At 53.2% G+C, this 69,201-nt stretch overlaps 3 protein-coding genes and 1 long non-coding RNA gene across 6 annotated transcripts; 1 reads left to right on the top strand and 3 right to left on the bottom strand.

Annotated features, from left to right (window-relative positions):
• Positions 1-3,929: 3,929 nt before the first annotated feature.
• Positions 3,930-7,043, bottom strand: TFF2 (trefoil factor 2). The gene is made up of 4 exons (XM_074349613.1): positions 6,886-7,043; positions 6,133-6,282; positions 4,969-5,115; positions 3,930-4,128 (listed from the first exon to the last, which is right to left on the bottom strand). The coding sequence occupies exons 1-4, from the start codon at positions 6,962-6,964 to the stop codon at positions 4,115-4,117; spliced, it is 390 nt and encodes a 129-aa protein (XP_074205714.1). The 5' UTR covers positions 6,965-7,043; the 3' UTR covers positions 3,930-4,114.
• Positions 7,044-17,856: 10,813 nt separating this feature from the next.
• LOC141574374 (uncharacterized) lies at positions 17,857-23,563 on the top strand. Of its 2 annotated transcripts, XR_012501369.1 has the most exons (4): positions 17,857-17,993; positions 18,302-18,768; positions 21,759-22,523; positions 23,214-23,563. It is a non-coding gene; the product is annotated as an uncharacterized LOC141574374 (long non-coding RNA). The 2 variants fall into 2 exon arrangements; XR_012501352.1 differs by having other exon boundaries at positions 21,759-23,563.
• Positions 17,925-22,478, bottom strand: TFF1 (trefoil factor 1). The gene is made up of 3 exons (XM_074349686.1): positions 22,345-22,478; positions 18,588-18,740; positions 17,925-18,126 (listed from the first exon to the last, which is right to left on the bottom strand). Exons 1-3 carry the CDS (start codon positions 22,418-22,420, stop codon positions 18,116-18,118), a joined length of 240 nt encoding a protein of 79 aa, XP_074205787.1. The 5' UTR covers positions 22,421-22,478; the 3' UTR covers positions 17,925-18,115.
• Positions 23,564-47,450: 23,887 nt separating the features above from the next.
• On the bottom strand, positions 47,451-67,866 carry TMPRSS3 (transmembrane serine protease 3). Of its 2 annotated transcripts, XM_010966540.3 has the most exons (13): positions 67,574-67,854; positions 66,998-67,142; positions 61,809-61,919; positions 60,830-60,946; positions 60,309-60,432; positions 58,466-58,591; positions 57,201-57,244; positions 56,326-56,491; positions 55,441-55,610; positions 53,519-53,614; positions 52,106-52,248; positions 51,349-51,501; positions 47,451-49,110 (listed from the first exon to the last, which is right to left on the bottom strand). In XM_010966540.3, exons 2-13 carry the CDS (start codon positions 67,089-67,091, stop codon positions 49,093-49,095), a joined length of 1,362 nt encoding a protein of 453 aa, XP_010964842.1. In that variant the 5' UTR covers positions 67,092-67,142; positions 67,574-67,854; the 3' UTR covers positions 47,451-49,092. The 2 variants fall into 2 exon arrangements, with proteins under 2 accessions (XP_010964842.1, XP_045359939.1); XM_045503983.2 differs by lacking the exons at positions 47,451-49,110; positions 51,349-51,501; positions 52,106-52,248; positions 53,519-53,614 and adding an exon at positions 53,634-54,227 and having other exon boundaries at positions 67,574-67,866.
• Between the last annotated feature and the right edge of the window lie 1,335 nt (positions 67,867-69,201).

Below are 69,201 nucleotides of genomic sequence, written 5' to 3'. Positions count from 1 at the left end.
GGCGCCCAAATCCACACTCGAAAGATTAACTCAGAATGTGTCGTAAACCCACAATGTAAGAGCTAATCCTATGAAACCTCTTGAAAAAAAATTTCATAGAAAATCTTCGTGGCCTTGATGAGGCAAAAACTGTTTTAGCTAGGACACAAGGTATGAACTCATAAAAGGAAAACTGGAAACATCGGTCTTCTTCAGAATTAAAAACAGCTGCTCTCTGAAAGACACTGAAGGCAATGGAAAGGCAAGCGGCAGACGGGGAGAAGGTCCCCGCGCAGCGTGTGTCAGACCGAGGGCTTGTGCATCGGAGGGAGAGCCCTCACAAGCCAACACAAAGAAGGCAAAACACCTGCCGAAAAGAAGGGGAAAGATCTGAATAGACGCTTCACCAGAGAGAAAAGTTCAGACAGAGACAAACCCTGGAAAGATGCTCCATGCCTCTACTTGTCAGGGAAATGTCAATTCCAGTGAGGAGGACGCCCTCCACGCACGCCAGCAGGGCTCCAGTGTCACAGCCGACAGTGTCGTGCTGGGGACGGTGCGGGGACATCAGGAACTCTCAGGCTTTGTTGGTGGGGAGGCAAAACAGTGCAACCGCTTGAATGATTTGTCAGACTCTTCTAAAGTTCAGCAGAGCCCTTGCCGTGGGACCCAGCAAGGCCGCCTAGCAGACAGTCACCTAGAGACGGCATTCGCCCAGCCCGCCCCAGGCCTGTGCGCGCTCGCCCACCGCAGCCTGGCTCGTTCATAGTGAGGCCCTGGGAGCAGCCCGGACGCCCATCCCCTGCGCACACAGACTCCTACTCAGCGAGAGACAGGCGTGGACGCCCACGTGTGCCTCAGATGACGTACTGAGTAAAAGAACGCAGGTGCAGAGGACCGCACGCTACGTGACTAAACATACAGAAAACTCTAGAAGAGGCAAAACCGCAGCCAAAGGGAGCAGATCATGAGTTCCTCGGGGCTGGAGGTGGGAGGCGGGCGCTGGCTACAAAAGGGCACGAGAGAATGTTTCTGGAGGGGAGGTTGAAGCTGCCTCTTATCTCATACTACCATTGTGGTAGTGACAGCACACATTTTCCAAAACTCACTGAACTGAATCACTTCAAGTCGGCAAGCACACTTCTTGAATTATACTTCAATAACGATGTATATCTCAATAAATTATACCTCAATAAAGCTGATTAAAAAACCACAAAGCCTCAAGGGGTAACCATCACCATGATCAGTATTATTGGTGGAAGACTGATTAACAGAAGGGTAATGCTATGACCGAATTGTGCCCCCAAATTCACCCGTTGAAGCCGCAACCCTCAGTGTGACCGTATTTGGAGATGGGGCCTCTGTGGACGTAATTAAGCTTAAACAAGGTCATAAGGGCCTTGACTTCTTAAGATCAGTCCTTCCAAGAAGAGGAAGAGGGACAAGAGCTTTCTCTCTGACTCTCTCTCTGTCTCTGTCAGTCTCTCTCTCTGTCTCTCTGTCTCTGTCTCTCTGTCTCTCTCTTTCCCCAGGTACACGCATCAAGCAAAGGTCAGGTGAGGACGCAGCCAGAAGGCGGCTGTCTTCAAGCCAGAAGGAGAGCCCTTTCTAACTTCCTGAGCTGCAACACCAAATACAGCATCTCTGCTTTGTGAACCTGTGTCAGTGAATTCAGCCTGGTCCGGCTGTGTAAGTTTAGGAACTAAGAGTAGTTATCGGGGCCAGTCTTTGGACATTAGGAGGTTACCTTCGGTCAGAAGGCAAATTTCCGCTGCTGGCGAAGGCAGGGCGTCTGTTCCCAGGGTGGCCAGCAGAGGGCACCAGAGGCCAGACACAGCCACGTGAGCATCCTGGGCCTGGAGAGGGTCTTTACGGGGAATCGCCTTCGGTGCATTTACGGAGGCTGATAGAGCCGTCCGTCCCTCCTCAAAGCCACATTTCTGACTGTGCTAAATTAAGGTCGGGCACGGATTGAGCGCTGAGCTCCCTTGGGATCACAGAATATAAATACGGACGCTGCCGCTCCAGGGACCTCGTGGAAACCTGGTCTCCCAGCCTGGAGCGACAGCAGCAGGGGTCCCTCCCTGATTCCTGGATACGGGCCAGCACATCTGTGTCTGAGCTGCCAGAGAGGCCTGGCCGGGCTGGGGCCGGGATCGCGGCCCTTCAAACAATGAAACCCAAGCACAGGGGGAGAGCCGTCTGGGGTCCTGAGTGCAGGGCGGCTGGGACATGCCCTCCGGAGAAAACGTGTTCAGGTGAGCGTCAGTCGGGAGTGAGTACAGGGCTGCCTGCCTGAGTTCAATGTTAACGAAACAACAATTTAGACTATATAAGTTGTCTTTAAACAGAGTCACACATCAAGCAAGGTCACATGTTGGTCGGTTGACGAAATTGGCCAAGAGGCGGTTGGACACCTAGCCCTGCCTTTCCCCCATCACAGTGGTTCAGTATTTGCTAATTCAGGGTTGATGAGCTCACAGAATAACTGGACAGAGAGGATTCTAAGGGAGGAGGTGGGGTGGGTTGAGGGGAGGTGGAGGGGGGGAGGGGCACTAAGGGTAGAGGTGGGGTGGGCAGGGGAGTGGGAGGGGTGGGCAATGAGAAGAGAATTCCTGGAGAAGAACTCAGGGCTCCTGCACCCAGAGGTCAGCGGGCACCATGTGCCTGCTTGCAGCCGGGGAACAGGGGGCTTGAAGCCAGGAGTTTCCACCAGCCCTGCGTGTCCAGGAGGAGGGCCATGAATAACTCACGTGTCCAAGACCCTCTCCCAAACACGCAAATGCGGGGGCCTGACTTGGCTCTGTGAGGCAGGGCTGACTCAGGAACACGCACACTGCACAGCAAGGACAAACTTGAGAGGGACACGCACCCAGTGACAGATCAATCCACAGATGTCGAGTCTGTCTCCCCCAGGCACCGGCCTTGAGTGTTTCAGAGCCCGTGTTCCAACAAGAGACGCTGTTTTACGGAGCTTCTGTGTTCATTGTTGGCAAGATAAAGACCCGACAGGGGCATGAGGCCATATAGGGGCCCCTTCTCAAAACAGGGGTCCTGAGAGGTGATGTGGGGCCAAGAGCCTTCCTTGAAGAAGCAATTTTTAAAATCCCCACTTTCAGTGCAAAGCCAGTGCCGCCGGTCCCTCCCCCACCCCGAAGGAGAGGGCTTGGATTTCCAGGATGCTGGGTGCACCCAGGCTGGACCAGGAGTCAGGGGAGAGGCAGAGGCCACAAAAAGGCTGGCCTGGGGTCACCCTCCCCGCACTCCCACTCCTGAGCTGCAGACGCCTTCACTGAGATGCCAGAAACACCTTTCACACAATGACCTTCCCGCAAGCTGCGTAAAAGCCTTGATGAGAGCTGTCAGCCTCCCCTCCGGAAGAGCTTCTCACGGCTGCACGTTGGCGCAGCTGCCAGGGGAGAAGGCGTGGGAGCAAGTGCCCGGGAGCATTGGGAGCTAACCTAGCCCAGGCCCCTCACCTGTGGGAGAGATGCTCGGCCGCCTTGTGCTCGTTTTAATAGCAGGTGGTCTGTGAGGCACTGGGTAGGAGTAAAGCAGCTTCGTAATTGCAATGTGAAATGGTGTGTTGCTCCAGGAGGTTTTTAGGGCTAAAGTCATTTGAGATTTTATACAAACGACTGGGCTTGGGCGTTATAAAGTGATGGTGGATCCTGAAATTTCTCACGTGCGATGCTTTATTGCTGCCACGTGGCCCAAACGCACTAGAAGAACTCTTGCTCTCGTAGCAAATGGAAGAGTATTAAGTTACACTCACACTCACACACACCCCCACACACACCCCCCCACACACCCACACACACACACACACACCCTCCCACACACACACCCTCCCACACACACACACACACACACCCACAAACACACACACAAACACACACACACACACACACTGCCATTGCCACCTCTGTGTCAATGAAGCCAAGATGAAATTGTAGCAGATTGTAAGAGTCTTCTTTATTCAAAGAATTTGTCTGTTAAACCACTGAGAAGGGGAAAAAGCAGAAGACAATCCAAGGGCTCAGGAGCCATGACGCCTGAAGCTGCGGGCCGGTGCGCGTCCTCCTGCTGCAGGGCCTGCAAGGAGCCAGGCGGGCTTTTCCGAAGCCACTGCCTCTTAATAATGACAGTCTGGAAGTGAAATGGGGGACGGTGGGTGAGGACCACGGGGAGCGGGGGGCCTGTGCCAAGAGTCTGCGGGTTCGCGCGACCACGGCCCTTACTCCTGCCGACCCCACCGGAGAAGGAGCTGCCGAGGGGACACGGTCCCCTGGGGCCGGGTGCCATTCTCCCCAGTTAACTGGTAACTTTCCAGGTAGACCCTTAGGTCACACACAAAAAATCACTTGGATATTTCTGAGCCACGGCTGTGCTCTTCAGAACATCCCGATTTCCTAACTGTGGAGAGGCGTCCTCCAAGGTCGGTGCTCTCTGCCCGTCTTGTGGAAATACCGGGTCTCTCCTGGCCCTGGCAAACTCGGTGTCAGGGACACACTGCAACTAAGGGAGTCGGGGACATGGGCCTCCGGGGACTGGCGCCGGGGCGGGACCTCTTGTCGCAGGGGACAGCAGCGCGGTCCACGAAGGGAAGGACCACGTCTGCTTTCCCCGAGTCCCGCCCCGGTGCCCAGCACAGCACCTGACGTTCAGAAGCTCCAAAAGTAGTGATGCCACCAGCGGCGGGGCCCAGGGGCGTGGCCGAGGCCGAGTCACAGGAGACATAACGAGGAGGCCAGAGGCTTTGACTTGTTAAAAAGCTGTCATTTTCGGGAACTTTCTGGACTTGCCTTCAGAGCTGGTTCCCAGTAAAGGCAGGTTCCCACATCAGGGAGGATGTTTTTCCTGCACTGGCCGCCACTGGGTTCAGGCACCGGGCCTGGGCTGCAGCAGGCCTCCTGTCCGGCCCGACACCTCCCCACCCCAGGTCCCCCCTCCCCCGAGACCCATCTGTGCCCGGGGCCCCGACGTCACCTTCCACGGAGAGCGGGAAGAAGCACCAGGGCACATCCCGGATGGCGTCGGAGAAGCAGCACTCCCGAGCCGTGCAGTTCTCGGGGCTGATGCCCGGGAAGCCACAGTCCTTGCGGGCGGAGACCTCCATGACGCACTCCTCCAACTCTGCCGCGCGGCGCCGGTTTGGGAACAGCATGGGGACCCGGTTAGGCCGGCTGGCTCCCCAGACACGTCTGCTCCCTCCTCCCAGGGGAGCGCCGCTGGGCTCCCGGGCTGGGGGGGCGGGGCTCGGGGGCTTCCGGGATGGTCACCCTGGGACTAAGTGTGAGCACCGCGAGGGGCCACCCCCTCCTCCTGACAGAGGCCAAAGGTCAGGGGAGCTGGCGTCCCGGGGCCTTGGGACAGTCGCTTCGCCTCCCTGGACCAGACATTGCTCTGTGAAGCGGGCGGCCCACTGTCACCCCTGGGAGGACCCTGTAAGGATGTGAAGCATTTGACCAAAGTACTGAAACCCAGCAATACTCCCACTACTCGGAGAGCCCCGGCCACGAGCGGCCCCACAACCAGCCGCTGGTCTTGGGTCCTCCGGAGCCTGGGCGCCTCTGAGCCGCGTTCCTGGAGCCAGCGAGTGGACAGGAGGCTGCGGGGCCCGAGCTCCACACACACTTTTTTGTGTGTAACCCTTGGAATCAGTGACTTTCCAACTTGATAATGTGCACAAATATAAAACTCATCCTGAAAAGGTAACCCTAGAACTTACAGTAACTTAATTTCTTAACATCTGGAGTCTGTGTGCAGCTGTGTTAATATTTTCCTGGGGGGGAAAAGGTCTAGCTCAGTGGTAGAGTGTGCTTGGCATCCACGAGGTCCTGGGTTCAATCCCCAGGCCCTCCGTTAAAAAAAATAATAATAAAAATAAATAAATAAATGAACCTGATTACCTCCCCCTCGCTCCCCCCCCAAAACAGAAAGAAACACTGACTGACACCTTCATGTCCCTTAGAAGCTTTTTCAGGAACTACACCTTAACAGCCAAGAGGGGCTTGAGAATTGGTTTTTCCTCAAATACAGTAAAACGTGGGTCCCCACAAGTCTGCGGGAAGGGCAAATGGCTGACCCTTGGGGTCCAGTGTGGACGTGGGGGCCGGGGGCACAGGAGGGGCCCGGCTGTCTGGTGCGTACCTTGCTTTGGGAGGGGCTCGAAGCACCAGGGGACCCCGGGGACGTCGGAGTTGAAACAGCAGCCCCTGGTGAAGCACTGGTCGCTGGAGATGCCAGGGAAGCCGCAGTTCTCCCGGTTGGCAGGGCTGATGCGGGAACACTGGCAGGGGTCTGCGGGGACGCACGTCAGCCAGCCCGCCCTCGGCTCAGCCGGGCACTCCCTCCCTGGGACGGGCGGCGCTCTCGCTCCCATGTGTGAACCGCGCAATGTCCTTCAGCTGACTGGGCTCAGCTGAAGGTGGCTTATTTGTTAAAACCAAACAAACGAAAATCCCTTCTGGTAAGAGGGGTGGACAGGTGGACTCAGGCCAAGGTCAGGGTGAAAGCGAGCCAGGCAGGCCCTCCAGGAGCCCGTCCTCGGGCTGGCGCACCCGCACCTGCCCTGACCTTCCCAAAGGGGCCTTCCTGGGAGGCCCCACCCCCGCCCCCAGCCCCCATCCCACTGTCCTTCCGGAAGGGCGCCAAAGCAGGTGAGCGTGAGCGGGCTCTGGCTATGTGGCCAGCATCCCAGATCTTAGGATGCCTTCCCAGCGGCTTCCCCTCTCAACCTGCCTTTTTTCTGTGAGGGAGCCCGACGTGAATAGAGACCCACCGAGGGGCAGGAAGAAGGCCCTCACGTGCCCCCGCCGCGCCCCCGGCGCTCGGGCCGCTGGAAGCCTCTGGGCTCACTGGCCCCAGCGCTTCTGGCCGGCGAGACCCCGGGCCCTCACTCACCGGGCTTCTGGGCCCCGGCCGGGGCGCTCAGCCCCAGCGCGAGCAGCGCCGCCAGGAGCCCCGCGCCACGGGGTCCCATGTCCACGCTCAGCTGCTCCCCCAGGGCCGCCTGCAGAGAGCGCAGTCCCCAGTCCCCACTGCCTGGGGCGTTTTATAAGCTCCTCTCTGTTTGCTCAGCAAGCAAGATAACCCCCTCTCTCCCCGCACCACCAGCGCTTAGGGGCCTTTGTTAGGAAAAGGAGCTGAGATGGCTCTGCTGGGAGGCCAAGCGGTGACAGGGCAGGGAGGCTTCCGGGCTGGGGGCGCCGACCTCCCCGTGAGCGCACAGCCAGGCCTCCCTCTACCCGGGCGGGGATCCGGGTCGTGCCAAGGTGCTGACGTGGAGGGCGTGCCGCGTGGGCGTCTGGCGCTGGGCGCTGGCACAGTTGCACCCCGGGAGGGATAAGGTCTGTATTTCTCCTGATAAAGTACGTGGCTAACGGAGGAATGTTTGCCACATTGGGCCCAAGCCTACTGCAGACAACGCCTGGGCCGGCTGCAGGCAGAGAAGCCCCCTCCACCAGGAACCGTGGACCCCCCTCCAAGCCCCTCGTCTGCATCTCCTTGTCTCCGTCTTGGGGAGGGGGGCACTCTCCATGGAGATGAGGCTGACGAGGGAAAGACACAGTCCTGGATGAGTGTAAAAGCATCAAGTTAACTTCGGCAAACCCTGAAGTTTGTCATTTTTTCCTTCCGTGGAAACTGTCTGTGTTTATTAAAAGATGGTGTCTGTGAACCAGCCCGTGCCTGGGGAGAAGGTGCTCTGTGGAAGGGCGTCTGTGGACCCAGAGAGAGAAAGGAGAAGCAGAGAGGAGACACCCAAGGGACGAGAGGACCGTAAACCACGCCCCCAAACCCCACCAGCGAGGGGCTTACTGGAGCCACCAGTCTGTCATGCTGGGCTCGAGCTGCTGGGAACCCAGAGATGTTTGGTACCCCAAAACCCAGGGTCCCTGGGTTCTGGAGAGCAGGCCTCTGTGCTCAGAGCTTCTGCCAGCTCCAGCCCCAGCCCCTCCAGACCAGTGAGTGACCATCAGGACTTGGCAAACCTTGGAAAAGTCACCCTTCCCTGTCCCGTGTCCCTGTCACCCCGCATCTTCCCTGAGATGCCTCCTTTGCCCAGGTGGAGGTGCTCAGGCCCCAGCTAGGACACTCTCCACCCATATGGTGCTTGTGTGCACATTAGAAGAAGGCACATTTTCCTCAAGACAAGTTACTTCCACCTGCAGGGAAGTCCTCACGACCGGTGTGATGTCTACACTGTGAGTGGCTCCCCAGCTGGATGTGGCTGTGTGCCCAGCACAACCTCTGTGGGTGTATCGGGTGGTCATGCTCCCATCACAGGGGCTCGGGCGGGGGCTGGACCTCGACCTTGAGTTCCAGCGTCTCACACAGCCTGTGCTCCTTGGAGATGCAGCTATGACTGGACCATTCTCAGCGCTCCCTGCCCCGCTGTCATCCACTGGCCGTCAGTCTGTTCCTTTGTTAAGTGTTTAGCATTGAGCAGTATAAGCTCTCCAAACTGGGGCACAGAGAGAAAAAGGGCTGAAAAAAATCAACAGAACCTCCGTGACCCGTGACGTGTGTTAGTGTCAGCAGACTGACTAACATGCGTGCAATTAGGGTACCAGCTGGAGAGGAAGAAATATTTGGGCAAGAAAAAAGTATTCGAAAAAAATAATGGCCAATGTTTAGGCCAAACTTGATGAAAAATACAAACTCACATATCCTAGAAGCTCAGTAAACGCAAGAAAAGAAAACCACATCAAGGCACAGCATGATCGAATTGTTGGAAATAAGTAAGTTTAAAATATTTTTACAGCAACTGGCAAAAAGACGCTACTTACAGGGGAGAATTATGAGTGACCTCTCAACTGAAACACTGTGATCTGGACGGCAGCGGAATGACAACTTTAAAGTGCTAAAAGCAATAGAAAACCCTGTCAAGTCAGAATTTTATACTCACTGAAAATATCCTTCAAACACAAAGGCAAAATACTTTCTAAAATAGATTTTATTTTTTTAGAGCAACTCTAGCAGAATTGAACAGAAAGTACAGAGATTTCAAAATATGTTTTTAGGCAAACAAAAGCAGAAAGCATGTCACCTGCAAATCTGTCCTCCGAGGAATCTTAAGAAGGTTGTTCAGGCTGAAGCTTGGGAGTCCCTTGATGCAGGTGCGAGTTCTCCAGGCTGCTGCCAACACTCCCCGCCGGGCTGGATTTACTCAGAGAGAGCGCCGTCCAGACTCTGTGCGTACCTCCCAGTCCAGTCTCATGGTTTCTCGCTTGGTTTGCTACAGCCATCTCCTAACTAGTCTCTCAGCCACAAAGTTTTGTCCCCATCCAGACAAAAATCTGCTGTCTTAATTACCTTTATAAAGTGACAATCTATATAGGTCGCTCCCCGCCACTCCCTCGCTCTTCCCAGCCTTAACGGAAAAGACCGAGTATGAGCTTCTTGCGTATGAAAAGCAAGACCCTTCATGAACCGGCCTCCACGCACCCCATCCTCTTCGATCGCCAGGTCTGCTTCGTAATGTGAGCATCTTGCCTTCTGGACACACCCTGACCTCTGACCTTTGGCTGTGTGCCCCCTTCTCTCTGCACTGCCCTTCCCCCAGCTTTTTGGCTTGCTGACTCCTGTCTGTCCTTCAGCTCTTAGCTCAGAAGCCCCCTCTTGTGGGAAGGCCTCCTCTGCTTCCCTTGAGAGAAGACGGGTGCCCTTCACCCCTTCTCCTTGCATCCTTCTTTCCCCTGATTCACAGCACCAGCCACCCCTGCACTCTAAGTGGAGTTTTTCTCTTCTGGTTCCTTTATGAATTAACAAGCCAAGACTGTGGGCCAACTTGGTGCCAGATGAGATTCTAAGAGTCTCACACACTACACCTCATTTAATTCTTATGACAACCTAAAGGAAGAGCTAAAATGAGACCCCCGTTTTATCATCTACACGGGCAAAACAGTTCCCCAGACAACACAGAAAGGAAGTGCAGGGCGACATCCAGAGACGGGCCTATGGCTCATTCATTTTGAATCCCCAGAAGTAAACTCAGTGTCTGCACAAACTAGACTTACTCAGAGAGGGGGTGTGGGGTGGCGAAACAGGTAATTGACATCCAGGAGATGAGGAGCAGGAGTCGGCCACCTCGCGTCGCCCGTCACCCAGAGCACCTTCTGGAACTCATAGCATAACGCCTGGAGGCAGATGCACGCGTTAAGGCAAGCCTCTCCGCGACTCTGGGTTACTCTTCTCATCTGTAAAAGGAGACGTGGAATGAGGGCTCACTAAATGCTCTCCAAGATCTCACACACCTCGTAAAACCTCGAAAGCATCCTGCCATTGTCATCAGTGGAAAAAGTATTTTTATTACCAACATTTACATGCCCAGTGTTCCTAAATGTAGAAGGTGGGGCTGAACGACGTGCAAATCCAGTTTGTCTCCAGTTTCTGGAGTCTGGCTGTGCTCAGCAGCAGAGTGGGTAAATCCTAGACTCTTAAAGCCCAGGACTTAATTTATCTACATAATAAAGAACATGACCAAAGCTGGGAGAAGAAATCAACAGTTGAACGGATGCTAATGAGAATTTGATACAGGGTTTGGAAAGGAATGAAATTAGAGATGTCTTGCTGAGTTGTAGTTGAGGATATAATTGGATGGACATAAACTTTAGCATTTTTCAATATGTTGTGCAGTGTAATTCCTCTTTCTGCAACTTTGAGGAGCTTGAGGCAAGATTTACATTCCTTCAAAATGTCTCTTTTGTATCTCTTTTGTGCCTGAGCAGGTGCTGGCCAGTCTTAAAACTTAAAAATACTTAAACCATCTAGTTCACCACGTGTCAAGGAGAAATGACATAGGAGGAGCTGGCAAACTATGGCCCGTGAGCTCATTGCCTGTGTTGAAATAAAACTTTATTAAAATTCACCCATGGCCACTCATTTACATACCAGCTCGGTGAATTCTGAGCTATGACAGCAGAGGTGATTAACTGTGGCAGAGACTGTGTGGGGGAGCCACAAAACCTGAAACATTTGCTCTCTGGCCTTTTAAGAAAAAATCCTGCCTGCCCCTGTATTTTAGTCTTAAAACTTCCTAAAAATGAATTTAAACAAATAAAAGAGGAGGGAAATATTTGTACATTATTTTATTTATAAATGGAATGGGACAGAAACAACCTCAGAGCGTTTTCCCTTCTACAGTCTGGTCTTGAAAGCAGCATATGTAGAACACCGAAGGCCAGGAGACCCCTCCGCACGAGTCTCCCCCGTCTCTGCACGGCTTGTGAAGGAGGCACTGACTGTTCAGACAGTGTAGGACCTAAAGTCACAACTGAATGCTAAGTGCTGTCTTGGCGTCCCAAAATTGAGAAGGCCTCCGGTGGCCTGACTGCCAGGTCTCCTCCCACCCTGCTCCCACAGATAAGGCCCCTTCGCCAAACAACCCCCTTATCGACAGGCCAGGCATGGTTCCTGCTGGTCATGAGCAGTGGATTTCACCTCCCCGCCAGCCCGCAGAGCTATTCAAACAAGCCAGCCCCATCCTCCTGCCGGAGCCAGCGGGCACCTGCCCTCGCGACACTGCGAAGCCTCCTCCCACGGCCCCTGGGTGTCCTCTGTCTCCCTGAGTGCGCCCTCCACGTGGCCTGCATGGCGGGACGTCTTCCTCCCCTGGGGTGTGCGATGTGTGGCTCCTAAACTGCTGTTGTCCCAGCTGTCCAGCTGTGTTGGGTGTCTCAGGTTTCACCATCCTCAGAGCCTTGAGTGGAAATCCCTCCCTCTCCAATGAGATGAATCGGGGGCGAACCAAACAGTTCTTCCTCCCAGACTGTCTTTGTACCTTGGAAGGTAGATAAGGTGTCTTTCCAGAGCAGAGGGCAGGCACACTTTCTGCCCTTTAAAAGATTTGGGCCCCTTAAGAGGTCAGGGTTCCTCTCCGGGAACACAACCCCCTGTGTGTGCCGGGACCCATCTCAGCTCACGAGTGTCACCCCTGGAGGACTTGGGGTCAAAGGGAACCGACACAAACACTCTGATTCTTACGCAGCTCGCCCTGCGATGAGTAACGAAGTCCTTTATCTTTGAACCAGGCATCTCCTGTCCTCTGCCGGCGCCCGTGACGCTCTGAGCTTGCAAGCAAGGGAAACTCTCAGCCCTTCTGATGAACTAGGTCAGATGAAGGGTAGAAAAATCCCTTCAGCGTCTGCCTTTGGCACAGATGTTCCCCACTTTTTAGTTTTGCTCGACCTCGCTGTACCACGTACGTGTGTAGGTATACGTGCCTCTGCCTAATTTAACCTGTTTGCTACTTTCAAAACGTCCAGCTCAAGGCAATATTAAGAACCATCAGGGGGAGGGTGGAGCTCAGTGGTACAGCATGTGCTTAGCATGCACGAGGTCCTGGGTTCAATCCCCAGTGCCTCCATTAAATAAATAAAGAAATAAACAAATAAACAAACCTAATTTACCCCCCCGAAAAAAATAAAAGGGAAAAGAACATGCTTTTTTTTTTTTTTTTTTAAAAGAAGAACCATTAAGCAATACCTTTACAATAATAGTGTCTGTCTTCCCGTGAGTAACTATAATCTACCTGCCCAGGCCTTCAGATGAGTGGCTGTCCCCTAGCAGCCGCCGTCCCCTCCCCGTGGGCCCCTGTGCTGGCACGGGCCGCGCGTGGGTCTCTTAGCCGATGTGTCCGGCCGGGCTTACCGGCTCTGAGTATTTCCACAAATGGCCCTGACCCTGCCTGCACTCACTGAAAGGTGACCAAGTTTCCTTCGGTAACAATATCCCCCCCAGTGACCCTGCAAATAGGATCTGAAACCGCAGCCCGGCTTCAGCAGTTGTTTCCTGGTCTGGTCCTTAGTTCAACATGTTCTGAACAGAAGCCTGTTGTTGTGTGGGAAGTTATCTGGAAGCGGTGATAACCTCCCAGGGCGCGACAAGCCGCAGAGGGGAAGGGCGCACGGGTCTGACAAAGGTGCATGAGCCGTGGAGTTTATGACATCAGTCTCCAGCCCGGGGTGGAAAGTTGGGGGGCGGAAGTGGCAGGTTTACACTTTGCACGGGACGCAAGTGTGTGGAAGGACCACATACCTGAATCCTGGGTCCCAGGATGTTCATATGTCCTGTCTCGCTAATGCTCAGGAACAAGGAGCAGAATTGGGGTTTGAGCAAAGGGCCAGGAGGTGGACGGGGCCACCACAGACCCAGGCTTTGCTGGGTCTTAGTCTGAGGCCTAGCACTGTGGGCCAGCTGCAGATCCCGGTTACCCGCAGAGCAGCCTTGCTGTTGGCCTGTACTTCTGGACTGGCACAGGGGGCCCGACTGGGCCAGGGCAGGGTCACCAGTGGGAGTCTGATGAAGGATGACAGAGCGGTCAGCCTGGAGACGAGCCGCCTGCTCCCTGCAGACTGGCCTCTCCACTTTCTCCCGTCCAGAGTGACGCTCTGCCTGCTGCATCCTCTTTGTCGCGTAGCACGCCCTGCAGGTCTCCACCTCACTCGCTGTCGGCTCTTAGCACGTCGCACGGACGTCACCTATGCTTCACGGTCCCCGAGCCCGTGCGCCGTCAGTGCCTGACGCGTTCTCGGTCTCCGGTTACTTCTGCTTCGTCACCGCCTGTAGCAGAACTGACTGATCTCGGCAGCAAACCGCCAGGACGGCTGCCCTTCGGCAGCTGCGTGTGTTAGGGCTCCCGGGCCGCAAGGAAAAGACACCAACTGGCGTGGGCTGAGCTGTCTCCCCCAAGTCCGTATGTTGAAGTCTTAACCCTCAGGACCTCATAATGTGACCTCATTTGGAGATCAAATCCCTTAAAAGGTAATTAAGCTAAAATGAAGTCTTTAGGGAGGAGATGAGGACACAGACCCCAGAGATGACCGTGCGAGGACACAGGAGGGGGTGGCATCTCTACGCCCAGGAGAGAGGCCTCAGGAGGAAGCAGCCCTGCCCACGCCTGGATCTCGGACGTCCAGCCTCCAGACTGTGAGAGCCTGGGCCCCTGGTGGGGCGTGGCCCGGCCCGCCTCAGGGCCAGCACTTGCTCCTGTTCCACGGGCCCTCTCCGCACACCCACCCAGCCTGGCCCTGCTCTGGCCCTGCTCCTCAGGCACGTGGGGCGCTGAGCCCACCCATAGCTCCTGCATCACACGCTCCTACCTATTCCGTGTCCCCTGCAGGGCTGGCCACAGCCGTGGCTCCTCCCACACCAATTATCCACCAGAAAACCCCTGACTTCCCCCCATGAGACATGTCCTGAACTTTTGTCTGAGGCTCCTCAGGGGCATGTGAAGTTCTAGAATGTTCCTGAGTTAGTGGTATCCAGACTGGAGAGAAAGAGCAGCATGTGGGACATGAAGGCCACCGGGGCCACCACCTGGCCAGTATCTAAAGGCCAGACTAGCCTTGTCGACTGAAATAAAATGCACAACCAAAAAGCTGAGAGTTACGCTTTATTCGGTGGATGTCCTGAGGACTCGAGCCCAGGACACAGCCTCTCAAGTCGCTCTGAGGGACGCCTCCGAAGAGGCAGGGGAGGAGCCAGGATATATAGGGTTTTTGCAACAAAGACCAGGTAGTTGGGACATCAAATGTGACTGCTAATTAAATAAAACCAGATATTTCAAGTTAAGGAATTTAGTGCTTTTCTGTGTGTGGGGAGGTGCAAAGGTCTGGGCCCACTGAAATCGTTCCTTTGATGTGCACCTCAGAACCAGGGCCCGTGTCCTGTCCTTCCCCGTCTTGAGTTCCCTCCGCGCGCTGACTTGATGGTCACAGCACCCTTCGTTTGCTGATATGACTGGCAATATCTTTCATTCACATGCTCATGGCTTCACGTATGTTAAAACCAAGGCAACTTTAAACTGACACATCACTCCTCTGCCTTGTTCTGAAGTAGAAGGCCTCTACACACACAGACACACAACTCTCCACAACCAAGCAGCATATGCAGATGTAAAAGTTACAAGGGTGGCCTTCCCTCTTCTGGCAGAAATCCAGCAGTTCCTAGGGAAGAGAAAAGAGAGAGTTTGCCCCCAAACAGCCTCCCCCAGCCTGGTTTCCAAGGTTGGGGGAGGGGAGGGGCTTGGGCCCTTTAAGAGCTGTGTGTGCACGTGTGTGTGTGTGTGTGTGTGACATGGTCCCCAAACTGCTAAACAGTCTTATCAGCAGCGTTGTTCTTACTGAGGCACTTTATCTTCACAGCTTGCCTTTTTCCCACCAACTTCCCAATGCTTCAAGGACTCTGTGCTGGTCCTGAGCAGGCGTCTGTTGTTCCTTAAGACCTGCCGTCAGTTCTACTCCCTCGTCCCTGCCTCCCTGGCCACGTGGATTCCTGGCTGCAGAAAGGTGTGGGGCGGGGAGGTGGTCCAGGTTACTGGGAAGCCCAAACTTCCCTCCCTGGGGCCTGACGGGGGCGGGTGCATGGTGCGTGTTGGGGGGGATATGATGGGGGGACACGACGGGGAGTGGGGCGTAAGTGCAGGTCTGCCCCAGGTGGGTTGTGATGTTGGAGACATCTCACTCTCCTGGGGCCTTGCCCTCTTCTGTCCCCACCCCCATCCTCCCTCATCTTCCCATCTTGCCCTGCACCCTAGAAGGGAGTGGTACCCCAGCCACCCCATCCACACGTGCTGTCTCAGCTTTTACTGCACCTCCCCGACCCCCAGCCGCAGCCAGCACTGGGATTCACTGGGGCTGTCCTGGGCAGACCCAGGCCAGACAGTGCAGGCTTGGGCTTAACTTCTGAAGCTATTTGGTTTCCTCAAGTCCTTCGGGCCATCTTCCACCAGCATCCAGTCTGCCAGGTCCCTCCCACAAGCTGCCTGGGCGCCTCCCCCCGCCCCCAGCTGCACTCCACTGTCGGAACTCATATGGGTTTTGTGATTCTCGGGGAGGACCTCTTTCCCACCTGTAAGGGGTGCTGGGCAGTGCTGCTGCTGAGGCGAGGATGCCCCAGTGTTCTCCCACGCTGGTGAGCCTGAGGGCCCTGGCCCAGATGGTGGAGCCATAAGATCACACGTCCATGCAGGTGGACACCAGAGGAGGTGGACCAGCCATCATGGTCATGGGTTGAGGATTTCTGTGTTATGTGCTGCAAGGGAGGGGGTTGCAGCCACTGGACCTCTGTCCTTTCACTCCCTCAATGGGCAGGAATCCAGAGAAAACAAAGGAGGTTGTCAAGCAGCAGTGGATTAATCCATAAGGACTTTGGGGTTTACTTAACATAAAATCTGGAGGTGGATGGTGTTGGGGTCAAATCAGCAGCTCGGGGACGTGAGGGCTCTTGTTCTCAGGCTTTTCTTCATTATCGCAGAATGGCTGCCTGAGGTTCCCCATCACACCCTCATACCACCCAACATCCACAGACGGGCTGCAGAGGTCGCCCAGTGCTGCTAGAGGAAGCTCTTCTCCTACCAAGAAGTAAGAGCCTCTTCCCAGAACCTTCACGCAGGTGCCGTCATCTGCCTGGTGGGCCAGAACGGAGGCCCACCTCTGACTGAAAGAGAGGCTGGGGGAGTGAGCATTTTCCTCCGCTCCTCACAGAGTGGAAGTTAGGTGAGGAAGAAGAGAAGGAACGGATGGCCAGCACTGGGAAATAGGCCTGCTGGGATAGGTCACGGGGGAAGGCCCACCTCTCTGACACTGGGCAGTGTAAGAAGGCACGGGGGACGGGACCCGCTGGACTCCCGAGAACACTTGGGCCAAGGTCCTCGGACAGGCCAGCAAAACCCAAAGGACATGCCATAGACCCAAGGCCTCCCTCGGTCCGCAGCCGTGGGTGCTTGGGCACCCCTCCATTTCCCCAGCTATAAAGAGGGGCAGGAAGGTGGGGGAGGGAGGGGAAGGGAGACCACAGTTCAAGACGTTACCTACAGAGGCTGTGTAGGTTACAATCACACGCTGCATTTCAAAAGGGATTGGACTAAACAAAGTGAGCTTATTTTTATCTCCCATCAGCAGCCAGAGTGTGAGAAAGACCAGATTTGCTATGGATTTAAAAAAAAAAAAAAGAAGCAAAACTTTCTCTGCAGATTCTCAGGTGAGGGAAAGCCACGGTGACCTCCAGGCACACGCACGGCAGGACGTGTGCCGTTGCACACACATCTGCAGCCGTGCGTGTGTGCGGGGGTCCCCACCCTGGTGTGTCCGCACGGGCAATGTGTCTCCCGGCCCCCAGGGCGGCGGTACTTGCTGGACCTGGTGGCCAAGGGTTGGGGGAGTAATGAATCTACTGGCAAATTTGGAAAAAACTGGTCATGCAAGGGGCAAGGCCTCTTTTCTTCTTCTTGGGAACCAGCTGGCTGTGGAGGGCAGGAGAGCTCAACGAACAGCCTGCTGGTTGTGCCCAGAGCGGGGGCAGCTGGGAGGGGGCGTCTGGAGCGACGGGCTGGCTGGGCTGAGCTCCCCGGAGCAAGGCTGACTGCCCAGGGCGGGGCTGGGGCGGCTGCTCAGGTCCAGCTGGCTCCCTTCTGCCTTGTCTGTCAGTAATGAGGGGACAAGTGGCCTCCATACCCCTCCCTTTTGTTCTGTTTTCCAGTTCAGAGCTCCAGTGCTAGGGAGCAGGTGGGTGGCGGGTTTCCTCCAGCCATCACTCATACTGTCCTCTGCAACTGTTTTGATTGTAACACTTTACATTTTGCTACAGGTTTTCTCTCCCGAGCCAGGTTCCGTTTGAGGAAAATAAAGACATTGCAAGGCAGCTTTATCACCTGACCATGGGAGGCGCGTGGGCAGGGTCCGGTGCTGTCTTCTGCTCTGACAGGGCTGTGCTTCAGTTGCTTCTCTGAGACTGCAATCTAATGGCCTTGGGCGCGACACTGATGGCCGCTAACCCCCGAGTCAACCGAACACGGTTACACGTCACTCTCCCCGGCCCGAGACAGTCTGAGTTAATGTGTAACCCGGGACCAGAAACCAGAGAGGGGGGTATTGCGTGTCTCCTTCAAAGAAAGGAAAATCGTTCCCATGTTTTTATTTAAAAGAACTGCAAGCACAGAGTAACATTCATCTCTTTTAATTTTTAGGCCAATTTTGAGGATGAGGAAATCAGAGCAGAAAATCCAGGCGGTGAGTTCAGGCAGAGAGGACCCCAAAACGTCCGGCCAGCGATGGGGCTGAGCTCCTGGTGCCAGGCGGGCAGAGGCCCCTGCCCGCTCCGGACGCGGGTCCCGCTGGGAAAGTGTCTGACACTAGCACTCCTCTGCAAGGGCGGGGCGTGGGGCGGGGAGATGCGTTAGTGAGGGGGAGCATTCTCTTTCACTTTTAAATAATTACAGAAAATTTGCTTCGAAGTATCAACAGGAAAATTCTTGGATGAGAAAACACGGATGGTCTTCGTGTTTTAAGGGCTTTCTGTCCACCCCCACCCCAAACAGGCCGGAAACCAATGCCAGGGAGGGTTCTGCACAGCTTTCTGGTGAGAGATGGGAAGGGAAGCCAGGAAAAAATACGGTTCTTCACCCGACGGCCTTTCAGACCTGTCCTCCCCTCCCCCAGCCCTGGATTCAGACTGATTTGGGCAAAAAGATTTCTTCCCAGTCACCCCGTGGCCATTACTGTGAGTAAAAACACAGCTGGCGATTGGGATTAGGGTCCCGGGGTCCCACGTGGGTGTTTTCTAGTTCTCTGTCTTCAGAACTCACAGTGCCGTCATGGCCTTACCGTCTGTAGGGTCACCAACGGGCTCGGGATAGAAGCACCAGGGGACTCCCATGACTTTGTTGTCAAAACAGCAGCCTTTTTTTTCACAATCCGTCGCCGTGATCCCGGAATAACCACAATTTGATCTGCTGTTGGGGTGCACCTGACATGTCTCTGAAAGTGCGCAGGCCAAGAGGCGAAGGTGAGTGGTGGGCTGAGTCCTCCCTGTTATTACCCACCCTCCAGTCGGCCTCCTTTCCCCAGTTAAAGCAGCAACCAGCGGCACAGTGGGTGTGGACGGTGGGCTCCAGGTCCGAGAGGGGATGCTGTCCTCGTTTCCTGATGCGGAAACCCTTAAAATCTGGGCAAGTGCAAGGTGCCCGGGATTTGCAAACTTTGTACCTACTTAGATAATTTATTCACTTACTCATTAATTTCAACAGTTATTAACCTGTATTCACCCAATCAATATGATCTGTTGAGCACAGTCTGCGTGTGCTAGAAACAGAAGCAAGCACAGCAGAGACGGAGAGGGATCTACCTCCTCTTCCCCTCAGGGATCAAGTCCATGTCTGGCCCTGTGCTGGGTGACGGGGACCCAGAAATTAGAGATAGAGAAGTCGTTGTTAGGAAGCAAATGATCTAATGGAGGAGGAAGCCATGTAAACATGCAAAACAGCACAGTGCAACCCGCCTCGGGCCAGCCCAGGAGGGCCAGTGACAACAGGCTGAACAAAGCAAGGAGGGCTTCCTGTAGGAAGAGGTTGACCAGGTGAGGATGAGGCAATGGGTGTTCCAAGCAGATGGAGCAGCGTTTTCAAAGGTGGTGAGGAGACAGCAAGGTGCGTTCAGGAGGTGTAAGTCCATGTACAAGTAAGATGGAGAGTCGGGGTGGGGGTGGTATGGGGACTGGGGTGGACAATTTCAGCCCAAAAGCAAAGGGAGCCACTCAACAGCATAAACCAGGAGAGGGGTGACATCGCCCGAAAGCAGAGAACATGCAGGAGAGACGGCCCGCCGGCAGCAACCACGTGCTCGGACGCAAGCCCTGAGGCTGTGGCCCCGGGCCGGAGTCTAGGTTGTGAGAAGGCACGCCTCTGGGCCTGGTGGAGGACAGGTCCAGGCAGGTAAGAAAGAGGAGTCTCGAACCCTTTCTCTGTCTCTGGGGGGCATGGAGGGTGGCGGCTCTGCCCTGCCAGAGGGCTCGGAGGTGCTCCTAATGGACGCCGTCAGCCGGGCCCCAGGGAGAGGCCTGCCTGAGCAGGTGCTCCATGCACTGGAACAGAGTCTGTCCCTGGCAGGAGGGTGGAGCAGCCAGGTCTTGGGAGCATGGAGAGGGAAGGAGCCAGAACAGAAGAGGGAGGAGAGCCAGAGAAGGAGCGGGACGGGGACTTGGGCAGAGGTGGTCACGGGCTGGCCTCCACCTGGAGCTTCGTGCTCTCAGAAAACGACAGTCCATCCAAAGCCCAGTGGACGCGGGGCCTCTTCTAGACTGAGCGGGCAAGACGCCCGCGCTTGGTCCTTTGTGGAGTCCAGCTAAGTGTCCTAAAGCTGAGCCTGCATCATGAGCTGGTCTCCGTGAGTTTTTTCTTGACATCTGAGGATCACCTCCAGCTTTCTTTGAAGGAAGCGTCCTCTGGCTTTGCAGAAAGATCTGGATCCATCTCTCACTGGTGGGGTGGCCTCTTGGGGCCATCAGCCTCCCGGGGTCTGGCCCCCTACCATAGAGCGGAAGTGACCATTACTCAGCCCACAGGGCAGGGAAGAGGCACAGGTCAGGGGGAGCGGTGTGTGCAGAGCTTGGACAACAGTTCTCGTGTCCTTTTGTAACAGGGAAGAAGAACAAATCTGACTCCACATGAGATCTGTTCCTTTGGCTCTAACCCTGGGCTGTTTCCTGGGCTTAGAAATGCTGGTTCTGCACCTTTTGTAAAAGAATGTTGACTAGAGGCTGAAATAGACAGGAGAGCCCTGGTTTCAAGGCTCTGACTTTTAAGGATATAACACTTTTCCATTTATACAGAGATTAGAAGTTGCAGAGCAGAGAATAACATTTGTCTCGTTGAGGGTTTACAGGGACATCGTGACCTGACCCACGTGGACAGCTGCAAGAACCAAGGATTCCAACACCAAGGAGTTTGCAACAACCAACCACACCCCCTCCCCTTTTTAGTATAAAAGGAGCCTGAATTCTGACCTGGGGAGGATGGTTCTCTGGGACATTAGTCCCCCATCTTCTCCGCCAGCTTTCCGAATAAGGTTGTATTCCTTGCCCCAAACCTCGTCTCCCGATTTATTGGCCCGTCGTGGGGCGAGCAGAACGGGTTTGGACCCGGTAACACTCTCCCTCTGGGCAGGACGAGATGCAGCAGCCCCCCCGGGCGAAGGGCTAAGCTTTGCTGGGCAAGCTGACCCCCTCCCAGCTGGTATCCTAATGGGAACTGAAGATTTCCAAGCACAGGAGTCCGTCTTGTCCCCTACTTGCTGTTGCTTGACGGGACTGAATGGAAATGATTTCCATCCAGGGCTACTCTTGTAATCGGACAGAATTTTCTAGTTTTCTGTAGTCACAGGATCGCTGACCCCGTGAGACCCGCAGAGAAGGGTTGAGCCTTGAGCCTGAGGGCGGGGACAGGCGGGGACAGGCGGGCTGCTGGCAGTCGGGCGCAGTGAGTGGGCCGTCCTGGCCTGCGGTGAGGGGGCCCAGGGCCAGGCTCCGCAGGACCAGCTGCACAGACTCCTGGGGCCGGACAGTGTGGCGGGCAGAGCTGGGGCCGCGGTGGCAGGGACGACGCAGACTGGCTGGGGGCAGCCGGGAGCAGACCACCCTCCTTCTTCCCCACAGCAGAGCCGTATAGCGCCCTTCAGGTTTTGAAGCTCACCCCCTCTCCTTGCCTTAGGCTGTGGGGCCTTCCTGCCCACCCCAGACGCCTCGTCCTCTGTTCCTGAGTCATGAGGTCCTTGGAAGGTGCCCAGAGATGTGTGGGAACCATCCTGTCCCCTCTCTTCAAGCCTCTACGGGAATTCTCATTCTGAAATCTTTGGAAAACCCTTTTCCCACCCCCTCTCTTTAAAGTATGCCTAATAGCAGTAGGTAACCTTTAGTTAGCACGTGGTTGCTTTTCTCAGCCTGCATCACACTTGATTTTGCTGACAAACCCTCTAAGGTGAAAGACGGATTCATTTCTGCAGATAAAGAATCTGAGACACAAGCAAGCTCTAAGGAAGCCGTGGTGCCCTCCCGCCTTGATTCTCTCCGTTGGTGACACCACGGACCAGGCATCGATGGGACACACACCAACAGGACGTGTGGTTTGGGTGCCATGGGGCAGGAGGCCCAGGAGAGCCCACAGACCCTGCCAGAGGGGCTCCCAGGGGACGCCCAGCCCCGGAGCAGGCCCTCGGACGCCTGTGTGGACTTTGAGTGGGTTCCAGCCCCTGGGGCAGGGTTTGGCTTGGACTTTCGGGAGAACCAGTCTTAGTCCCAACATCAAAGATGGCTCTCTGAAATGTGGAACTTCCGAGCAGCACAATACTCTAGGCTCAGTGCTGCAGGCAGCCCCCCCCCTCTTTCTCACAGCATTTCCCGAAGCTTCCACGGGCCCCTACCCCGCCGCTACTGTCCGCCTGTTCTGCCCTCCAAAATCTTTCCAGGACCTAGAACAGCACCTGGGACAGACAGCGCTCAGCTCAGAAATACGGATAATGACACCCTGAGTCCTGCACAGAGACGCACGCCGCGGGCGCACCCACCCCGGGGCAGGACCTGCTGTCTTACCGCCCTCGCTCTGTGCCAGGCTGCCGAGCGCCAGCGCCAAGGCCATGACCAGGACGCAGATCACCTTGGGCTCCATGCTGGCCGCAACCTCACTCCTCTGCCCCGAAGGAGACCACGAGTCAAGGCTGAGATGCGTCCCGGCTCTCGGTCTTATACCGCAGGCTGTTTGCTTAAAGAGGGTCAGATACCGTTTGCCTAAGGAGGGTCCCCCAACCCTCAGCTCCAAGTGGTTAAAAGGTGTTTCCTAAATGCAGCCAAACCAAACCAACAGGTTGGCTGATAGAGAAAAATGCCATATCATATGGTCACCTCGGGTGAGGGAGTCTCCTGAGTCCAGCAGCTGAGCGTATCAGAGACCCTCCTGCTAAAGTCAACATCGCTTACTAATTCGAAAATGATTCATCATGGCAGACACCGGGACAGGCACAGTGTGTCAGCAGTGGCTCCCGGGTCCCCCCCAGCGTGACTCAGGGAAGGAGAAGGGCCAGCGCCGCCCACCGGCCTGGCCGGGTCCCTGTAGGGTGGGCATGCAGCCGCCTTCCATGATTTTAAGAATCCATGTCTGGAGGGACAGCTGTGCCTGGACAGGATGAACAGAGAAATAAGCGGGCCTGTGCTTCCCACCTCAGCTTTTCCCCACTCGTGTTATGTTAGTCTTTTTCTTGGCAAATTTGTTTGTGAGCAAAGCACCACTGGACCCCTCACCACTGGACCCCTCACCGGGAAGCACGGCGCCGTCCTGAGGGCCGGTTCCAGGCGGCTCTGGCATTGAAAACTCACTGGTATTCAACCTCCCACTCCAAGGAATTGCCGGAGCATTTTTACTTATTTGTCTAAATTACTTTTTTTTGGCTTTTTTCCTTTCGCAGTGGAGTCCTTTCCAAAGCGAGGTTGTGTAGAGGAGGGCCAGTGTGACACTGATGACGCAGAGGGGGTTTCCCTCTGGGGGGCCCCTGCGTCTGGGGGCTGGCGCTCCCAGATCCTCCTGGCGGCTTCCCTGATGCTGAACTGACAGGACACCTGCGCCCCCGCGCCCCGGGCCCCTCCCCTGCTCCGGACCTCCCTGCCTGCCTGGCTCACGCTCACCGCTCACCGCCTTCGGCTTACACGCTCTGCTCCTCGCCTCTTGCCCTCCCCCCCAGCACCTATGACAGTGTCTTATTCAATCAGTGTCTGTTGAAGAATGAATGAACGAATGAACAAACGAATGAATACAGGAGACAGGTTTTGTCTTCACTGCAGGGTTAAGCTCTGAGGGGGTGAGCCTGCCTCTGAGAGATACTAACTTTTCTTGGGTGACCTGGTGAACAAGTCTTGGCGGCCCCTCTGGGAAGGGAGCTGGCTCAGGCCTGGGGCCACGGCGCTCTCTGCCGCGCTCACCCCGAGCCGAGCGAGTGAGCGGGGTCTCTGGGAGAAGCCTGCTGCGCGGGGCGCAGGGAGGGGCCGGGGCGCAGGGACCCTCCGTGGAGACGGGCGGAGGCCGCCGAGGCAGGGCCGGGGCTGCGGGTCTGGGCGGCGCCCGGACGGCGGATGGCCGGCACGCCGGCCTCTCAGGCCTCGTTTCTCTCAGGCGTGGAGACACAGAGTGTGCGACACTTTGGAGAACAAGCGGTGACATCTAGTGAAGCTGAAGCTGCACAGACTGAGAGCCCAGCGGTCCCGCTGAGCCTGGGCCTGGTGCTCACAGCGGGGAAACCCTCGTGCTCGGGCAGAAGCAAACAGAGACGGCCGAGCCTTGCAGCGTTGTCTGTGGTCGCTTTAAGGAAGGAAGGAAGAAAGGGGGATGCTTAAAAAAAAGGAAGAAAAAGGAACGAAGGTAGGAAGGAAAGAAGGAAATGAAAGAGAGAAGGAAGGAAGGGAGAGACGGAATGGAGAAGGAAGGAGCGAAAAAGAGGAGAAAGCAATATAAATGTTCATCAACGGGAAAGGGGAAAACACGGAAATAAGTAAATAAATAAACTGAATACCTCATAGAAGATGAAAATGAAAGAATAATGAAATTAATAAGCAATAATAATAATGGATAAATATTGAAAACAAAGTTCAACAAGAAAAGCTAAGAATCGTTCTTAGAGTATGATGTCGTTTATGACACAGATTTCCAAAGTAAGTGAGCAATGCCACGCGCTCTTAGAGCTGCACCCACATGCGAGAAACTGCAGCCGCGCAGACAGGAAGGGGGCGCGCTGGCAGCCAAATACGGCCGAGCCTGGGGAGGCACGGAGAGGGGCACCAGAGCTGGAGGGGCTTTCAACCTGTCTGTGATGTTCTAGTTCATCAAAGAAAATCTGGAAGAAATACGGTTAAAAGGTGATGCTCTTTTCAGTTAAGGAGGGAGACACAGATGCTTGTCCTCTGTGTGTCTGACTTCGCCCTCCTGGGAGGGCGGCATGGCCAGCGGGGCCTGTGTCGCTCCCAGACTGCCTCTCAGGCTTGCAGCAGTGACTCCAGGGCTCCTAGGAGACAGCGCTAACACGTGACCACACAATCACCTTACACACCCTGTGTTTAAAAAATGACCAACTGGTGGGGAAGAAACGACTTGAGCGACGATGCCCTAGCAAGTGGGGTCCCCGTGCGCAAGGACTGGGGCTCCTCTGGGCTTCACTCCTCTTACTGGAAAACACAGAGGTCGGACCCAGGACAGGGAGCCTGGCCTGACCCACAGTCCTCTCCTGCCAGGGCTCCGAGGCGGGAACCCCTTGCTCTGCGAGCCCAGCGCACCTTCCTGCTTTCTCGGTACAGTCCTCCATCTGCGGTCAGGCCCCCTTCCCTACTCCCACTGCACGTGGTTCGGCCTGACCTGCCCCCGCCCTTCGCCAGAGCCACGCTGGTTCTTTTCAGGCCTGAGTGTCTGGGGTGTCCTCTGTCTGCCCATCCCTGTCAGCAGTCAGAGCCCCTGGGAGTGGCTGACTTGGCTGTGTCTCTGGCCCTCATGTCCTCTGGCTTCTGGCTGTTGTTGTGGGTGGCACCAGCAGGATGTGGGGCCTCAGGAGGAAGTGAGCTTGGGGTTTTATGTCCTGGGTCCCTGCTGGCAAGGTCACGGCAGACTGGCTGTACTCCTCGGTCCCCCCAGTGCTCCGGCGGGCAGCCCTCTGCACCTGGCAGTCTTCTCTGGCTCCCCAAACTGACCCTGTCCTCTCCTCAGGCTGAAGAGTTCCCTAGCCCCAAAGAGAGGTCAGCACTCTCTCCATCTAACTTCCCCGGAATTACCCGATTGGGAGTGACAGGCCTGTTTCCTGCAGAAACTCCGATTGATATAGAAACTGCTACCAGCAATGACCCTGTTAATAGACCCCAAGGTTGTCCCCTCGGGCATGGCTCCCAGCTGGGGACACAGGCTCAGGTCTCAAACCAGTAGGAGGTGGTGTGGACTGAAGTGTGAGGTAAGACACCTGGGGGGAGGATGAGTGGCAGGGCATCTCATTTCCATGGTGACAGTCGTGTGATAAAGATCAGGATCAGCTGGCTGCTTCCGAGAGCTACGAAACGTTCAAGGAGGAGAGAAGAAACTGAGGTCTGAGGATGCCTCCCTGAGGACGGGACAATGGGAACGGCTTTCCCAGCTAAGCTCCCAGAGTTGCAGGGCAGTGAGGCTGGGCTCAGGCTGGGACCCCGTTTCTGGAAGTGCAGCGTCCATTAGACATCCATCACTTCCAGCTTCCTTCCACCAAGGTCTTGGAGTTGGAAAGCAAAGGGTTAAACTCTGAGACTTAGGTTGGGATGTTTGGGCAGAAACATGAGGCTGAGAATTTTGAACCCCAAGCGAACACCCTGACGCTTCTCCCCCAGCAGAGATGATCCCTCCACCCCATCTGAGGCCGTGCGTCTGTCCCTCCATAAATGCTTCCATTGACCACTGACAGCCCCACGGCTCACCCGGGATGCAGACGCAGGATGGGGCTGTTTCCACATCCCCACATCCCTTCCAGGTGCACGAGGGTGAGACCACGCATGGCCCAGATGGAGACGGGGGCTTGCTAGGGGAGACAGCCTGCGCTCCCAGAGGACTGCAGAGTTGCATCAGCAGGATTCCAGGGAAGACTGCAGGTGAGTTGGGGGTGTTGGACCACAGAGGATGAGGTGCTAAGACTGACATCATCAGGATTCAGGAGGGATGTGCTGGCCTAGCACTGTGGCCATCTTGCAAGTGGGTAACCAAGCCCCGGGCTTGAAGGTGACCAAGAGTTCATGCAGTCACAATGCCAGAGCCCCACCCTCTGCCTCCCAAACATGACAACCTCGCTACTCAAGGGGGTCTCGAGTTAGCAGCATCCCACCCCTGGGGTCTCAGTAGACACGCTCCCTCCCAGGTTTCATGAAGGGAAGTCTGCATTCTAGAATATTCCCAGGTGCTTCCCATGCACCTTAGGTGTGGGAAGCCTGGTGTTATAGCAGGGAGGGGTTTCCCGGGCTCAGGGAGGCTTCAGTGTTGGAGAGGACCTATTATGTGCACCCTTCTTGGCCACCCTGGGGTCCAACATCCCTCAACTCCGCCCTCAGACATCCTCCCCAGGCTTCTACCAATGTGTCCTGCAACTTTTTTGGGTGAGCCCATCACTCAGGTGTTCAGAAATGCCCTGGTAGGGGGCCACCAGCATCCTTCACAAGTCCTGTGGCTCCTCCAGCCTTTGCAGCCCAGAGCTGTTGTGGGACCGAGAGTCCCTCAGCAAGAATGGAGGCCAGGTCCCTCGGGGAATAGCCTTAGAGCAAGGCCGTGGATGAGCGTGCTGAGCCTCCCCCAAGCCCCCTGGAGCAAGCGAGCCGCTCGCCAGCGCCCACTTGCCGGGGCTGAACTGTGTCTCCCACAGAGGATGCTTCAGTCCTAACACCCAGGACTCCTGAATGCGCCCCTGTTTGGAAGTAGGATCTTTGCAGATGATCGCACTGAGATGAGGTCATTAGGGTGGGGACAATCCATCATGACCACATCCTTGTGAAACAGAGGAGATTTGAAACAGACATGCACAGAGAGGAGGTGACATAAAGACACTAAGACACCATGTACAGCCAAAGGGACACCTGAGGCCGCCAGGAACTAGGGCAGAGGCATGGAACAGACTTACCCTCAGACGGAACCAGCTCTGGTGACCCCTGATCTGACTGCTAGCCTCCAGAACAAGGAGACAATACATTTCTGTTGTAAGTTCAGTTTGTGATACTTCCTGACAGCCGTCCTAGAGACTACTACACCCAGGGGACTGTGCCCTGGACATTCTGAAGGTCAGTAAACACTAGCTCTGAAGGTCATTTAAATACTAGCTCTGAACTGACCTTAATCCTCAGAGACCCAAACCCCGGGTGGTCCACCAAAGAGGGAGCCTGTGGATTTCAGGTGCTGGTTGGAGTCTTGGCCCAAGTCCATCTCATCGTGGGTCCAATGAGGTGACACGCACATCCCTTGGGAATCTCCTTAGGGCCTGAAGAGATGCTCTTAGTAGCTACATTGCTGCTCTGAGTTTTGGAGAGGCCTATCATGGTGCAAGTGTCTCTCACCAGGAGAGTGAAGCAAAACCATCATCACGGTCCAGGAAAGAATTACAGAAATCAATGCCACAATCAAGGACTTGAAAAATTCAGGAGTCGCCCTTCCACACGCCCCTGGAGTTCACATGTTTGGCCAGTGCTCCAGCCAGGTGCATTATGGGAATGGCTACAGAGCGTACCTCCTCTGTGAAGGGCCAGGGAGTAAACGTTCTAGGCTTAGTAAACACAGTTGGTCTCTGTCACATATTCTCCTTTGTTTTATTTTTGTGGCCCTTAAAAAATGTAGAAACCATTTTTAGCTTGCAAGTTGTACGAAAACAGGCCACAGACAGGATTTGGGGATTTGGGCCACAGTCAGACCTTTGTCAAGCCGGCCATAGAGAGCATCACAAAGTTAATCAAGTCTTGATAACAATTTCGGCCGAGGTCCTGTCTGGGATCGTGTTCCTGGAGTGAATTCCCTAGAATCTGATGTGCAGCCGTTGACCTGGACAATGCTTGGTCCCCCCATGTCTTCAGAGAAGGTCATCAGAAGTAATTTACCTTGCAGGGAATGGACAAAAGATGCCTCTACTGTGTGAACCTGGGTTCTGCCAAGTCCCCTGCTCTCTGTCACAGCACATTCAGAGAGACCTTGAACAAACATCTTGCTGGCCCATTACACTGACGCTATGATGTCATGTCCATTGGATTTGGAAAACAGGAAGTAAGACACAACTGCGTCGGAGACTGGAACTGGAAAGGGCAGGGGACCCAGCCTATGGGTGGGGTGTTTCGAAGACCCAGGGCAATGGAACATACATAACTGTACATAAAATAGATAAACAGCAAGGACCTACTGTACAGCACAGGGAACTATATTCTTGTAATAACACAGAATGGAAAAGAACCTGAAAAAAAAAATCTATGCATGTATATATTTAACCAAACCACTTCGTTGTACACCTGAAACTAACATTGTAAATCAACAATAATTTTTTTTGAAAGACCTGGGGCAGTGGAAATATCCTCTCAGAAGGGAAAGATAAATTTCTGCTCCTTGTACCACTCACGGCAATACATACTCATGGGATTCTGAGGTGAGAGCCACTACATTTGGGCATGTTGTCCTGGCTTAGTTAACAAGCCGCCAGTATGCTTGCAGTTTTGATGGGAGCTCAGAACAGCTGGCAGCTCTGCTACGGTTGGTCTGGGCTGTCATACAGGACGCCCCGCCACCGGGCCGAGGTTTCAATGGCTGTGAAACGCTCACGGCAGACTATATTGTGTGGCACCACTGCGAAGTCCTAGTAAGAGAGACAGCACACATCGGTGTTAGTTCTCTGTGGCCATGTGACAAATGACCCCAAGACTTAGTGCTTTAAAACAACGAACATTTATTATCTTACCGTTTCTGTGGGTTACATGTTGGGTCACAGCTCCCCTGGGTCCTCTGGTGCAGGTTTCTCATGGTGGCAGCAGGTGTCAGCAGGGCTGAGCAAAATCCTCATGAATGCAAAGACACCAGTTTTCTTTCCCTGCCCACATGCACCTGGCCCACGTAAGGAGAGGCGATGGTGGTGTAAAATCAACACCACATGTTGCCCCTCGCCGTGGCTGATCTGAGTGACACCACCAAGCTCCCATCCTGCTGACGGCAAAGCCTGGCACCGGAGCCCACATGTGGCATCCTTCCCCAGGAGCGGCAGCCAGCAACCTGGTAGCAAGCTCATTTTGTGAGATTTCTCCCATTACAGAGGGGTAGGACACATTATCCGGGTCTGAACGTGACTTCCCTCTGAGCTTGCCGCAGCCACTGACGGCGCCACCACTTGGGAATTTACAGAATGCAGCATTCAATGCACGGAATGCATCACAACACACTGTAGGGCAAGGAAATAACGGTGTCCAAGCCATTCACCGGCCGTGCCATATACCCACCGCCCAGAACAGCTAGCTTCGTAGCACAGTGGGACTGTCTGCTCGGCAGCCAGTGGTGAACGCAGCGCAGTCTATGCCTTAACAAGGAATGACACATGGGACCGTCTCAAGCCAAGCATGCTTGTCCAGACACCAAGCGACAGAAGTAGGAGTGGCTTTTCAGAGGACAAAAGGGTGTAACTACTGGAGGAAATTTTGCTCCCACCCCCGACCATGGCCTGAGTGGGCTGGAGGGCTGTTATTCAGAGAGGCTGGCTTCCCCTTGGACACACGCTCCCGGGCCACCGAACTGGCAGTGCAGACCGTCCCCACGGCCCCTTCACGTCGCTGAACCAGCCGGCAGAGGAGGGGTACTGACTGGACAGATGGTCCTGATTACCGAGGGAGGCTGTGTGCCCGTGTTACCGAGTCCTGACTCATTCTGCTCGCTGCACAACAGGCCAATAAATCAGGAGACGAGGTGTTGGGACAAGGAATAATGACTTTATTTGGAAAGCTGGCAGACCAAGAAGATGGTGGACTAATGCCCCGGAGAAGCATCTTCCCCAGGTCAGAATTCAGGCTCCTTTTATACTAAAAAGGGGAGGGGGTGTGGTTGGTTGTTGCAAACTTCTTGGTGTTGGAATCCTAGGTTCTTGCAGCTGTCCACGTGGGTCAGGTCATGGTGTCCCTGTAAACCTCCAACAAAATGTTATTTTCTATTCTGCAATTTTTAATCTTTATATGAATGGAAAGTGTTCTACCCCGAAGGTCAGAGTCTTGAGAACGGGCTCTCCTGCGGATGTCAGCTCTAAGAAACACTCCTTTACAAAAGGTGCAGAGCCAATGTGACTCCGCACGGGAAAGAGAGCCCAGGGCTAGAGCTGAAGGGACAGACTGCATGTGGAGTCAGCCTGTCCTTCTCTATTACAGCTGCCACTCCACAGGGACCAGGAGGACGATGCTCATAGCCCAAGGTTGTGGGGCTGGGGGGAGGTCACCCGGGCTGCTGTTAGCAGTTTCTCACCCAGCAGCCCTGGTCCATGGAAAACCGAAGTGACCCAGTAAATATAAGCCCTTTTAAGGATTTTTATCCTACAGACGTCAATATGTGGGTCACTCTACCAGGTAAATAACCACACCCAGCTGAAGTGACAGCAGATAATAATGGAACATGACATGGGAGGGTTGCTATGACAACCAACCTTCACCTCTTCACCCACAACCAAAACAGTTACTATAGCAGCTCCGTCTAATGTAAATTAAAGAAAATGACAGTAAATACTTGACAGATTTCTGGAAGGTTTAGGTATTTCCAAGCCTTGTAACAATAAGAGAAACCACCTAAATATATGTAACATATGTAGGTAGAGAACAAATTTTACTATGCAAACTGTCTTAAACTTCAGATATAAAAATTTTTTAACTGTAAAAAGTTTATAGTGATATGAAGGACAGGAATTTTAAAACTTTAAGACACAAAGATCTCATACAAAATGACTTTTAAAACCCTGGAACTCGAATGGATAAAGAAGCAAAGAACATGAACACAAAATTTTTAGAAGGCAAAATGCACATGCCTAAAAATTATAGGAAAAATGAGAACCATGTTTAGCAATCAAAGATATAATTGAAAACAATAATAACACTCTTCAAGCCAGTCAAATTGTCAGATTTTGGTTTTTTAATCGGAAGATTCAATGCTGCCAAATAAAGTTCAGGTGAGATGGACACGTCCATCCAGAGTAAGTGGAAGCTGGCATCACCTTTGTGGAAATCAACATGGTATTTTGTGCCAAGAATCTTAGAAAGCACACGCTCTCTGACCCAGTAAATCTACTTTCCGGGATGCCCTAAAGAAAGAACCCTAAGCACAGAAAAATCTGTTTACTTTCCCCAAGAAAAATCGTTTTGCATGAAGATGTTCATCAAAGGAAGTCTTGGTCATAGTGAAAAATTATAAACAACCCAAATTACCAAAAATAGAGAAATCACTAGCACGTGTTAGTTACAGCCACACGGTGAAACACCATGCAACCGTCACTAGCATACTTCTGTGGAGTTTGTAATCACGGGGAGAATTTTCACGCTGCAGTAGTAAATCAAAAAGGACAAGGCAACAAAGCTTTACAAACAACTCAGTAGAAAAAAGGAGGCAAAAGAACATACACCAGTGGGTGTCACCCTGAAAGACGAGTTGCTTCCCTTCCCTTGGATTCTGCTCTCCTGGTCGTTGCAATGTTTCTATAGTAAGCATAATCAGCTTTTATAATTAAAAAAAAAAACACTGTATTTAAAAAAATAATGAGTTTGCTCTCCCCAGAAAGAAAGAGGAGAGCTCGCCCCCACCACCTCCATCGGTGAGGCACTGAGTCAGTCCCGGGGTGGGTATTTGACCTTGGAGGAGTCCCCCCCGGCCACGCCCCGCTGACACGCTTGACCCATGACCCGCTCGCGTACACCTTCCCTGAAGTTAAACACAGGCCTGGGGGTGGTGCGCGCTGAGCGAGGCTGCCCATTCCTAACCAGTGAGTCCCCGTCCCGCCCAACAAACCCCAGAGGCCACGCGGTGAGCTGCAGACTCACCCAGGCCTCCCCACGCTCTCCTCCCCGACCTGCTCAGCCCTTCTCGTCCAGAGAGGCGGTGCTACTGCACAGCAGCCCCCTCCGGTGACCCAGGCCCCGAAACCCAACATGAGTCCCCGCCGTGGCCTCCTAGGAACTGAAAGCTCGGAGGGAGACACCGGGAGCCTGACGCCTAATCCGCCACTTCCAAGCCATCGCGTCCAGCCTCCCTGATGCCGCCAAGCTGCACTTACACCTCCCACACTCAGCTCGGCACCAGAGCCCTGTTCCTCCCAGCAGGTGAGTCTGGAATTCATCTGCTGACTCCTCGCCTCGGCTCCAGGGAGCCTGGGGTAAGTGCGGGCACGTACGTTCTCCCGTTAATCTGCACCTCCGGCCCCATGGCGAGGACTGAGCCAGTGCCTTCCTCCCAGCTGCAGGCTCCGGCTGGAGTCTTGCCTCCTGGGGCCTCAGTGCTGTTCCCTTCCCGATCGTGAGTGCTGGACGGTCCAGCCCAAAGACTCCTGCTCTGGTGACCCACCATGTTCCCTCCTGCCTCCCCCACCAGCCCCAAACAGGGCCCTTTGATATGGTCCTTGGGTCATTTACAGCCCCCGTCTACCGCAGACACAGGTGTGTGGCGTGAGGACTTTCCATCTGGCCAGGCCTGACGGGAAAGTGTCCACTCCAGCTGAGGAAAGGACAAGAAAAGCCACACCAAGCAGAGCTCCCCGAAGGGCAGTAGCTAGTCCCTGCGTGGCCCTCGCACTGCCTGCGCGACTCTATTTATAAGCCCCAGAGACGCTGGTGAAGAGAGCAGGGCACCCCGTGGTTTCCTGGTCAGTCACGATTGACCAACAGGGAGCTTCATTCACTGGACAAAGTTCCCAGATTTGATCATCTTTAAAGAGTTTTCACTGAACTTTATTTCTATTTTACACCCTTTGTGCATGTCTGCCTTCACTTTCTTCTAGGCAGAGTCATAGAGGGCCTGGCCCTAGAACTCGGGCAAATCCGACTGCACATTCACTGGTTGGATTATGTGTCATAAAGGGTTATGATCCTTGGGCCAAGTCCCATCTCACTGGCTGTGTCCTTATCTGGGCTTCACGTCCCTGCTGGGCAGTGCCCTCTGCAAGACAGAGGCCAGGACAGCAGGTGTGGCGCGGGGCAGGAGGGCGTGGAATGGGCCACCTCTCAGAGTTATCTGTTAGCGTTCCAGCTTTGATGCAAACTTCACCCAGATGGAGGCAAAACCAAAAATGTTTATACCACTTCTATCATTCCAGTTCCTACTGGAAGTTTATGCAAAAACAAATGACAGAAACAACCCCCTGTGGGGGGTAGGATGTAGCTCAGTGTTAGAGCGTGTGCTTAGCATGCACGAGGTCCTGGGTTCAATCCCCAGCACCTCCATTAAAAAAATAGCAAATAAATATAAATAAATAAGCCTAATTACCCCCAAAAAATTTTTAAAAAGGAACAGTCCCCTGTAATGAGGATCTTATTTTCTCTTCCTAACAACCCTAAAGTTTAGCTAATTCAGGTTATAAGGGAGGACCCTGGGGGCTGGGGGTGGGGAGGGGAGGTTAAGAAAGTCCCCTGAGCCCTGTGGTTCCTCAGTGGTGCGTAAAGCCTGGGCCAGGCTCCCCGATCCCCCATCCTCACCCCCTGTCCTCCAGGATGGGGCACCTCACAAAAGCACCTGTGGTCTCGGGTGCCGCTCGGGTACCCAAGATGTTACCACATGAAATGCGAGCCGGCTCGTGCCACTCAGCCATCTTCTCACCGTGTCACCAGCAATGTTAAAATAGGTGACTTCATTTTAAAAACATAAATTAGAAGACAGTCCAGGTTCTCCCTGCATTTCCCTCCTTGGCGCTTCCCCGTACGCGCTTCTCTGGGGGAGAAAGAGGCCGCTGCGGCGTAACCAAGCCCAGAGTCACGCATAACGCAGGCTCCTCGTATGACACTCAGCCCTAATGCCTGTGTCCGGGGGCGACTCCGGGCCCGCTCCTTAGTCTCTGATGTCCTATTTTTAAGTCCTTGCTTTGAAAAGGGGATGTCATGGCTCTTAAGTGTTTCAATAGGATGTTTAGAATGTTGCCGTGCAGGTCCATTCTGAGTTGCTTTCATTTTTCCACATAAGGAGATAAAGATTTCAAAAAAAAAAAAAAAATTAAAGAGGAGAGCTAGTTTCTGAGACCCGACTTCTGCGGACCTGGCCTTTCCTTCTGCTGTCGGCCTGAGGACAGTGTGATGGGGAAGCTGACAGTGGTTTGGACTGAAACTGTAGTCTGTGTGTTCTTAAATTTTTTATGACACATATTGCTCTCAAAAAATTATTTTGCATTTAGAAATTTCAAAAGCCTTAGTCCTTATCAAAAAATGGCCTCAAAATAGATGAAAAAAGACTGATAGAGCCGAAAACAGAAATAGAGGCTGAGTTACAATTATCATTGGAGACATCAAGACGCCTCCTCACAGCTGATGGACCACTAGACAGAAAGCCAGCAAAGACGTAGACCATGTGAGCTACGCCCCAGTCAACAGCACCGAGCTGGTGTTCGGAGGACGTCCCCCCCAGCGACAGCAGACACGCATCTTCCCCGAGTGCTTATGTGCATTGAGCAGGCTCGACAACACACTGGGCTGCACGATAAATCTCAACAAATCTCAGTGAGCTGAAATCACACAGAGTGTGTTCTCTGGAGAGCGGCCAAGGTTATGGAGTAGAAAGACCTTGAACTCGCCTCCTCTCTTGGGCACACCAAAATCACAGCTATCTGCGGAACAACCGTCCGTGAAAAAGGCTGAAACTTACCAGAAAAGATCTTCTACTGCTACAGAAATGACAGGCCAGCCAAGAAACAAGCACCACTCGGAGGGTTGGAGTACTCAGATGTATTACGCCGGCGGGCTCAGAGGGGCTTCTGCTCCGAAGCTCTGAGCACCTCCAAGACGTCCGCATGAGGTTTTACAGGGTAAAACACAAGCTTGGGGTATTCGGCCAATAGGCATGGAACAGCTTTAGCAGCATCATCATCACAAAAGTGGAGGCGGGAGGCAGCAAACCAACATTCCAAAGCCAGATATGTATCTTTGAAAACCCAGCTGGCTAGCAAAAAACATGAACAGCAAAGCAACACTAATTAACCTAGATTTACAAGTTAGTCCAGCAGAACTCGGCTCAGTGTTCCAATACTGAGATTTGTGAGTTATCTTGTTAGCCTGGCCCAGCCTCTCCTTCACATTCCTAGACTTGTGAGTTATCCTGTTAGCCCAGCCCGGCTTTCCCTTCACACTACGACTAAAGATGCAAAGAAGGAGCCACAGCAAGACGGGTAGGAGGGGCCACTCGCAATATAATCAGATCCCAGGCCCTCCTTCCCCGGTGAGCGACCCCCAAACCAGGGAACAGTCACAGTGCAGAAGCCCCCCCAACAGGAGCGAGAGTTCTGAGCCCCATGATGGGCTCCCCAGCCCTGGGTTCCAGCACCAGGAAGCCAAGTCCCCAGAGCACTGGGTTTTGAAGGCCAACGGGGCTTAATTGCAGGAGCCCCACAGGACCGGGGGAAACAGAGACTTCACTCTTAAGGGGCCACACAGAACCCACACACGCCAGCACCCGGAGCAGACGCAGGAACTCGGCAGAAGCTGGGAGGCGGGGGGTGGGGGACAGCGGTGGCTCACTCTGGGGACAGAATGTCTTCCTTGACCACAATGAAATCAAGTAAGAAATAGGTCGGAAACAGCAGGAAAAGCTCTAAATGTGTAGAAATCAAATAACACATGCCTAAATAATTCATAGGTCAAAAAGAAGCTTCGAAAGAAATTTAAAGGTACATAGAACTGAATGAAAATGGACACACACCATACCCAGATTTGTGGGGCTCAGATGAAGCAGCGCTGAGAGGGGACTTTTTTGCATTAACTTACATTAGAAATGAGACGTTCTCAAATCAAAAATTACACTTTGACCTCAAAAAATTAGAAACATAAAATCCAACGACACCCAAAACAACGAGAAGGAAGGAAACAGTAAAGACACACGCGGAAATCGGTGAGGCTGAAAACAGGAAACAACGGAAAAAATCAATGAAACAAAAAGCTAGTTCTTTGGAAAAATGAGTAAAACTGACAAACCTCCAGCAAAACCGAGGAAAATTAAAAGCAAGAAGGCACAGATAACATCAGAAGTGAGATGAGGTAACACTGCGGACACCTGAAGGGCCGTAAGGGAATGCCACAAAAATTCATGCACATCAATTTGACAACCAGGAAGAAATGGACTAATTCCTCGAAAACCACAAACTGCCGAAACTCAACTAAGATGGAATAGACAACCTCAATAACCCTATAGACATCAAAAAAATCTTAATTCACAAGTTAAAGTCTCTGAAAAAAGAAATTTCCACCAGTTTTTAAGGAAAAATTAACAATTTTTCACATCTTTTCCAGAAAAGAGGAAAGGGATGAACATTTCCCAACTCATTTTATGAGGCCAGTATCACCCTGAGAACACAACCAGACAAAGACAGCGCACGAAAACAGGAAACTACAAACCAATAGTTCTCATGAACTTGGACGCAGAATTCCCCAACCAAGTATTAGCAAGCCCAATTCAACAGTGCATAAAAAAGAATTACAGACCACGGCCAAGGAGGGTGTGCTCTCGCTCTGCAAGGCTGGCTCATGTTAGGAAACAATTAGTGGCAACAAGCTAAAGGAGAAAAAGCGCAGGTCGTGTCAACAGACGTGGAAGAATATTTGACAAAAGCCAGCATCCATCCGTGACAAGACCTTTCAGCAGTTTAGAAATGAGGGGTATTTCCTCGGCCTAAGAAGAGCGTCTGCAAAATCCCTAGAGCTGGTGTCAAACTTGAAAAAGACTCAACCCTTCCCCCCAGACGGGGAGTACGGCCAGGCTACCTGCTCTCACCGCTGACACAGTCCTAGAGGGTCTAGTCGCTGACAAGAGGGAGGAAAAAGAAATGAAAAGAACACACATGAGAAGGGAAGGAATAAAACTGTTTGCAGAAGGTGTGCTTGAGACGGGAGGGGCGGGGGCAGGGCACAGCCCTTCGGGGAATGGCACAGTGATTAGCCTCAAGCTGGTGGAAGGTTCCACCCAGTAGACTCTGAGGCTCAAGATGGCGGGAGCTTTGACTGGCAGTGACGTTGAGCTTCATTATAGGCTCACTGTCACACATCAGCAGCTCAGTGACACTCCCACAGGCGCCAGGACAGTTCCGAGGCTGCCCGTAAGGTCAAAAACTGGGTGGCGGCCCAATTCCTGGGAATCCCCGCCCCTCCCCCAAAGTAATGAGGATTATCTTCCCACTTGCTAGCATGCGAAGCTACCCAGTCCGTAAACACCAACCGCCCCCACGCCCCAGGGCTGCCTCTCACCTGCTGCCTCCCACTCCCTCTCACCTTCGAAGAAAGCCCACGCCGTCAGTGGAGTGTGCGTCTCTGAGTAAATCTGCCTGCCCTCTACTATAACTCGCTCTTGAAATCTTTTCTGCAGGAAGCCGAGGACCCTCACTTGATGGGGCGCATCCCAGGGGCTCACCTGGGACCTGGGAAGTGGCCAGCTTCTCACACTCCATTTTCCTGCATCCAAAACAATTCGATGGAGAAAAGACAACCTTTTCAACAGACGATGCTGGAGCAAGTGGACATCCAGAAAGAAAAAGTGAGCTACAGTCCTAACCTCGCATCTTACACAAAAAAGTCACTCAAAGAACAGCACAGAATTGAACATAAAACACAAATCTAGAACTCTACACACCAAAAAAACACACGGTAATCTTTGGGAACAGAACCAGTAAGAAGTTCTTCAACTTGGCACCTTGAGCACAACACATACGGGGAAAAATTGGTAAGTAGACCCCCAACCCCCATCCAAAAAAAAAAGTAAAACTTTTGTTCTGTCAATGCCTGTGGGAAGAGAGTGAAAAGACAAGCTGCATACCGGGAGGAAATGTTTGCAAACTGCACGCCCAGCGAAGGACGTGCATCAAGGATGTATGATGACCTCCCAGACTCAGCAGTAGAAAACAACCCAATCAGAAAATGGGGCGACACAGGGAGAGATATTCCACCAAGAGGACACACAGGTGGCAGATGAGCCCATGAAAAGGTGCTCAACACTACTAGCCACCAGGGACATGCGGGTTAACACCGCCGTGAAACACCTCGTACACCTGTTAGAACGGCTGAAGTAAACACCGGTGACAACACCGGATTCCGACGAGCGTTCGGGAGACTGGAGCTTGCAAACGTTTCTGGGCTTGTAAACTGGTGGAGCGGCTTTGGAAAGAAGGCGGTAGTTTCCTAAAAAGCTAATTATGCAACTATGGTGTGGATGGAAATCGTTGCAGCCACATCAGCAAACACAGGGTGTGGCAGCCCTCGGACACTGCGGCCGCCCCTGGTGCTGAGCAGAGGGAACTCGGGATGGCGGCAAATGCGTTGCCTGCTGCCAAGCCCTCAGCCACTGCTGCCACCCCCAAGGGTGCCCGCTGAGGGGACTCAGAACGGGATCCAGGGCACACGGGTGCAAATCCAAGCATGAGGAGATCTCAGGTGCACATCCAAGCATGATGTCAACGAGCCCAGAGCTTTGCACCTTCTCACACACAGAAAAGCGCTAAATTCCTTCACTTGAGATGTCTGGGGCTTTTGAATTAACAGTGACCTTTTGGTGTTCCAACTACACGGTCTCCATTGCAAAAATTCCTGTACATCCTGGCTCCTGCCCTACCTCTTCAGAGCAGTCCCTCGGAGCGATCTGAGAGGCTGTCTCCCCGGCTTGAAGTCCACAGAAAATCTGCCACATAAAACATAATTCCCAACTTCCAGGTTGTGCTTTTTATTTTTATTGTTTTTCAGTTGACAGTGGTGTCACCCAGCAAGTGCACTTCCGGACATTTATCTGAGAAAAAGGAAAACTGTATGCTTCCATTACGTGACATTTTGGACATGGCGGTATTTTAGAAATGGAGAACAAATTAGCCAGGGATTAGAGCCGGGGAAGGGGTGGAGGGGGAGGGTGGTGGATTCGAGAGGGAATTCGGTGTGGGTGTGGCTTTAAAAGGACAGTAGGAGGGGTCCTTGCAGTGATGGACCTGTTCGGTGTCTTCATTGTGGTGGTGGATACACGGGCCCACGTAGGGTTCGGAGTGAACAGAGCTAATTACACACACGTCATGGGGAAATGTCTTGGGGCTCAGTGGGCCGGTGTGTGGGAGGTAAAAGAACTTACCAAAGACAAAGGGTGAAAATAGAGAAGGAGTCTATTGGGGGTGCTGCCACAGACAACAGCGGGCCACACAGGCGAGGGGACTGTGCGAGCCCTGGGGGCCGCTGGCGGAGGTCTTCTCTGCAGGAGGGTCACATCAGGTGCCGCGGGGTCACCCGGGGCATGATGGGCTTGTGCGCGAGTCTCTGACTGGTTTGTGTTGGGGTAACAGGGCAGGGAGGGGCCGTGGGAGAGCAGGGCTGCAGGACTGTGGGAGGGGCTGTGACCGGTCCTGCTGGTCAGGCTTCCCGGCATTGACTAGACCATCATCTCAGCCAAGGCAGGGGGGTGTGAGGAAAGGAACCTTCTTGTTGTCTTTAAATTGCCTAAGGGGATTGGGGCAGGAACCTGCCAGATGTCTGTGGACCCCACAACACACACAGACACACGCTACAGACACACCCCACAAACACACAACACACACAACACACACCACACACATTCACAAACACATACACACACATATGCGGACTGAAAAAAACGCACAGCCTCAAAGTTGAGAATTATGTTTTCTTTGCCAGACAAAACTGAGGACTTAAGCCTCAGGACTTAAGACAGACTCTCAGATCTCTCTAAGGGGCTGCTCTAAAAAGGTAAGAGAGGAGCCAGGGTATATAGGACTTTTGCAACAAAAAACAGGTTAATCAAAGAAAGACCGGACATTCTCAAGTAAATGAATTTAGCACTTTTCTATGTATAGGAAGATGCAAGAGTCTGGGCCACTGAAATCACTCCTGTGATGTGCACTTTTTTTTTAATTTAAGAGTAGTCTATATACAATGTGTTAGTCTTTGGTGTACAATTTAGTGATTCAGTTATACACATGCATATATATATTCTTTTTCATATTTTTTTCATTATACGTTATTACAAAATATTGAATACAGTTCCCTGTGCTACACAGTAGGTCCTTGTTGTTTATACAGAACAGTATCTGCAAATCCCAAACTCCCAATATATCCCTCCCTCCTCTTCCCTCGTGGCAGCCATGAGTTTGCTTTCTCTGAGTCTCTATTTCATAAATAAGTTCATTTGTACCTTTTTTTTTCAGATTCCATATATGAGTGATACCATACGGGATTTTTCTTTCTCTTTCTGGCTTAACTTCACATAGGATGATGATCTCCAGGTCCATCCATGTTGTTGCCAGTGGCGTTGTCTCATTCTTTTTTATGGCTGAGTAGTATCCCATTGTGTATATACACCACAACTTCTTTATCCAGTCCTCTGCTGACGGACATTTAGGTTGCTTCCATGTCCTGGTGACCTGCACCTTAACTCTCTAGGGCCAGTGTCCTGCTGTTCTTCGTCCTGAGTCCCCTCTGGGTGCACAGTCAGGGTGGCTGCAGTGGCTGATGGCTTGACGGCCACAACATCCCTTGTTTATGGATGTGGCAGGTGACAATTTTCATCCACACACACACACACACACACAATTACAACGCTGGAGAAATCCAGATAAGATCAGTAGGACTTATCACTGCCCACGTCCTGTGTGTGCCGTTGCACTGAGACGGGAAGGAAGGGGCAGGCACAATCATTGAAAGAATGACACAGCAATTAATACCAAGACAGCAGAAGATTCAGCTCCCAGCACACCTTGAGGCCCACGTGGGGGGGATTTGACTCCTAGCAGCCCTGAGCTGCGTCACATGCTCATTGAAATACATTAGCCGCTAAACGCCCCTCCCACAGGTGCCACAGCGGGGTTGAGGCGGCCCACGAAAGGTCAAAAAGTGGGCGCTGGCCCAATTCCTGGGACCCCCAGCCCCCTAACAGTTGGAATAATCCTCCCACGTGTCATCATAGCGAGTTACTGAGCCCGTAGGAACTAGCCGCCCCACACCTGGCGGCCGCGCTCCCTTCTGGGTGAGACAGACCGCGCTCTGCCCACAGCGCGTGCATCTCTCTGAGCAAACCAACCTTCATCAACAGTGGCTCGCCCTTGAATTCCCTCCTGCACGAAGCCAAGGACTCACACGTGGCGGGGCACGACCCAGAGGCTCAGCCGAGACCTGGGACACGGCCCTTCTCTCGCCCCACATTTTCCTGTGTCAGTACCACAGTTTTGTCAAATGTCATGATTAGGGAAAACCGGGCAAAGTTCACGAGAGACGTCTCTCTGCATCCTTCCTTGTGACTGCCTAACATCGCAATGACCTCAACACAAATTTCAATGAAAAAAATATTCGTCCAACAAGAATGTTTCTGAAATCATAGGTCTTGTGACTACGTGAACCAAACATCACTTTAAAAAATCATTTCTATGGCTCTTTTTCTCACCAGCCCTCGGTGTGGCTGGCCAGGGGAACGTGCCCGGAAGTGGTTCACCGGTCACCCCAGCCCTGCCGCCCCTCCCCGGACCTGAGCACCCCTAGAAGACAACAGCGCCCGCCCCTCCCTCACAAGGGCCCACTGAGGAGCTCTTGCCTCAGGCTCAGGGCAGCCCCGGGGCTGCAGGGGTGACCCCACAATCGCACAGCTGAGGCCTGACTCCTGCTGGGGCTGACAGTGCAGGCTCTGGAATCTTGCCTTAGGGCGTCTGCCCGCTTCCTGCGGCCTGTCCAGCGGGCAGCCCCAGGGATGGTGGCAGAGTGGCTTTGGCTCCGGCCGGGCAGCAGGCAGCCCTCTCCTCAGACAGGAGGAAGGTGAGACTGGTCTCAAGGTCACAGGCCCAGGAGGCAGCTGCCCTGGGAAGTAACCTGGAATTTTCCAGAGGCCAGGAGGAGTGGGAGGGAGTGGCCGGCCTCCCCAGAGCCCCACCTGGTGGCCAGACTTGGGAAGTTCCCTGGTGTCCTTGGAAGGGGGCTGTCTGAGGGCTGGTGTGCTAAACCAGGAGCCGTAGGGACCCACGAACCCGGCTCCCATCCCTTCCCTTTCCTTGTCTTTTCCTCTGGTGCCTGCAGGACATGACCACTAAGTTTTAATATTGTGCTGGGAACCAGTAACATACAAATTATAAATACCAGCTTGGCCCCTCCTGCTGGTGCAGCCCCTGGGGACTTAGGAGAGAGTAAACCAGGGAAGAGGGGTCGCCCAGAGGCCCAGGCGCCTGTCCGCAGCAGACAGCGAGCCCCAGCTCCTCCTGCAACCCACCCCCACCTCACACTGCCCTCACTAAGGAAACAAGAAGCTTCTAGTTTGCACCTACGAAGAAAAGGAAAGAAAGAGGGGAAAAGTAAAAGGACCCTGATCGAAAAAAATGTGTCTTAAGGGTTCATTCCCCGAACTCTGAAAATACGCTATCAATTTTTAGTGGAGGGCTTCTAGAAAACACCATTGTTGTTTTCTTCTCATTCTTCAAAAAAAAGAAAAAAAAATCCTCTTCTGTCATTTCTCACCCCTAAGTGATACCATGTTGACCATTTTTCTATGAACTAGACTTGGAGTCCTAATTTTTTTACATAATTTTGATCACTCTCTGGCAGACCAGAATACAGCATAGAAAGTAGCAGTTCAGTATTCACACACTGGGTGGCTGTTTTTGTACTTTTAGAGGGGAGAAATATGGAGGGTTTTTTTTTTTAAACAAATGTCATAGTTTTAAATTATAAATGTTATCATTAGGTTGAATTCCCCCATTTCCATACTAAATACGTGCTGGTGGATGAAACAATGGCATTTGGGTGAAGTCCACAGAGAGTCATCATTCAGTCACTCTGTGAGCAGCTCTGGGTCCCGGGTGCCGGGCTGGGGGCTGGGACATGCAGGTTAACAGAACACAGCATGTCCCTGGAGAGCCCTCCATCTAGGTGACAGACAGCTCAGAAACAAAGAGTTCTTTGCCATAAAACTGTGTTACCATATCTGTCTGCACACTGTGAATTTAAAATGTCACCTGCCACATCAGTAAACGAAGGATGTTGTAACCATCAAGCCATCACAGTACTGCCACCCCCTAGAGTGCCCCCTGCGGGGACTCAGGGTGGGAGAGAACAGGACACTGGCCTGGACAGCCAGGTGCACGTCAGAGGAGTGATTTCAGTGGCCCAGACCTTGGCAGCTTCCTGTAAACAGAAAAGTGCTAAATTCATTAATTTGAGATATCTGGTTTTTTTTTTAATTAATAGTAACCTTTTGATGTTCTGACTCCCTGGTTTTTGTTGCAAAAGCCCCTATATATCCTGGCTCCCTCCTTATCTCTTCAGAGCAGTCCCTCAGAGCTGTCCACGAGCCTGTCTCCCAGGCTTAAGTCCTCAGAATATCTGCTGAATAAAACGTAATTCTCAATTTTAGGTTGTGCATTTTTTTCAGTCAACGACACACACACACAAACTAGCATGCATATACATGTACACATATGTGTGCACATACATGTACACACACACACACACCCAAGTGCTATGGGAGCCCAAGCAAGGACCTCTCTCTACAGATTCATGAGTTTCGGGGAAAATTTAGACCATTTAGGAATCCAGGGGAGGCCCATGAACTGGAAGGCAGCACGTCTCCAGAAGATGCTCAGAAGCAGGAGGACAGGCCATGGTTCTCCATGCGGTGCTGTCCCCAGTCACAGAGGATGTGGTGTCCCCAGTCACAAGACGCAGCAACCCAGGGGGCTTGCCTTTTCAGCCTTTGGGGAAAACTAGCCAAAGAGTAAATGTGTCTAAATTAATTGATTGGAAGCCAATACTGTTTACTCTTCTGCAGCAGAAACCTGATTCTTCTCCGTCACCACAGGCACGTCCCTTTGCCTTCCAGCCGCTGGAGGCCGGGTGTGGGGCTGCACCCCGCTGGCCTTCAGGGCCTGTATTCACCCAGCTTCCAGCCCGAAAAAAGAGCCTGGAGTCAACAACGGAGACCTCAGTGGTTTGACAGATGGGGGAGCTTACACGTCGGAAGAAGCGACACCCCATGGAGTGCGGTGGAGGGCGGTGGGCAGGTCCTGGCAGCAATCTTGGCTTTTGGTGGGGGCGGCGGAGAGGTTAGCAGTTACAGGGGAGTTGACGTCAGGCTGGCTCATCGGTTACCAGGGAAACCAGCAGAGGAGCCACCCCGTGATAGGAACAATCCCTAGCTGGGGCGGGGGCAAGGATGAAGGCGGGTCAGGCAGGTGAGTAGGTGCCGGGGACACAGGCACTGCTCCAGCAGGGGATGGACCGAGAGCAAGAGAGCCGCCCTCTTGGCGGCCTGGCCACACACGGGCCATCAGGTGTGGGTCTGCCGCTAGATCAGGGCTGGGTGCTCACGCACGCATCCCAACCCCACCGCTGCTGCTTGGAGAATGCTCACAGAGGGGCCTTCGGATGTGAAGACCAGTACAGCTTCACCCACGTCTGGAACACCTTCCACCCACAGCGGCTTCCGGGCCAGGGCGACAGCCAGACCTTCCTGGGGTCTTCCTGCACAGCCCTGGGCCGTCTCTCCAGGTGAGGAGTGGAGAAGATGGACTTCAGCTGGGGCCTCACCTCCCAGCCAGAAACCCTGCTATTAGAAGAGGGAGGTAGTGACAGCTTTGGTGGCCAAGTACAGTATTCACGTTTTTGGCCAATTTTTAACACTCTGTTTCCAAACTTTCTGTAACATTGTTAGGTCTTCTATAATTCTTATAAAAATGCTTAAACACAGCTATATCAAATACTAAAATATCAGAAAGACAAACAGACAGACAGACAGACAGACAGACAGAGAGAGGCAGCATTTCCAGGCACTGTCCTGGACTTCTGGGCACAGATGGGGGCCTCCTTCATTTACTTACTTGGGACACAGATGCCCCACAGTTGCTTCTTCAGGCCCAAGCCACTAGGGGGAGACAGCCCACCTCATCTATGGCATGTTTCTCTGGCTGTTGCTGGGCTGCAGGTTAGGTGTGCTCCAGCCACAGCCTTCTCTCTTGGCTCCTGCTCCGGCCTGGCTGTCTGGTAGGGTAGGTATGAAGCTATATCCATGGGAGAAAATCAACAAGATGGCAAACAGCTTTACCTACGAACTTCAAGCCAGCAAACGTCTCCACTGGGACCAAACGTATCTAGAGGACAGAGAAGTTGATCATCACATTATGTCTCAATGGGTTCCAACTGGTGGCCCAAAGTCTCTTTAGACTCAAATGCTGAAGACTGTAGCTTTACAGTTAGTTACTTGCTTTCGCTCCTGCTGGTATGCGGTGCCCCACTGGACTGATGGGTGGTCTTGGGAAATCCTCTTCACTTCTACACCTCAATTTTCCCATCTGTGGAATGGGACTAGTGATAATCCCTATGTCATAGGGTCGCTGTGATGATGCAACAGGCAAGTATGTGAAACGGGCTGAGAATGGTGCCAGGCTCCTTCCTGGTACAGGCTGAGTCACTGGCTGACATTAGCATCACCCAAGACCTTTTGAAACATGTAAGATGACAAATATTTCCCAACAAAATTCAGGAGCAGTTAAAACAGAAGGAAACCACAAAAGGCTGCTGACCCCAAAGCCAAGTTCTCACAACTAAGATCATCACGTGTGAAATCTTTTCTCTTTTCACAGGCTCTATCTTCAATCCCTGAGCTACCACCACTTTCCTTCTTTTTTTAATTGGAGTATTATTTTATTTCGAGCAGGGTAATTTTAAATGAAGGTATATGGGTTTCTTTAAACTAACAAAAGATTCTGTGCCATGGTACCATTATAAATGGAAATCTGTAGAGCTTGATAGTTTCTTTCTTTCGTCCTGTAGAACATGGTTTATTGAAGTCTAGCTGATGTAATGCGATGTTAGTTTCAGGCACACAACATAGTGGTCTGATGTTTAAAGACAATCCACAACGATCTCGTGGTAAGTCTCATTATCCTCGGTCCCCATACAAACTTATTGCCATGTTACTGACGATGTGCTGTGTATTACATCCCCAGGGCTTATTTATTTTATAACTGGAAGTTTGTACCTCTCAGTCCCCTTCACCCACTTCACTCAGCCGTTAACCACTCCCTGCTGGTGACCGTCTGTGTATTCTCTGAATCTGTGAGACTGTTTGTTTTGTTATGTTTGTTCATTTGTTGTTTTTTAGATTCTACATATAAGTGAAATATTTCTTTCATTTTTTAATTTGCCTTGTCTGATTTATTCACCTACCATTATATCCTCAAGGTCCAGCCATGTTGTTACAAATGGCAAGATCCCATTCTTTTTTATGGCTGAATAATATTCCATTGTGTATATATACCACATTTTCTTTATCCATTCATCTGCTGGTGGACACATAGGTTATTTCCTTATCTTGGCTATTGTAAACAGTACTGCAATAAACATAGGAGATATATATATTTTTGAATTAGGGTTTTTGTTTTCTTTGGGTAGACACCTAGGGTGGAATGCTGGATCATACGATAGTTCTATTTTTAATTTTTTGAGGACCCTCCATACTGTTTTCCATAGTGGCTGCACCAATTTACAGCCCCACCAACAGGGCACAAGTGTTCCCTTTTCTCCACACCCTTGCCAAAACTTGTTATTTGTTGTCTTTTTGATAATAGCTATTCTGACCGGTGTGAAGTGATATCTCATTGTGGTTTTGATTTGCATTTTCCTGGTGACTAGTGATGCTGAGCATCTTCCAGGTGCCTGTTGGCCATCTGTGTGTCTTCTTTGGAAAGATATCTATTCAGGTCTTCTGTCCATTTTTTTGATTGGGTTGTTTGTTTTTTGCTATTAAGTTGTAGGAGTTCTTTGTCTATTTTGGATATTAACCCCTTATTGGATATATTATTTGCAAATATCTTCTCCCATTCAGTAGGCAGACTTTTGTTTTGTTGATGATTTCCTTCACTGTGCAAAACATGTTTTAGTTTGATGTAGTCCCATTTGTTTATTTTTGCTTTTGTTGCCCTTGCCTGAGGAGACAAATCCAAAAAAAAATACTAATACATATGTCAAAGAGGTACTTGCCTATGTTTTCTTCTATGAGTTTTGCAATTTCAGGTCTTATATTTATATATTAATCCATGCTGAGTTTATTTTTGTGTATGGTGTAAGAAAGTGGTCCAGTTTCATTCTTTTGCTTGTAGCTGAAAAGACTGTCTTTTCCCCATTGCATGTTCTTGCCTCATTTGTCACAGGTTAATTGCCCATATAAGTGCGTGGGTATATTTCTGGGCTCTCTATTCTGTTCCACTGATGTGTGTCTGTTCATATGGCAGTACCACACTGTTTTGATGACTGTAGCTTTATAATATAGTTTGGAATCAGAAAGGGTGATATTTCCAGCTTTGTTCTTTCTCGAGATTGCTTTGGTGAGCTACCACTACCTTCAAAGAGAGCTGGGTAGAAACCCTCAAAATAAAAATGGTCTTGTCACTTTCTGACATGTACAGAGATCTGTACAGTGACTCTGATTCAGTGAGGGCCATCCAATTACAGTTTGCCCTAGCTACCCACCCCCCATCTTCCTCCATTCCCCTCTCACTCAAGTCACAGGAGGCTTCCTGGAGCCACAACATTCCCTGGACCTGGGTCCATCTCTAATCTCTTTGAAAGTCACCCATCTTTCCCACTGTTGCCTCAAAGCAAAGCAACAGATTCATATTCTGATGAAATTGTTCATGATAAAGCACCACTGGGCAGCAATTACTTACCAAGTAACCTTCTTCTGTTGTGTGTGTGTTGTGGGGACCTCAGAAGGTGTGTGGGTCATGGGAGGGGTCCCCAGCCCTGCAACTGCATGGTAGATTAACAGGTCCATACAAAGAGGTAGGGAAGCCTCTGGCTTCTTGATGGCAGGAGACTGTCATCAGTATTGCTGTGTGGGGTCTCGGTGGTCCTGTGTTATCCCAGTACTTTCTTATTCTGCTTCTGAGTGTTGTGATGTCATAAGAGATAGTGCTGATCTGCTGAGAACCCTGTTCTAACAGAAAAATGCAAAGCCCACAATGTCTACAGAAGAGATCAAAGTAATCCAGCCTCTTGAACGAAACTTACACAATTTCAGTTTACACAAGCAGTCAGGATTCATTCAGACGAGCTCTGGCTTTTGAACACACTAAGAAGGTGTATGTCCTCTGGGAGCAAGAGACAATAATACATCAAGCACCAAAGGCTAGGAAGACATAACAGAAATAAACCTCAAAACTATAATCACATAGAGGTTAAGTTCCCACATGTGAAAAGAGATCTTGGTAGAAAATTTGGGTCCGGTTCTGGTGCCTGGATACAGATGTGCAGACAGCGGCATCTGCAGTGACGCCTGCAGGTCCAGGCTGCCGTGTCTTTGCTGAGTGGCTGCGGCGTGGACCGCTCTGCATGGGAGGAAAGCGGACGGACAAGTAGGGAAAAGGTAGCCCTTGGGAGGTGTTCCTGCTTCTGCTGTTAGTGAAGGTCAGAAAGGACTTTCAGGGTCATTTCAGTCCATTGCCCCTCTGGCTGGTTAGAGGTGTTAGAAGAAAACTGTTCTACTTGTAGAGGAATGAAAAGATGCTCCTTCTTTTGGCTCTGCTGCTCGAAGTTTCCACACGGGATTCCACGGAAGGGCAGGGATGGCTCCATCTTGGCAGGAACTCAAGGTGGTAACTTGCTTCTTTCTCTTCAAGTTTTCAGATCCCTCTAAAAATGAAAACATAGGTATTATCTTTTTTTTACCACTTCAAGCTGTCTCTCCAACATTAAGTTCGAGTGAGCACCTGCATTTTATCCTGAGTGGAGCATCAGCTGTGTTTACAGCTGATGGGGACAAGGTTGGCCTCCACTCCACGCAGATCCCAAGTAAGTGGGAAACAGCTTCACTCCCCACATGCACCGCCACCAAGCCACGCCCCCGCCTTCTCCATCACCGGCCTGAGACTTCTTCATAGTTTCCACGTGAAATTTGCAGCTCTTAGCATCAGTGTTCCTATGTCCCGTTTGAGTCGCAACCACCTGGTTTTAAGCCCCCAGCAGTGAGAGGAAACTACTTGCTGAAAAGGCAAGTGTTTCAGCCACAGTCTCACCAGCTGAAAAACGGGTATGAGCCCTTGGAAGGCTGTCAGCAGAAACAACCAAAATATTCATCAGGAGCAACTGCAAACGCAGCCCTGCTGGGAACCTCTCACAGAAGGGAAGCAATGGGACGGAAGCCTCTTCTGGCTCATCCCCCAGACAGTTGAAGAGAGACTTGAAAAAGGGCGTAATTCACACAGGCTTCAGCCGGTCAGAGGCGTCAGGGAAGCCGTCCACCCGTCCAGACCGGCCTGCTCCTCCCATCTGGGAGGCGTGGGAGCCTTTTCTAACATCCTCCCCACTGCCTCCGAGTGGGCCCTGAAGACTCCTGCATCCAAATCTCCAGGGCCTCCTGATCAGACCCTCTGGAGAAGGTCCTGGTATAATGGTACAACAGGAAAGAACAAATCTGACTCCATGTGAGATCTGTTCCTTTGGCTTTAACCCTGTGCCCTGTTTTCTAGGCTCAGTCTTGCCAGCTCTGCACCTTTTGTAAAAGAGTGTTGCCTTTAGCCTGAAATACACAGGAGAGCCTGTTCAGAAGGCTCTGACCTTTAAGGATAGTAACACTCTTGCACTCATATGACGATAACAAGCTGCAGAATGGAAAATAACGTTTGTTTTGTTGGAGGTTTATAGGAACATCATGGCCTGACCCACGTGGACAGCTGCAGGAACAAAGGATGCTGACACCAAGGAGTCTGCAACAACTGACTACACCCCCTCCTTCTAGTATAAAAGGAGCCTGAATTCTGACTTGGGGAAGGTGATTCTCCAGGACATTGGGCCTCTGTCTTCTTGGTCTGCTGGCTTTTGGAATAAAGTCATTATTCCTTGCCCCAACGCCTCATCTTGAGGCGAGCAGAACACTGGGGGGTCCTCGGTGTTAGCGAGCAGCTAGGGGAGTGCTCTGGGCCCCGGGCTGGAGATCTGTCTCTGTGCTGTCGGCATGTGCAGGGCTGCAGTCACGGTTCTCATTAGACTCAGAAAGCAGGCTGCTGGTTGCCAGAGGCTGGGAGACAGGGAGCCGGGAGGGACTGCTTAGTGAAGTCTTATTTCTGGGCAGTGAAAATGTTTGCGACTAGACAGAGGTGAGGCTGCACAACACCACGAACAGGCTAAACGCCACAGCGCTGCTCACTCTAAAGTGGTTAACTTTATGTGTTAAAAAAAAAAAGGTATTTGAAATTGGTCCAAGGCCTGATGTGGGGCTCAGAGCTGGCGGTCAGGTCAGCAGACATTTGCTGAGTGTCCGCGAGGCACGAGGCCAGGCTGTGAGCCCCCTGCTCCCCGGGTGGCTGTCACCACCTGTCCTCCAAGCCATCACACTGGGGCCTGGAGTAGAAGGGGGCACTCCCTTTCTCCCACCATCCCCAGGGCTCCCCCTGCTGGCCCCGGTTCTGCCAAGCCAGCCTCACTGACTGTTCCTCCTCCAGCCACCCCTCCAGGGATGCGCCCCCCTCCCCAAGCATAGAACTGCCCAGACCTCTTGTGATCCAAGACTCCCCACCCCATCCTGACTCCCAGCAAGGTCCAAACTCCTCAGTGGGTGCTGGGGCCTCCAGGTCCAAACCGTCTGCCACCTGTTTCCACATACACACATGCCCCCCTGACTGGGCCCCATCCTCCAAGGCTCGTCCTCGCATGTGCCCGACCCCTGCCAGGCCCACCCCACCCAGACCTTGCCTGTGACACTGGCTGTGCTCAGTCCGACACTCAGGAGCACAAAGTCACTGCATGATGAATCAGTAATTAATTGGTCACTTCCTGGCTCTGAACAGCAGGACCAGGGTCCCACGGAAAGAATGCTACAGGTATAAGGAGGGGCCTCAGCAAGAGCTGGAGGGGAGGAGCTGCAGCACCCACCTCCATCTGCTCGTGAATCCAGTCCAGGAAGGAGGTGATACGGGTGTAGACTCCAGGCTTGTTCACCTCAGCACAGCCGATGCCGAAGCTCGTGGCTCCCACCAACTTCCACACCCGCCTCTCCTGACACACCAGGGGCCCCCCGCTGTCTCCCTGGAAAGGGACAAAGGACACAGAATGGGCACTGACACCACGTGTCCCTTGTCCTCGGGGCAGGATTCCCCCTGCACCATATCATGAACTGCCGCTCTGTGTTCACCCTCCCAGGCCTTCTAGGCCTGACTCGCACTCCTGATTCTGGGCCCTTGTGCTGGGGGGATGGTCTCCCTCCAGCTGTCTCCCTGCGAAATCTAGATACACTGTATCCTCAAAAGTCAAGGCAGCTTGGGGAGCGGAAGGGTGCTGTCAGAGGGAGGGTCTGCCTGGCCAGGGGCATCGGCTGGACCAGGCAGTGCTGGAGGCTGGAGTCTTGCCCACTGTGGCCTTGGAGGCTGGATTCCCCGGTTCCCGCCTGCGCTCTGCCCCTACTGCAAACTCTGAGACCCCTCCCACCACCCAGCACCAGGGCAGCGGGGAGTGCCACCAGGCAGGAAAGGGAGTGGTATCTTGAGTAAACTTCTTCCCCACACCCTGTAAATTTGCTTTTCGGTCGGTCACAGGGAAACGCTGGCCCTGGCCTGTCCCACAGGCTGGGTCACCAGACCAGAGCCTAACCCCGCCCACTGCGGGGCCCCCAGAGGTCGCCCAGGGCCCCTACCTGGCAGCTGTCCATGCCGCCTTTCAGGTAGCCGGCGCAGAGCATGGAAGGGGCGATGACACCCCCGTACACCTCCCTGTGGTTGCAGATCTTGTTGGAGATCAAAGGCACAGCGGCGTGGTTGAGGACTGGGGAGGTGTCGCCTGTGTCAGAGCAAGGGGGACCGTGGGTGAGGTGGAGCCCCGCCGGGAACTCAGAGGGCGTGCATCTGGGGTGGGGGGTACACACCTGGAGGAGGATGGCATTAGAGCTCTGCTCCCTAATGAGTGGGCTGGGGGGACCCCCCTGCTTCGTGTCAGGGCCACTCGGTTCCCTAAGGGCACCCACGTGGGGGGAGGTGGGGGCGGCCACCATAGCCAGCATGGCCCCCCCCCCAAGGCTGGTCCCCGCCAAGCACTTGACCCCACACCGGCCTGTTTCATTCTCAGAACAACCCAGGTTACAGAAGGGAGGTTGAGGCTCCAGGAAGGTCTCAAACACACACAGCTTTTTGGCAGAACCTTGGGGTGGTCCGCAGGAAAATGCCCTCTCATCTTTCTTTTTCTCTTGCTACAAATTTTAATAGAAGTTCCTTTAAAGCATATTAAAAAAAAAAAAAAAGAGTAACTAGCAAGTCAAGCCCATGAGATGAGAGACGGTCATTCTTAGGCTGCAGCTGAAGTTAATATACAGGTTAAGAAAGTGAATCCCAAGTTCCAATTCCTGGAAACAGTGACCGTGTCACCTTCCATAGCAAAAGGGGCTTGGCGGATGTGATAAGACCTTGAGATGGGACAGGATCCCGGCTCACTGGGTGGGCCTTAAAGGTAACCACAGGGATCCTCAGAGGGCTCAGAAGGCGATGTGGTGGCGCAAGCAGAGGTCAGAGAGGAGAGAGGTTGGAAGAGGCAGTGCTTCTGGCTCTGAAGGTGGAGGGAGGGGTGGCAGCAAGAGATGTGGGGGCTCTGGAAGCTGAAAAGGCAGGAACAGAGTCTCCCTGAGAGCCTCCAGGAGGGCCGCAGCCTCCCAACACTGACCCCAGCCCTCTGAGATGGAGTTACGACTTCTGACCATGACTATAAGGTAACGCACGTGGGTTGTTTAATTTTGGGATTGTTTGTTGCGGCAGCAACAAGACACTAACACGTCTGCAGTGGGTCAGCCTCACTACCCACCCAAAGGGGTCGACACCCTGTAACTCAACCTATTTGTAAACCTATCACTCTTGCGTCTTAAAGGCCCACCACCAAGCACACCCCATCACCATTCCTCTCTTGTCTCAGCAGCTGGGGTGGGGGCGTCTGCACCACCCCTGACCCCCTGACTGGGACGTGCGGGCGGACACATTGCACGGGGACCCTCGAGGGGAGCGTGAACCCAGCTCTCTCAGTTCTGGGCGCTCTGGACTCAGGATCTCGACTTCCGACCACTGACCTCCATCCTCTGTGGCCCCCCATCCTGACGTCCAGCACATCTTCCCATCGGGGAAGTTCTCTTCAGAGTTGGGCAGACAAACTGGTTGGATCATCTCTGTTTGAAGAGGAAACAGCAGCTCTCAACCCCGTGGGAGCCGCAGTCCAAGAAAGCCGTCTCATCAGGGACCACGTCTGCAGGGGGCTTGGACCGTCTCCCAAAGAAAGGCCAGGCCCCTAGTGGTTTGCAAGCTGTTAGCCCAAAGCAGGGGCTCTCCCCCGCCAGAGCTCTGAAACTTTAAAACCACCTTGGACCTTGCAACGTGAGTGAGCCTAGACCGGGACTCAGCATGCTTTCTGTAAGGGGCAAAGAGTAAGCATGTTAGCTTTGCAGGCCACGCAGACTCTGTCTCAAGCCGCCCCTCTGCCACCACGGTGTGGACGCAGCCGCAGGCAGCAGGGCACAAGCCGCCGGGCTGTGTGCCAACAAGACTTTATTTACAAAAGCAAGCAAAGGGTCAGATTCAGCCCGGGGGCCACAGGCTGCCTGCCCCTGGTCTAGACCGCGGGCACGTTGCTTCGCAGAGCATCACTCCATGAGTCTTCCCATCTTCCTGCCACGTCTGGAGGCCACAAGCCTGCCTTTCCACGTGGGCTGTGTCACACAAGCCTGCCACCAAAAACTGCCAGGGGTCTTCACGCAACTGCATCCTGAGATAGGCTGAGCTTTTCTGGGTGTGACAGTCATGGAAAGGCAGAGAAGAGACAAAGGGGCTCATTTTAATTTTTGTCCAAGTGCAAAGTGAAATTGCTTTATAATGAAATACCATTAATAATAATCTACAAATAAACACCACCAGTACAATATCTCTGTTTCTCTAGAAATACTGTTTCAAGGTGTCACACAGAGAGCTCCATGTGCTTCAGGATAAATGCCCTGGTGATTCTGCAGGTCACACCTGCTGCTGGCCCTGAGCCAGGACTCTGCTCCAGCAAGGGCCTGTCTGTTGTTCCCTGCCTGCTGTTCCCTGCCTGCTCTCCAAGCTGCTGTCACCCTTGGGATGGAGAAGGGGACTTTCATTTACTTAAGAGTAGGCTTGAAGGCTTTGTTGCATCTGCAAAAACTTTGGAAAGTTCTGTCCTGTGTGACTTTTCTGGTGTTTTTGTAACCTTCAGGCGTCAGGACATGACATTTCCATGGAGGAACGGAGCTGCTGAGCTCAGCAGCTGGTTGGGAGAGAATGTCTCTGAGTAACTTCCAGTTGCCGAAGATGCCCAGTAAGTTCCAGTTTGTAAAGAGAGGACCACCAAGGACCCCACTACAAGCTGGCTGGCCTGGGAGGCCCTCTCCCCCTCGGCCAAGATGGAGACACCAGGCAGGTGGGTGGCACTGGCAGGGGACCTCACCAACCGAGGGAAAGCTCTTTGTCACCACGGGCCTGAGACTCCCTTCTACCTCGCACAGGCAGCCAGGTGGCCCGGCCTCGGGCAGTCCCTTTAATCTCCGGACGGCACCAGCAGAGAGAAAGCACCACAAGAGAGGGCCCCGGAGGCCCCGACAAACCAAGCTGGTTGCAGGGGAGCCACGAAGGCTCTAAAGTCAAGTAGCCATCAGAGCCACAGCCGCAGAAGCAGGCAGACCTGCACAGAGAGCCTGAGCAGGGTGACCGCCGCTGCGACCGAGGACGCACGCAGGGCCCGGCGTCTCCTAACAGGACGGTTCACGTGTCCAGAACACGACTGAGAAGTTCTCATCATACCAAGAACCAAGAAAATCACAGCGTTCATGAGATGGGACAGTCAGCTGAGGCCAAGGCTGAAATGAGTCAGATTCAGGGTCATCTGGCGGAGACTGTAAAGCAGCCACCCTCAAACGCTTCCACGAGAAACGCAAATTCTCTTGAAACAAATGATAGTGACAACATGAGAGAGACCCAGACGTACCACTGAAGGAGGCAGGCCCGGCCAGCTTCATGAGCGCGATGTCATTGCCCAGTCTCTTTGGCTTGTACTTGCTGTGGCGGACGATTTTTTCCACCAGGTGGGAGGGGGCTGGGCTGTCCAGCAGGGAAACCAGCCCCACCTGGATAGTCCACGACTTGGGGAGGTAGAGACTGAAACGAGAGCGCCCCAAGCACCTGAACCCATGGACCTCGGGTGTCCCCAGAGCCAGTGCTGGGGACCGGCAGGAGGCGCCCTCCCCAGCCCCGCAGGGGCACAGCCCTCCCCGCACGTCTCCCAGACAGGACCTGCGCGCCGCGCCCCTGGGGACGTCTGGGCACTGGAGAAGCGAGCTCAGCTTTGCCGACTGTGAGGGGCCGCCGGGGCCCGTTCTCCACCAGGAACCAAAACGCAGCAGGGGCAGTCGCTACTCTGCCTGTAAGCACTTGCTGCGGTTTTCTTCCGCGCCGCCCCTCCTGAGAGGCTGCTCCAGGGCCACGCGCCACCCGCCCCGCACGCCCCCTCCCTCTCGGCAGGCCGGCTGCCGCGCGGTCCACCCCAGTCACTGCAGGGAGGTCTAGGGCCTCTGCGTCGCGGGCTCCCTCCTGCACCAGAGCTCCCTTCCTCCTCTCTCTCTTTTCTGTAGGAGCTGCAGGTCTAAGGTCCTTAAAATGAGCTCAGGGTCACCAGTCTCCCCCAGCTGATGGAGATGGATCCAGCGGGGAGGGGCCGCCCTGGGGGACATTGGGACGATCTGGTCTGTGTTCCTGCTTTCCGGACCTGCTCTGCTGCCAACCACTCAAATCAGACCCATCCCAACGTGGCCCAGACTGGAAGGGAGTCTGGGGAAGATGAGGACCCTCCCCGCCAGGAGGCAGGAGCACTCACTCATAGACGCAGTGAGCAGCTGTGACGATCCACACCGGGGTGATGAGGGAGCCCCCGCACAGGTGGTAGCCCTGGAACTGCAGGCTGGCCTGCCAGGGCCACTGCGCCAGTGAGGACGCGTTCCCACCCACGATGCGTGCGCTGTCGCGCATCCTCCGACCGCAGGCTGCAGAGGGAACACAAGGGTCAGGGTGGGTCCCACACACCCCTCCTCTCCCTGGCATCCTGCCCCACTCAGAGCTCGCAGCCCAGGGGAGAGCGCTTCAGGGCGAGCGCAGGGTGAGGCGGGGGGCAGGTCACCCGAGGCGGGACGGGCTGGGCGCTGCGAAGTGCAGTGGGAAAAGCCCGCTGGTGCACAGAGCCGGGTGCTGGCAGCCCCCTGCCCATGACGCCCACGCTCCCAGGATGCTGACAGCTCTCCAGGAGGGCGGGGAGCCTCACTAACAGGTGCTGCTGAGCAAGTGCCTGACTTCTTCAGACCCAGCCCCAAAACGAGAAGCCCCTGCCAGGAGCAAGGGGCGCCTGCCCAGGCCGGGTGGGGAGTGTCCGGGGCACAAGTAGCCTGCATACTGTTCTGGAGGGGGCGGGGGGCGGCGGGGAAGAGAAGGGGACAGCGAGTCAGGCTCCTGGAGCCACCACCGAGTGACAGGGCGTCGTGCAGCGTGGTCCTGACTGTGGCTGAGAAGTGGCTACGGACTGCCTCCCCGCACCTGGCAGGGGAGACTGACGGCTCCCCTCCTCTGGCAGGTAGGGCCACAGGGCTCCCGCCTGGCACCCGGGAGGAAGGGACGGGCAGCAGAGGAGGGGAGAGGGGACAAGGCAGCCTGTGAGCCAGGGCGAGCTTCCATTTATCCCTGCGTTTCTGTGACTCTTACCTGAGCACGTCAAAGTGACCACGTGACCCGAGGCACACCCCTCCCTAAAGTGGAAAAAGACTAGGTTTAAAGATAAACACTGGAGGCCTGTGAAATGCACTTAAATCCTAATGTAAAAGAAAAATAAACTCTATTCCCCTGCTCTTGAATACAGATTACAACTTTAGTCTGTTAAAAAAAAACCCACGAGAGTGAGGTCACACAGCTCATTATAAAACACGTGACCACAGTGAAGTGCGGTATGCGACCAGCCGCTGAGTGTTTCTAAGCTTGTACTGATGCAAAATGAGCTCCATGATATCGACACATACTGGTGTCGTTTGCATGTCAGTTTTAACCCGAGGTTCTTGACTGGCCCCTGGGGACTCGTGTCCATTGGACGGCGTGACAGGCTCTCCTGGCAGGAAGTCCTTGCAGCCTGGGACACACACCCCTCAGAGAGGACTCCTCCCCGGAGCAGAGGTGTGACTGCCCCGGAAATGACACACACTCTCCCCTACATGGGTGGGGTGCACCCCAGGACCCCTTTGTAACTTTTCCTGCCTCTACAGCCTCAGTCCTGTCATGCAATCATGCAAGAAAAAGCAAGTGTCACCAGACTGTGGTTTTAAGACCCAAGAGATAAGCTGTCCCTGCAGACTGCACGTGGGACCAGGTGCGATTGTCAAATAAAAGACAGACTGACAGGCTGTTGGTTCCTGGAAAAGAGGACACACTCCTCTTGGGGTTTGGCCCAAAGGGTCAGGAAGAGCATGTGGACCGTGGGTTCAGAGTGCCCGACGCACCTCCACACGCCTGGCAGGTGACCCCTCTAGGCTTTCGGGTACCTGACTATCACTTGAAGGCGCTTCGTTTTACTTTCCTCCTGAGTTGTTTGGGGAAACGTGTAATATAAATGGTGAACATGAAAGTAGTTTGCAAATAATGGATACGTTTCTTAATTTCTTTCTGATAGTCCCCCCTTCCTTTCTCCAAACACACCGGCAGCGCCCTCTGTGTGCGAGGTGTGGTACTGCATGCATGGCATGCGCATCACGTGACTCCTTCGCCCACCCCGCCGCCTTTCTCCCTCAGTCTGTATTTGCCTGCTTTGGGGCTAAGTTCCTGTACCCCAGCCTGGTGCATCCACCCAGTCTAACCAAAGTGGCCAAGCCCCGACCTTGCACTTGGAGGACACACCCTCACGCCCTTGAGTCCTGGAGGGCTGCCTGAGTCCAGGGGGCAACTGGACACATGTGGGGACGCAACACCACCTGGCCGCTCACCTCAAGTGCACCGAGTGCTGTAAAGCAGTCACTTTGTCACCTGGCAGGAGGTGGCTGATGGACACAAAGTGCTCTCGGAACCGCGCCTCGAGCAAGTCCACTCTGAGGGTGTCTGAACTCACGTAGCTGCAAGCACATGGGAGACGCAGACCCGATGTGTGAAGTTCACTCTGTGCCTCAAATCCACCTGTGCTCAGATGTCAGTATTACAGGCACCGTCCTGGGTTGGGGGGGTGTCACTTTGTGCCCCCAAACCTTCACTGGCTTCCTTCTGCCAATTCAGCAAGGCATCCCCGACCTGGAAGAGCCTGGGCAGCTGCCACCCCACAGCCCGTCCACTCACCAAGGGCTCCAGGCACGTGGGAGGGAGGACCCTCCCTGACGTAGCTGGGTGCCCCCTCCTCGACGCATTCAGCTACACCGACCTTTTCTTGGCCTGAAGCGGCCCCAGAGGGAAGAGAACACAGAACAGGTGGGGTGTTTTCAGGTGGGCACCAAAGTGGGGACCCTGAGCACCCCAAGGGTGACAGGCTGGAGGGGCAGTGAAGGGCCTCCCGGGCTGCCCAGGGCAGGGGCGGGCTCCCGCTCCAGGGGCGAGTACGTGGACAGAGAGCTTCAGGGGCGCCAGAAGCAGCCGGCGTCTGCAGGGTCAGGAGACAGGTCTCTGGGAGAACCACGGGCAAGAGGGCGTAGAGGTTTTTCAAATCGGGTGTTTGAAGAGTTAGGAGGTAGGAGGTGATGGGATGAACAAATGACAATGCAGCTGGCTTGCTTCCGTCGCTAACTCTCCAAGCAGGATTTCATCAGGTCACTGCAGGCGCTGGGGGCGGGGGCAGTGCTGGGACCGTCCATCGTAGACACAGTTGGGTCAGGTTTCAGTTTGGGAGAAGATGAACTCAAGGCAGCAGCAGCGACCCTCCCAGCCCCGCCCCCACCCCCGCCCAGGTGCTCAGCCTGCCGCTGCTGTGGCGGATGCCAGGTGAAAAAGCCAGCTGTTACTGAGATGGAGAGTCCCCTGCAGGCGCAAGCCAGGTGGTGGGGAGATGCAAAGAGACCCCAAAGGCCGCAACTGGAGCCCCATACGCTGCCAAAGCCTCAGTGGCAGCAACAGCCACGACCGCAGACTCGTGCAGGTGCCGGGTTTCCCTCCAGGGTCCTGGAGCCCCACACCCACCCTCTCAAGCTGGTACTAATATCCCTATTTTGAGGCCTGAGTCATGAGTCGGGGCTACGTGGGCACTGGGATTGGGACCCAGGCAATCCTACTGGCCAGTCTGTCTTTTTCTTTTTCACAGACCTCTGACCCCGGATACTGAAAGCAGAGAAGACCGAAGGAGGGCGTCCAAGAGAGAAGGAGGAAGAATGAACGAGAAGGAGACAGAAGTAAACCTTAGCATTGAAGCAACAGAGAGGGGAGGAAAGGGCGAGTCTGGAGTGAAGAAAGCGGACGAAGATGAGAAGACAGACTGGGGAAGGGTGCCCACCAGCCTTGCCCTGAGAGGGCGCCCTAAGTGGCTTTGAGCCACAACTCAAGATGAGTTTAGACTCGGGAGGCTCCAGGAAGGACCATCTCAGCAGAGAGGTCTGAGGGGTGCGGGGAAGAGGGGTTATGAGGAGGAGAGGGTCACTTGATAGAGGGGAGGCCAAGGGACTCAGGGAAGGGGAGGGGCTCCAGGAGGGAGAAGCAGGGGAGACACATCCTGGGTGACCTGGAGCAAGTCGCTTAGCGGTCGGGACCTGGGGTTGCCACGGGGATGGGAGGCGCCGGCCTGTGCCCAGCTGCCCGCCTTCATCACTATCTCCGCTGAGACTCCACACGCTGGCTGGAGGCTCCCCGAATTACCTGGGAAACCCCTGCTGTGCACAGGCAACAGCAGCGTGGTGGCTCTTCCAGTCGTCGGCACACATGGTCCTCCAGGCAGCAGCTGTGAACACCTGGAGTGCCGCGTTCTGACCGCTCACGCGGACTGGCCGGCACACAGGGAGACAGTCCATTAGTGGCCTGAGGGGTCCTGAGACCCGGGCAGTTTCTCTACGGCCCAGATCCTCCTCTGCTGAGCCTGACCTGCTCCTGGCCCACAGCACCCCACCCTCCCAGGGCGGCACGGCTCTTACGGTCTGGACACACCCTGAATGCTCTTGTAGGTTCCTTCCTCTTGCTCATGGAGTCTCCCAAAATGAATTTAAGCTCCATATAAGGGCCCTCCCTTAACACTCAGCCCAGATCTCCTGGAGTGAATGCCAGCTGGATCCCAGGTGGGGACATGACTTGACCATGGCATCGCCTTGGACCCATTTCTCAGGTGGAAGTGGTCAGAGAGTGTTTGCGCCGATGTCCTTGTGTTTCTAGGGTCATGACCTTACCACATCGGTACTCGTCCTCCCCATCTTTGCAGTCCGAGACCCCGTCGCATCGAGCGGTCATTTCGATGCACTTAAAAGATGACCGGCACCTGTACTTCCCGGAGCAGTCAAAGTGGACTGAGGGGAAGAGAACAGGGGTGTCAAGGAAGGGCTCCCTCAGTGCGCAGCACGAACAACCGTCCACCTGCCGTGTGGCCTTGAGCTTGCCCAAGAGTGATGGAACCTACAATGAAACTGCACCTCCGTCAGCAGCCTATTTCCCTCAGCCCAGTTTCTGTCCACATTCCAGGGGGTGGGGCTGCTGTACCCGCATTGTCTCCCTAAGTGGCCCTGAATCACAACTTGAGATGAATTTAGATTCCAGACGCTCCAGGTCGAGAAAGTGCATGGCTGTGGGCGGACCGGCCGAGCCGGCTGCACACAAGGGGCCGGGAATGAGGGCCCTCAGCTCCCAGTCGGCCCCCTGTCATCTCTGACCCTGGGCAAGGAGTGAGGGGACTGTGGACCCCAAAGCCAAGCAGGTGGAGAGTTAAACTGATCTGAGATCCAGTTATTTGACGAGAAAAGGAGAAATTGTTCCCTATCAGAGACCACAGTTCAAATGACTCCCTTTCTCAAAACCACTTGCCCCTGCTGGTAAAAGCAGCCTGGCCTCCCATGAATGGCCTCCTTGTCTCTGCCACCAGCTCCTACCCCGTCAAGCCTGCGGCTTCTATTTCATCAGCTGTCTCTGGACACTGCCAGCCGGGCAGGCTCCTTGGTGACAAAGCCTCCAGCATGGCCAAAGGCCCCGGCGGGGGCCCGGATCGGCTTCACCACCCTACAGGCAAATAAAGCTCAAAGCAGCGAACCCAGAGGGGGCTAGCCTCAGTCGTGAAGGCTGCACGGGGGCCCCGGGCTGGTGTGAGGGGCAAGCTCATGAAAGTTTAAACGCCTGCACGGGTATTTGAGCGCCTACTAAATAATGAATCATACTCACTGCCCAGGCCCACGGCCAGTGCCACTATCAACGCAATTGTCCCGATGACAATGATGGGGAAGAACTTCAGTGGCAGCAGAGACAGGATCTGGGCAGCCACCGCATCGGCATCTGGAAACCAAAAAAAATGGGGGAATCTCGAAATGCCACAGAGCAGCAAATTGGAATGAAATAAAGCTTAAACTTGAGCAATTGATCCCCCCTCCTGTCAATGCAGAGAATGCTCTAGCCCAAAGAAAGCCGACTTGGAGAAAGGGCACCGACCTGAGGGCACGTTCTCTGAAAGCAGGTCCCACGCCATCCAACCCCAGCCCACTTCACTCCGCCCTCAGGTAAGGGATGGTGTGATGGGTTGCACTGTGTCCCTCCCGAAAGGTACGCTGACGTTCAAGCCCTCGGGACTCGGGATATCATCTTATTTGGGCATAGAGTCTTTACAGAGACAATCAAGCTAAAATGAGGTCATCTGTGTAGCCTTTGATCTAACATGACTGGTGTCCTTACAAAAAGGGGACATTTGGACACAGACAGACACGCAGAGGGAAGATGCTGGGAAGATGCTAGGAATACACGGGCAGGACGCCATGTGGGGATGAAGGTAGAGACTGGGGTGGCTCATCTATAAGTCAGGGACCCCTTGATCATCGGCAAACCCGAGAATGTAAGAAGAGGCAAGGCAGGACGTCCCTGCAGGGATCAGAGGCAGTGTGGCCCTGTCGTCACCTTGGTTTCAGAGTTCTAGTCTCCAGATGGGGAGACGATAAATTTCTGCTGTTTTAACACCAAGTTTGTGGTGGCCCTGGGAAACTCACACAGAGAGCGAGTAGGACCTCAGCTTCCAAGGACGTTGTCCTGCAGAGGAGGGAGACACGCAAAATCCAAGCAGGGGCTTTCAGGAGAGGGAGAGCTGGGACCTCTGAAAGGACCACTGCATGACATGCAGATCATTCTCCGCCAGTTCTGGGCACAGACACCAATGGCCTTTGTTCCAGCCCATGTCTTAGAGGAAGCTGGCAGAGCAAACAGCCTTAAAAGACAGTGTCTCTCTCCAGAGCAAGGGGCAGGTTATTTACTGTCTGGCTTGATAAATATAATTATCTTCTTTTGGGGCAAAGCTTGGGCAGGTCTGTTCAAAGCCCATTCAGAAAGATGTGGGTCCCCTCAGCTCTGGGTTCCTCAGCTGTGACGCAGACACACCCTTGGTGCCACCTGCTCCTGGGCTGCTCCCCGTCACCCCCGTGGGACCTGGCGGCCAAGCGTAACCGACTCAAACAAGATGCACGTAGCACCTGTGTGCACACGTGGCTGACCTGGGACGGGGTGCTGAGTCTTCTGCCAGCATCCCTGGGGCTTGGCGGGTTGACTTGTTAGCTTGCAAACAGGGTGAAACCCCAGACTCTCCCTAGTTCTTGCCTGCAGGACCAGGCCGATTTGGTAGAAGAGAAGGCTTCTATCCAAAAGTATAAGCCTCTCTGGGTAACAGGAGAATTTCCACTGGCAGCCTTTACCCTTGGGAGAACAGGCCATTTCATGCAAATTGTCTCATCAATCTCAAAAATACATCTATGCTGAAGTTGTGTTCACTTAAAATTAGGAGAGTTGGAATGCGGGATGGGGGGAAGGCTTCCAGGCAGCACACGATTTCTCAGGACAGAGACTGTCCCAACCTCTCTTCTCCTGCTCCTGGAGATGCAGAGCCCAGAGCTGTTCCATGGAAGAGCAGAAAAGATGTCCCACTGCCTGTCCTCGGAAACCCACAGCTCTACTCACTGCCAATAAAGACTGTGATTGTGAAATGGTCAATGCCATTCAAGGTTGTCTAAAAAGAAGAGAATTGGAAGACAAAAATGGGGGGAAAGTGATGAAATGGGAGGAAAAGGAGGAAAGAGTAAGGAAGGAAAGAGCCTGTGGAGAGAGGGAAGAACAAGGGACCAGGAGATGGACCCCACACTTGGAGCAGAGCAGAGAACGTGCAATCCGCAGGGTACTCGTCTTAGGTCCGGATGGAGGAGCTGGTGGTGCGTGCGAGTCTGTGTCCTCAGCACCTAGAACAGCACTGCCATGCCACAGTCCTTGATGAACATTAGTAAAACGGACAGTTGGATGGATGGATGGATGAATGGGTGGATGGATGGATGGATGGATGGATGGATGGACGGATGGGTGCATGGGTGTGTGGATGGGTGGGTGGGTGTTTGGATGGATGGGTGGATGGATGGATAGATGAGCGGATGGACAGATGGATGGCTTCATGATCATGAAGGTGACTTTATCCCAGGGCCAGAGACCAATTCCTTTCAGGATGACCAATTCACCGACCTCCTCTCCACTTCCCCCACCCCCAGGAGCCCGCACTAAATTAGTCACTCTCCCTCTGGAGATGCCCACGCTCCATTCACACTTTAAAACTCAGCAGGAACCCCAGAACGACTCTAGTTTTCTGTATCTAGGAGTGAGATTTAAGAAATGAGCCCAAGTTGTAGACCCAAAGAATGCTGTTCAATTAGAACCTTTGTATCTATTCCCATTTGCCCCTTTGTGGCTCCTCCACCGCATTCCATGTGTCCCACCATGGCCCCACCCCCTCCTCGCCCTGTCTTTGAGGGCGCCTGCAATAAAAAGCAAAAGGCATCCCTCCAAAGAAGGAATGCAAATGCTAAGCAAGCACAGGAAGACATTGAACCTCTCTGGAAATAGGAAAAAATGCAAATTAGATATAATATCAACTTTGCAATGAATTATTATTATTATTAGTTATTCCCACTGAAGTTCAAAGTGAAAGGAAATGGATCACACTTAACAGTCAATAGGATTATAGACTGTGTACATTTTTGAGAGTCAAATTGGAAATATGTCCCAAGACGCTCGAAAATGGACAGAATTTTTGACCTATTAATTCCCCTTCTAGGAATTTATCCTAAAAAGCCATCACAGATGCACACAAATCTCTATGTACAGGGACATGTAAAGGAGGAAGGAGTGGCATTTATAACATTGATACACGGACGTGTGGGAACAGCCTAAATGGCCAGTGAAAAGGGGGCTGGTGAAATAACAAAGGTACAGAGACGCCTAAATGACAGAGGGGCCAGCAAACTTTTCCTCTAAAGGACCTGATAGTAAATGTTTTGAACTTCACGGTCCGTACGCGGTCTCGGTCACAACCACTCCACCCTGCCGCTCTGGCGTGAAGGCAGCCGGCCACAGTGCGCATAAATGGATGCGTCCGTGTCCCAGTAAAACTTCATTTATAAAAACAAGCGGTGGGCCAGGTTTGGCCCCGGGGTCGTAGTTTGCCAACCCTTAAAGACAATTTAATTATTTAATGCCATGGAAAGATGAACACGATATTTTAAAGGTTTTTTTAAAAAGCTTAAGAGTACGAACGGCACAGGCAGAGCCCGTCCTGCTGCGCTTCACAGATACTGTCGTTGCTGAGAACCGAAGGCTTGTGGCAACACTGCGCTGTGAGATGACAGCTAACAGTTTTTAGCGATGACGTTAATTGTTTAACAACGTTAAAACTAATTTTTAAGTCAAGGCCTATGTGCGTGGTTTTTTAGACGTAATGCTATTGCACGGTGAATAGGCTACAGTGTACACATAACTTTTACCTGCACTGTGAAACCAGAAAGTCAGGCAGACTCACTTTATTGCAATACTGCTTTATCGCAGTGGTCTGGGATCGAACCCACAGTAACTCCAGGGCCTGCCTGTATGTGTCACTTCCAAAGGGAAACATGGATGTGTTGGGGGTGGGGCGTATAGCTCAGGTAGAGCCCTGCCTGGCGGCATGCATGAGGTCTGGGGTTCAATCCCCAGTGCCTCTGTTAAGGGAAAAATTAATTTTTTAAAGCACTTGTAAAAAGATATTTTGATAGGAAGAAGGCGCGAAACCCAGTAATAAAGCGCCACTAGAGCTGTTTCTGAGCAGAAGTAAAATTGTGGGTCATTAAAAAGCCTTTCCATGTAACTCGATTTTCTAAGTTTCTATAATGAACAATGCATTGCTTCATTTAAAAGAAAAGCTTTAACAAGTTTTTATTCCTTCCCACTAGGAGTCAATCATGAAAAAATGATCAAAAATCAGCAGAGAAGAATGTATATTGTGCTATTTATATCATGAAACATTAGAAACAAGTATATGTCAATGATGACAGAATGGCTGTGTAAATTACACATCCGGTCGATGGAATGCTCTGATCCCATAAAAAAGGCATTTATACAGCCCCCAAACGTGTGGGAAAACGCCTGCCTGCATCTGCTCTGTGCATGAGTTCACACTTACGGGCGTTCAGACTCACAGGAAAGGGACAAAGAAAACATAAAAACCAGGTAGGTTTTGGTGGTCAGTTCATTGCAGGGTATTTTTTTTCTTTCATTTACGCTGATGCTGATTTTTGAGAAGTATTTTTAAATCGTGGCTCTTTTCTTTTATGGAAGCCTCTGCTTCTCCTCCCATCCTCTCCACCTCGTCCACATCAGCTGTCCAGGTGGTTTAAAGGGAATCGTTAGGACAGGTCCTACTCCATGCTTTCTGGAACCTCAACCAGAGCCCCCAGGGGTCCATCTTCCCAGCCCCTGGGGTCAGTCTTCCTGGCTGTATCCGGACCAGGGAGCCACATCTTCCGGTGACAAGTCCTGATAGTTTTTTGCCAAAAAGATCCTATCCAGGCATTAAGGTATCTGCTATTTCTCCAAGCATTTATGACCCATTTCCAAAACCAGCTTTTCTTCCTTTAGTTGCTAGGGGCACCTCTGTCACCTGCGGTTGAATTTTAATCTAGGCATCCGATACCTTCAGAGACACCCAGCTTATTGTCAGTTTTCTGGAAGGGCTGGTGACCACGGGTTCTCAGAACTTCCTGGAGGGCTAAGAGATTTCCTGGCCAGGACCTGTCCCCTAACTACCTAACACCTAAGGGGCAGTTGGAGGGTCAGTTTCAGAGAAGCTCCATCCAGAGAAGGCTGACACCTGTCTCCAGAGAGTTGGCCAGGGGCTGAACAAAGTGATGGCCTCTCTAATGCCCCGTCTCTCCAGGATTCCGCAAGCCCGAGGAAGCGTGTGTGTCAGCCGGTGGGTGCGAGGTCGCCCGGCGAGGTATTTCCCCAGGGGACACTCAGCCACGTTGGGCATGTGTATTGGGGGGGGAGGGGACTGCAGTAAGCACACCCGTGCGCCCACCTACCTGGTGCAACAGGACTTATTTTCAAATCATCAAGTCCGAAAAGCGATCTGAAGGAGAAGGGGGCCTCGGCAGCCGGCGGGTCGTTTTCCCCCATGGTGACTATTTCAGGACCTCTGAGACCAGGCTCCGCCTCCACCTCCACCTCCTTCACGGGAAGAGCAGAAAGCATCAAGTCCTTATTTATAGCTTTAGCATCAAACGAATCTTTGTCGTGTTAAATCTTTGAAATCTGACTATCCACAAGAAGCTTGTTCACTGCCAATAAATCAAAGCCATTTGTCCAGGGAGAATGCATTTTGTTTTTCCCAAGCTACAGCAGATAAGAGAGACACTTCTGAAGTGAGCAAAAAGATATGAACGGAGTCCTGCCCCAAACATGACTTTCCCATTATTTGTTCAACCAACCTCAAATCAATTGAACAGCGTATCTATAGAGACAGGCCTTTTTACCTTTAGAAGTTAGCGTACCATTATTTTTCAGAAGATAAATTACTTTCAAATGCTTTCCTTCTCTTTCATCACGGCTCTTGGTCCCACATAAACCCCACCCTTTGCCGGCACCAGGCAAGCACCTACCAGGAAAGTAGTGTCCGTGCCCCCAGTTGCAGGCGGCACCAGGGAGGGGACTTCCACCCACAGTGTTTGTAGCTTCCCGTAAACACAACCCTTTCCAGGCTCGCACAGGATTGACCTAGTTAAGGATGAAAGTATCCCTGCCCTCTGGGTGCCCAGCCCCTGCCCCCCTTGCCTTGCAGAAGGAGGAGTGGCTGGGGACAGCGGGCTTGCTCCAAAGCCACACTGGGGCTCTGCTTCCTCCAAGAGAACTCCACCCACCTCAGTGCCAGAGAGGCATTTCCAGTCACTCGAAGGGAGGCGGAGGGAGCAAGGAAAGGGCCGCATGTTCCCAACTAGATTCCAGCCCACCCTCCCAGGAGTCAGGCACCAGCCCTCCAGGAACCTGCTTCCGCCAAGGGCTACAATTGAGAGGTTCCAACAGCTTCCAACAGCCGTGTGAGCATAGATGCTTAGCTCAACCATTTTTATTTTCTTTTTGTTTACTTGTAATGTTTGAAATTCAAAAGGGAACTGTTCATCCACTTAAACTCTGTCTGCTTAGATTTTCCTACGACAGGGTCTGTTTATGCAACAGTTATGCACTAAAAATATTTATTTCATTTTCATCCCAAGAGTAGCTTTGCAGAGTATCTTAAGACTAATAAAATCACATTCACCATTTTTTACTTTGCTGACGGTTGCCACTTACTAGCAGCAGGTAGCAAATTCCACAGCCTAACTTTAGAACAAGAATAAAACTCAATGGCCAAAGGGTTTCTGCAATGTGGAATCTGCGTCAGGAAGCCCCTTCCACCCGGCCGGCGTCAGGAGGCTTCACAACGCAGAGAACTGCTGGAACGTCACCTTGTAGAAGCGTCTTCTCTCCCCCCCCGCCCCCCGTCCCCCACCACCACCCACGGACTCACCATTTCCGCAGCAGCCATCACAGAAAGCAGAAACAGTCTCTTTTTTCATTATAAAAGAAGGCGTGATGGTAAACAGGCCGCCAACCGGTTAGTCCAAGCGGGAAATATTTCCACCAAGTCACTCAGCCTTGTCGGCTGGATCATCGCAGCGAACGGCAGTGTCGCGGGCCTCTGCGTAACCCAACCTGGAGGGAGCTATCAAGTGGCCGGCGCTGGTAGGGCTGCAGGGGCCTGGAGGGGAACGTGCGGCTGCCTTTACCTTAATTACTTTACCTTACTTACGGAAGGTAAGCAGACCTTTTCAGAAACTTCACCTAAGGGAGGCTTTGGAACACAGGCACTCCTCTTACCTAAAAGAACACGTCAGCTCACCCAGGGGGCAGGCGATGCTTGGGTGGGGGTCTCCACCCCTCTAACCCAGGCCCAGGGTGAGACCCGCAGCCACTCTGCAGACAAAGGATGGGGAACCTGCAGCCAGCGATCTAAGAGACACTTCGCCCTCCATCCCGCAGGGGCCTCTGCATCCCAAGAGGTTTCCACACACAGTGCGGCTTAAACGTGTGTTATCAGGAGCGAACACAGGCCTGCTGCGACGGGCGAGGGGGCTGAGCGCCCCTTGGGAAGGGCGGCATGAACGGGAGCGAGGTGAGAATCGTGCGTTCTTTGTTCAGCAAATGGTTATGGGCCATCTGCTGGGAGCCAGGCATACAGATTCAGAGCAGA

The sequence above is a fragment of the Camelus bactrianus genome, chromosome 1 (assembly GCF_048773025.1).
Source record: "Camelus bactrianus isolate YW-2024 breed Bactrian camel chromosome 1, ASM4877302v1, whole genome shotgun sequence".
Classification (NCBI taxonomy): domain Eukaryota; kingdom Metazoa; phylum Chordata; class Mammalia; order Artiodactyla; family Camelidae; genus Camelus; species Camelus bactrianus.
Note: the sequence above shows the minus strand (reverse complement) of the source record. Positions and strands in the feature narration are given on the sequence as shown.

Coding starts and splice junctions, on each gene's coding strand:
- TFF2 (XM_074349613.1), bottom strand. CDS start 6,964: ATGGGACCCCGTGGCGCGGGGCTCCTGGCGGCGCTGCTCGCGCTGGGG. Junction 6,283..6,885: donor GGCCGGGGCCCAGAAGCCCG/GTGAGTGAGGGC, acceptor GCGTCCCCGCAG/ACCCCTGCCAGTGTTCCCGC. Junction 5,116..6,132: donor CGAGCCCCTCCCAAAGCAAG/GTACGCACCAGA, acceptor GCCGCGCGGCAG/AGTTGGAGGAGTGCGTCATG.
- TFF1 (XM_074349686.1), bottom strand. CDS start 22,420: ATGGAGCCCAAGGTGATCTGCGTCCTGGTCATGGCCTTGGCGCTGGCG. Junction 18,741..22,344: donor CCTGGCACAGAGCGAGGGCG/GTAAGACAGCAG, acceptor GCGCACTTTCAG/AGACATGTCAGGTGCACCCC.
- TMPRSS3 (XM_010966540.3), bottom strand. CDS start 67,091: ATGGGGGAAAACGACCCGCCGGCTGCCGAGGCCCCCTTCTCCTTCAGA. Junction 61,920..66,997: donor AATAAGTCCTGTTGCACCAG/GTAGGTGGGCGC, acceptor TTTGGTTTCCAG/ATGCCGATGCGGTGGCTGCC. Junction 56,492..57,200: donor GGTCACTTTGACGTGCTCAG/GTAAGAGTCACA, acceptor TTCCCTCTGCAG/CCTGCGGTCGGAGGATGCGC.